Source organism: Lactuca sativa, chromosome 4 (assembly GCF_002870075.4).
Source record: "Lactuca sativa cultivar Salinas chromosome 4, Lsat_Salinas_v11, whole genome shotgun sequence".
Taxonomy (NCBI): Eukaryota; Viridiplantae; Streptophyta; class Magnoliopsida; order Asterales; family Asteraceae; genus Lactuca; species Lactuca sativa.
In genome coordinates this window covers 99526814-99598902 of record NC_056626.2, presented here as the reverse complement: position 1 = coordinate 99598902, position 72089 = coordinate 99526814, and the positions used below count along the sequence as shown (strand labels likewise).

General features: G+C 37.7%; 5 protein-coding genes across 10 annotated transcripts in view; 4 read left to right on the top strand and 1 right to left on the bottom strand.

The window, feature by feature from the left end:
- The window catches only part of LOC111907863 (aspartic proteinase), a 20037-nt gene extending 17346 nt beyond the window's left edge, over nt 1-2691 (top strand). Inside the window, exons 6-14 of the mRNA XM_023903672.3 lie at nt 542-710; nt 809-848; nt 998-1062; nt 1574-1687; nt 1770-1834; nt 1925-2081; nt 2165-2284; nt 2404-2492; nt 2607-2691. Of these exons, the coding sequence (XP_023759440.2) occupies nt 542-710; nt 809-848; nt 998-1062; nt 1574-1687; nt 1770-1834; nt 1925-2081; nt 2165-2284; nt 2404-2492; nt 2607-2691 (904 nt within the window). The remainder of the gene's footprint in view (nt 1-541; nt 711-808; nt 849-997; nt 1063-1573; nt 1688-1769; nt 1835-1924; nt 2082-2164; nt 2285-2403; nt 2493-2606) is intronic.
- A 26577-nt stretch (nt 2692-29268) lies between these two features.
- Nucleotides 29269-30330, bottom strand: LOC111907843 (uncharacterized). Its single transcript, XM_023903647.1, has 2 exons — nt 29799-30330; nt 29269-29726 (listed from the first exon to the last, which is right to left on the bottom strand). The coding sequence occupies exons 1-2, from the start codon at nt 30328-30330 to the stop codon at nt 29269-29271; spliced, it is 990 nt and encodes a 329-aa protein (XP_023759415.1).
- Nucleotides 30331-35200: 4870 nt separating this feature from the next.
- LOC111907862 (dihydrolipoyllysine-residue succinyltransferase component of 2-oxoglutarate dehydrogenase complex 1, mitochondrial) lies at nt 35201-39858 on the top strand. 2 transcript variants are annotated; one of them, XM_023903668.3, is made up of 15 exons: nt 35201-35326; nt 35711-35792; nt 36102-36188; nt 36577-36625; nt 36727-36754; nt 36953-37023; nt 37296-37370; nt 37462-37517; nt 37638-37682; nt 37771-38037; nt 38118-38212; nt 38289-38379; nt 38460-38570; nt 38655-38849; nt 39387-39858. In XM_023903668.3, the coding sequence occupies exons 2-15, from the start codon at nt 35733-35735 to the stop codon at nt 39576-39578; spliced, it is 1422 nt and encodes a 473-aa protein (XP_023759436.1). In that variant the 5' UTR covers nt 35201-35326; nt 35711-35732; the 3' UTR covers nt 39579-39858. The 2 variants fall into 2 exon arrangements, with proteins under 2 accessions (XP_023759436.1, XP_023759438.1); XM_023903670.3 differs by lacking the exon at nt 35201-35326 and adding an exon at nt 35464-35511.
- Nucleotides 39859-40663: 805 nt separating this feature from the next.
- Nucleotides 40664-44037, top strand: LOC111907860 (uncharacterized). Of its 5 annotated transcripts, none has more exons than XM_052770386.1 (8): nt 40664-40787; nt 41111-41133; nt 41750-42005; nt 42729-42851; nt 42951-43109; nt 43191-43363; nt 43469-43574; nt 43726-44037. In XM_052770386.1, exons 3-8 carry the CDS (start codon nt 41775-41777, stop codon nt 43753-43755), a joined length of 822 nt encoding a protein of 273 aa, XP_052626346.1. In that variant the 5' UTR covers nt 40664-40787; nt 41111-41133; nt 41750-41774; the 3' UTR covers nt 43756-44037. The 5 variants fall into 5 exon arrangements, with proteins under 5 accessions (XP_052626346.1, XP_052626348.1, XP_023759435.1 ...); XM_052770388.1 differs by having other exon boundaries at nt 40768-40900; nt 41750-41867; XM_023903667.3 differs by having other exon boundaries at nt 40768-40900.
- A 137-nt stretch (nt 44038-44174) lies between these two features.
- On the top strand, nt 44175-45966 carry LOC111907859 (uncharacterized). Its single transcript, XM_023903663.3, has 3 exons — nt 44175-45443; nt 45524-45562; nt 45703-45966. The coding sequence occupies exons 1-3, from the start codon at nt 44648-44650 to the stop codon at nt 45828-45830; spliced, it is 963 nt and encodes a 320-aa protein (XP_023759431.1). The 5' UTR covers nt 44175-44647; the 3' UTR covers nt 45831-45966.
- The last annotated feature ends 26123 nt before the right edge of the window (nt 45967-72089 follow it).

Here is a 72089-nt window from a genome sequence, read left to right as displayed (position 1 = left end):
GGAGGCATTGATCTAACCTAAACCCTAAGGACATTGGGCCTACACCCTAGATGCTAACATACTAACAATATCTAGTATTTGTCTTTTTATCGATCAAGAATTGCTCTAGGATTGGTAGCTTGATTTGATTGGAAAAATATGTATTGTAGCCTATAAGATGGAAAATTTTGTGGCATGCCCATCTTTTGATGATCGATCCCATGTAATCATGCAGTTTCTCGCTAGCTTTTGTTCCTCAATACAATTTATTGTATTTCAAAAAAAAAATTAAGTCATTTTAATATCAAAACAGTTTGGACAAGATTAAGTGGATATCTCAAATGCCAACCCATATAAGAAATGAACGGAACCTATATTTTGACCTTTTGTGGTAAACATCTAAGAGAATCCGCCTCATTACAAAGATTGTACCAGTTATACAAATATTGGTATTCTTATGGCCATGCAGATTCATGTAGTTTATAAGTTGGCCTGGAGTTTCGATGGGCATAATGTTTTGTCTAATTCTAATGTATCGATGGTTCACATTTATGTTATATAGGGACAATATGGTCAATCAACATCTAGTTAAGCAACACATTTTTTCATTTTGGCTTAACCAAAGAGGTAAAGAAGGAGAAGGGGGTGAAATCATCTTTGGTGGTGTTGATCCAAATCACTACAAAGGTGTGCACACATTCGTTCCCGTCACTCAAAAGGGATATTGGCAGGTTCATTCGTCTAGTCCCTAATGTTAGGTCAAGAAATGAATGAGTATTTAAATATAAACATATAATTTAAATCCCTTTGTTGTTCTGCTTTTTGCTAGTTTGATATGGACGACGTACTTATCGGTGGGCAATCAACTGGTATGTAACAGACCAACGTTATATTTTACTACATGTTGGATATTTGAACATATATATATATATATATATATATATATATATATATATATATATATATATATATATATATATATATATATATATATATGATGTGTTGTGGTTGCTTCCAGGGTTTTGTAAAAACAAATGTGCAGCTATTGTTGATTCTGGAACTGCCTTGTTAGCTGGACCGACGGTCTGTAATTCTCATATAATCATTAACATATTATGATAGGTCAGAAAATAGTTTTTATAAACATAAATCGTTCGAGGAATAACATATATATACAAACAAAGTGTAATTTCAATAAAAATATAATTGATTTCTATAAAATTTGATTGATATGAGCTTATTAGTAAGTATTTTTGTTGTAAATTATCATTGTTTATGTAAATTTAATATTAGCAGTTGTTTTTCATAATATTTTTATAAAGCTATAATATTTAATACACGTTTCTCATGATTTACACATATAGTTTTTCAATAATACGTAGGTATGAATATCGTCCATTGTACTAAAAATCGAAGAACCTCATCTTTCCATTTGATTCTGATTGGATTGTTAATTAATTAATTTATTACATTATCCATTAACATTGTATCTAAAATTCTTAGAATTAGGATGGGTGTGATCTTATTATCATTAGTAGTATATATTACTAGTTCTTAAGTGTGCTCATCTACTTTTGTGCTCGTTAACTTTCAGAGTGTGATCACCCAGATAAATCATGCCATCGGGGCTCAAGGAATTGTAACCGAGGCGTGCAACGGTTTTGTCTCTAATTTTGGACACATAATATTTGGGCTGCTTTCGACATTTGTATACAACTTCCAATTCCCACATCAAAATTTATTAGAAGTTCCCGTTTCTTACCTCACATGTTACTTTACTTCCTGAACAGGTCAATACGAAGACGATATGCCCATTTATTGGATTCTGTTTTCTTGATGGGGATCACGAAGTTAGGTTAGCTTTCTAATGCTTTATTGCAACATAGACAAAAACCATCATCCATCTTTTTTCTTGTATGGTGATTTTATCCTTAATTTTGCACAGTATTGGCATTGAGAGTGTTGTAGATAGGAGTGATGGTGTATCGCATCCATCTGTAACCGCGCCAAATTGCCTTCTCTGTAAAGCAATAGTAGGGCTTATGCATAAAATGATCGCCAACAACAACACACAAGAAATGATTTTAAAAACATTGGGCAATGTGAGTTTTCTTGTTAGTTGTTTTTAGTATTATTTGGCACATAATTTGTTGTTTATGATAATATGATGAGTCCAAATTTGCAGCTATGTAAACTGGTGCCCGTCCCAGTAGAAGAGTCGATGGTTGACTGTGCTAGACTTTCTTCTATGCCTAGTATTTCGTTCACCATTGGTGGCAAAGAATTTGAACTTTTACCTAATGAGGTTTTATTAATTTTGTTGTATATATTTTATCTTTTATAGTTGATAGAAACAAAATTTTATGTGACCAAAAACATTAGTATAAATTAATACCATGTACTTAGTATGTGTTTGTTTCTTAGTACATACTTAAGACCGGGGAGGGTGAGGATGCACACTGCTTTAGTGGTTTCATGCCTTTGGATATTCCTCCTCCACGTGGGCCACACTGGTACGTGTGCCTTCTTGGGGTTTGACTACAGAATTTTAGCTTGCTTTTAGATGTTAAAACCTATTATCTTTAAAAGTCAACTATTACAGGATTTTTGTGTTTCATGTGATGCAGGATATTAGGTGATTTGTTTATGCGTCGCTACCACACTGTGTTTGATTATGGCAATCTAAGAGTTGGATTTGCAGAAGCTGCGTGAACAAGACCTTTTCACCTTAACCATATAGATAATTGTTCGGATTGATTTGATTTAATCAGCGGATCTATTAACATATTTTGGAAAACATATATAAGTGATTGGCCATTAGTATTTTATATCTATATGATCGAAAATTAGTTTTATTAACTTCCAAAAATGGGTTTTTTTCCGTTTTTGAATACGAATTTCGGACTCTAAATATAATCAAAACAGGCGAATAGTTATATATTCGTGTTCTCCTCCGTGATATATTCGTTTTGATATATCACACATCCAAAATGGATTAAAAATGAAGGAGAAATTTGTAGTTGGGAAAAAATAATAAATGGGTTAAGTGGCTTTTAACTCATCTCACATTGATGGAAGTATGAAAAAAGAAATTAATGAGTTTATAACTAAAAGACTTGTTAGTTTTGTAGGATTTAAAACCAAGAATTGTCTCTTTTTCAGGCCAATGTATTTTCCTCTTACTTCTAGAAGGTATTTTTCTCTTATCTTTCCAACCAAGGTATTTTTCCAGGTCAATTGAGGGTTTGGGAAAACAGAAGAATGAGCTCATTATTTATTCAAATGCATCAATCAACATAGAATAAGAAAAAGAACACTTAAATAAGATCTTGGATCCGCTAACTTATAACTATCAGCACTCTTATGATATAACTCTCAACATTTTGTCTAGATCTAAAACAAACGAGTTAATATATATGTTGGAAATCATATAAGAAATACTACAAGTTAGCAAGTTTCCTCTATACCGTATTGGTGGGGAAGAAACCTTTTGTGAGCTTATAAAACATTTCTCATGATAGGCCTTCAAAGAGTTTAATGGATCAAATGAATGGGCCAAGCTCACACACGCCTAGCCGATGCCGCAATATGCGAAATGACGCGATTTAGGTGCACGACGCATCGGTGGTTGGGAGTTAAGGAGCTTTCATTTTCGGTGAGTTCAGGTCGAACGGTTGACCAGCGTTTAAGGTTTCTAGGGGTCGGACTATGAGGGCCCTTTTACTTCCTTAGAAAGTTTCGACACCTATAAATACAACTCCCTAGGAGGGAGCCATAAGACACACACGAAAAATTCAAGGCTCTCTCTCTCTTTCTCTCTCTCTCTCTCTCTCTCTCTCTCTCTCTCTCTCTCTCTCTCTTCTCTCTCTCTTTGCGATTTCTTCCCAGTTTCTCAGTATTCACTTTGCGTTTATTGTTTTCCATTGTTGTTGGAAACCGGGTAAATCTGCATTAAATCATGAGGTTTTATTTTGTTTCTTACAACCGATAGAAGCAAAGTAAAAAACCTTTAATTAAGGACAAGAGTTTGATTTGTACAGTTCTCTAAGATCAAGATCAGCAGTTAATAAATCGGTTTTATCAATAACATGACACTCTTCTTCTACCTTTCTTATGATCATATCTAATCGAGAATGATTGATTTGGTTTCTGGAAGAAACTTGGTAATCATATTAATAATAATTGGTTTTATTATTCGCAGCTAATCGACATATAATTCGCTGTATTATTTGTTGGTTTCCTTGTGTATCTATTGGTTCTGATATACAACAATCTTAAAGGTTTTACTGTGTTTATAAATTAACAGACTAATAGACACTCAAATACGAATAGTATCCACTAGATGAACCAAGAGTTTTTCAAGCTTAACCGATTTGATGGTCAGAACTACACCCGTTGGGCCGACAAGGTCAAGTTCATGCTTCATGTGCTGAAGCTCGCCTATGTTTTGGACCCAAAACCGACCCCAATTCCCGTTGATCCAATTCCCGAGGTGGGGAAAACTGTGGATCCAATGGTCAGCTCTGATCTGGAAAAGCAAAGGGATTTGTGTTGAGAGTCTGACGAACTGCGTGTGGGTCATATTAAGAACTCGCTATCTGATCGACTCTATGATCTTTACGAATCGGTCAAAGATCTGAGAGAGTTATGGAGTGTTTGGAACTCAAGTAAAAGGCACATGAGGAAGGTACTAATAAGTACCTTGTGTCTAAGGTGCTGTTTATTTTTTCTAAAAAAACCTCTTATTGTTACGCCGCGCAGCACACGCGCAACACTTGGCCCTTCGCAGTTGTTTGTTTTTCAGAAAACTTCTGGCTTAAAACTGTTGCGTGTGTGATGCATGGCACAGCACTAAACCGGCTGCTTCAAACCTCTTCACGTCTTACTTTAACTTACTGCAGGAGTCTGCAGACGTTAAAAAACAAACAGACTTTTTTTGAAATGTTGCAGCCGTCTGTTCCACCTCTTCTGCTACAGAGGGTTGCAGAGGTGGTCCGCAAACTTCAGACATTTTTGCTTCGAAAAAACAAACATCACCTAAGTACCTAGAGTTCCAAATGACTGATGACAAACCTATCATGGAGCAAGTGCATGAACTCCAGGTTATGGTCACCAAGTTGAACACGCTCTCCATATCTATACAAGATCTCTTTCAAGTTGGTGTGATCATCGCAAAATTGTCACCCTCATAGAAATATTTCTCTAAGAGAATGATGCACAAATGTGAGGACTACTCCTTCGACGATCTGATGAAACACATTCGCATTGAGGAGAAAACTAGCATCAAGGACAAGTGTGGTAAATTTAGATCGAGTGTACACCATGTATCAGCTGGGGGTTCTAGTCATAAGACTAAGTATGGGGGACAGAACAAAAGGAACTTTGGACTCAAGAAACAAAGCTTTGAGAAACCGGGTCATCAGAATCCTAACTCAAAGCTAAAGAGGGTCAGGCCTTGCCACATCTGCGGAGAGATTGGGCACTATGTGATAGAATACAAAGATCTCAAATCAGGACTGGTAGCACATGCAGTCGAGCAGGTTACTGATATGGTGTCTACTTTGAACCTTTGAGAGATTCTCATGATCTCTTCGCTTACCCGAGCAATCTGTGCTCGAGGATGGTTTGTGGACATTGGAGCCACCATGCATGTTTGTGGGCAATGAGAGAGCTTCCTCACTTACCGTCCAATGCCACCACGAACGGTAGTTGTCTGTGCTAATGGTCGCAGAGCTAAAGTTTAAGGAAGAGGTAATGTTCGTTTGAAGTTCACACGTGGTGAATGGGTTACCTTTTGAGATTATCTTCATGTTCCTACTATCTTGAAGGGGTTGGTTTCTGCAAACAAGTTCGACAAGGGTGTGTTCAAGATGGAGCTTGAGAAAGGCAGAATTGTGATCACTAGGGGCAGAATTTATGTTGGGAGGGCGAACAATTGTTCATGGATGTATCATTTGTGCCTTAGTTATGAGGGTAGTGCGAGTGAGCCAAGTGTTGATAGAAATAGTGGTGGTATTGCGAATGTGTCTAATGTTGCTAGTAATAATCTAATTGGTGGATTAGTTTCTAATGTGAATGAAGTGAATTTTTCTAGTTATTTTGTTTGTTCAATTTCTTTATTGCATAAACATTTTAGCACACACTAATGTTAAAAACATTGAAAAAAATGGAAACTAAAGGAATGTTAAAAAAATGGCACAAAAGATTTTGAAAATGTGAAACTTGTGTGAAGTCAAAATTTACAAAAAAAACCTTTTCCATCAATTAAGAGAAATACATCATTACTTCAGTTGATTCATTCTGATATAAGTGATTGAAATGGAATACTTACTCGAGGAGGAAAGAGGTATTTCATTACATTGTGTGATGACTACAATCGATATCTACATGTTTATCTGGTAATATCAAAAGACGAAGCTTTTGATGCATTTAAACTATATAAGGCTGAAGTTGAAAATCAACTTGAAAGACACATCAAAATTCTTCACTCGGACAGAGACAGAATATTTCAACCAAGAGTTTGAGACATTCTGCAATGATAATGGAATAAAACATGAGAGAACTTCACCATATATTCCCCAACATAATGGTTTGGTTGAGAGAAAGAATAGGACCCTTTGTGAGATGGTCAACTACATATTGAACTGTCACACCCCCAAACCAGAATGGTGGAAATGTCTGGGGGTGGATGGAGTGACTTCATGTACAGTATCATAACAATTGAATAGTAATGAAACATAGCAGCACAAACATTCATATATTGAGATTTCAAGTATTACATTGTTTACAAAACTCAGTTGTTCAAAAGTTGAATACAAATAACTGAAAAGTAGGAAAACATGAGACGACGACGCCGACCCTCAAGAAGGGTTGAGTACCTGTCTACTGGTTTCCTAAGAATACAAGTGATTTTGAAAAATGTCAACAATTAAGTTGGTGGGTTCATAAGCATTTTTGCATGAAAAAGGTATGTAATAGTTTCGCGAAAGATGGTCCAGAAAATCCAATATTTCCTTTAACATGAACTGAAATTGTAAGTAATTCCTTCTTATCTTTTCCTTGTAAAGTAATAATGTGTACTTCCAAAAACACATAATATTTTCTTAAAGGTGATTTGTAGTCTTAAACCCTAAGACCAAGATGTAAGTGGATATTATACAGAAAATAATATTTAGTTTCATTTCTTTTAATAAAACTAATGAAGTATAAGCTTCTCGTAAACCAAATAGTTTTGCTAATCTCTATGTGAGTTCTTATAACCATGCTTGATATGACTGTTATCCCTAAACGACATTCTTCAGGCATCGGATTTGGTAGAATTTTGTCACCCTAGACTTGCTGGTCTAACTGTAGCGAACAGCTAAGGTGTGGGGTTGTCAATCCCGTATAGATCTATACACAATGGTCTCGCTTTCCCTCTGGGAGACTCGGGTTATAACGCAGGACTTAAGGTGTACGCTAGGTAGGTACGGTGAAGGAAAGTCTAACAAGAGCATTAACAGATTTACGTGAACTGTGACTCCCCTTTTACTTGCAACTAAGATAATTATACCTTTAAATAATTATATCTATATTTGAAAAGTGTGGTTTGCGACTTCCAAACTATACCAATTATAGTTTATTATGAATGTTTTGTTAAGTCTATTTATATAATCAAATATATAAACACATGTAAGTTATCATGTCTAGGTGTTTTAAAATATTATAACACATAAACTTAAATCTAAACACAAGTATAAAACATTTAGTATGATGAGGACAATTTCTAAATTTTTATTGACTTTTCTATCCCTGTTTTTAGAAAAATTGTAGAAAACTCATAGTAAGTCTAAATTTGGATCTGTAAACTCTGAGAGTTTAGAAAATAAGTCTAATTTGTTCATAATTTTTTTATTGTAATTTCAGTGGTCTCAAACCAGTGTGAAAATGTTCATCTTCACAGACTGGTCTGAAATCATTTTTGAAATGATAGGCAGTTTTGTAAAAATCACCATAAATTGTAGAAAAATCGTATGAATGCGTGCGAGTAATCCTTAGAAAGGTATAAATCTAAACTATTTTCATATTGAACAGTTTTGAAAAATATTAGGTTTAAAATGGTCAAAATAGTCCGTGAATAGACCATAACTTTTCTGTTGAAAGTTGATGTTTAAGTTTAGATTATGTTTTGGTGTTGTAACTTGTATTCCCCCCCCCCCCCCCCCCCCCCCGCTAAAAGTTGAAGAAAACATGAAAATGTACGGGTATGAACTCACCTTGGTATTTTCGTGAGTTGTAGGAAGGAAAGTGAAGAGATTTCAAGCCTAGTCTTGAGCTTGAAGGGATTCTCGAAAATGGGGGTGATCTAAGAAGCTACACCCGAAAATGGTGTGTAAATGTGATGATCTTAACCTTTTGGTGTACAAAATCACTTGAGTTTTACAAGAAAATTACCTAGATTTCATAGGACCACTTGAAGATGCAACTCCTCTTAAATGGTGGTTCACGGAAATTTGGGAGAGAAGAAAGGGATTCTTGAGAGTAAAGTGAGTGGAATGATTTTTGGTGTGGTGTGTGTGTGTGTGTGTTGGCCGAAAGTATAAGAGGGGGGATTGACTTTGTTGATGGTTGAGGTGATACTTTCTTGGATGCATGTTGGTCCAAAGTTTGGTTGTATGAGGGATAAACATGAGGTGGCATGGCATTTTGGTTTTTTTTTTTACTCAAGCCCTAACCGAAACCCTATAGGTTTTCGGCCTTCAAGGCTTCTTAAATGGGCTTTCGATTTTGGCTTGGCCCATTAAGGGGGTTTTGGTCCAATAAGGCCCAAAGAAAAGGGTTTTCGGCCTAGGGTGTTTGGGCCGAGAATTCTTGGGTCAAGGCCCATAATTGATTGGGCTTATCTATTGGATCAAGTTTTGGGCTTGCATGAGGTTATTACTACTTGATTCATATGTATTCATATAACATTGTTGTTGTGGACTTCAATAGTTAGTGAAATAAGGTTACATAGAGGGAATTGCTTTGTACATGAATCACAATCTCAACCCTAAATTGGCTAGTTGTGACATGAACCAATTTGGTCTGCCAAACAATCTGTGGGGGGCAGCACTCTTGACTGCTTGCTATGTCCATAATAAGATCACTCGTCGTGTGATTCCTAAAAGCCCTAATAAGTTGTGGAAAGGTAGAAAACCTAACCTAGACTGTTTGAAAGTATGGGGGTGTGTCGCATATTATCGGACGCCTGATCCTAATAGATCCAAATTGGGAACTCGAGCTATGAAGAGTGTGTTCATTGGATATGCTCAGAAAAACAAGGCTTACGGATTATTGGATGATGAATCTGGTTTTGTCATAGAACCAGAGATATGGAATTCTTTGAGGACAAGTTTTCTAGGGATGATGAAAAATCCAATTACACAACACCTACTAGTATTTCTTGAGTAATACTCCCACCCTTTCCTATTATGGAGGAACCAAAGAGAAGTTCTAGGGCTATAATAGAGAAAAGCTTTGGAGATGATTTCTATTCTTATTTGGTCGAAGGAACACAAAAGAAAGTGACAACAGAGGTCATTTTTCCATTAACTTTGTAACACCTCGAATTCAGAAGACCTAGAAAGGAAAGCAAAACCTCAAAATCATAAGGTAATTCGTCGAGTAGGTGGGGTGACTCGACAAGTAGGAGCGCGTTCCGGGTCGCGGGTTAAGTGACCTACTCGACGATTCGGAGGATCGACTTGGAGAGTTGGTCAAGTTTGGGAAACCCTAAATTCGGGACTTCGCACCCTATTTAAGGATCTTATTCTCCTCCTCTTGGTTCCATTCCCAGCCCCCATTGTCCAAAACTTAACCCACGAAACCCTAGATCATTTGGTGAGTGTGTGAGCCATTCTTGAGTGTTTTGGTGTTCTTGAAGACTAGAAGAGGAAGAAGGAGATTGAAGGTTCAAGGAGGAACTTGTAGATCTAGCAACACCATCTCATTTCCATCATTTTCTGGTAATCAAGTCTTCATCTTGACTTATAGCTTCTTAGATCTATTTATGTCTACTTATGAGAGTTTTGGTCCATGGAGCTTCATCTATGGGACAAGGATGTCCCAAGCAAAGATCCTTTAAGATATGGGGTCCCTAAGAGTGGTTAAGGCATAAAGGTGCAAGATTTATGCCATTGGAACCCTCATGCAAGCTTTAAAGGGGTTATTATGGCATTTTAAGCAAAAGGGCCATACATGGATGTAAAGGCAGAGCCTTTGCGTGTTATTTCGACCCTAGAAGGGTAGATCTGAGTCCTGGATGTTTTGTGTTCGACTGAAATCATTTGAATAGAATTGGACTTAGGAGGACTCGACGAGTTGCTCTTAGGACTCGGCGAGTCAGTCCATTTTCTGCCCAAAACCCTTCTGATAGCGGGTGTGTGTTGAGTTGGTAGAGGACTCAACCAGTTAGGTTCATTATGGACTTGAAGATCATTGTACTCAACGAGTTAAAGAAACAAACTCGGCAAGTCTAAGTAAATATCCCTAACTTATGAAGACGAACTCGGCGAGTCAGTTGAATAAGTGTCCCGACGTGTTTGAAGGTGAACTCGACGAGCTAAAGGAAGACTCGACGAGTAGGATCGAAGTCAAGAGTTTCGTATGGATAGTGGGACTCGACGAGTTGGTGGGCCAACTAGGCGACTTGAGTAAACTCAGAGCGTTGACTTTGACTAAGTTTGACCTGGTTTGACTTTTGAGGGTTTTGTGGTTTAAGTGTTATTTTGGGTATTAATAGTTCGGGGAGCCGAAGGATCAGCAGTTCAGGAGTTTCCGGTTAGCAATCGAAGGTGTTTAGCTAGTCTTTAGTAGTGCAAGGTGAGTCTCCTCACTATGTGAATGGGTCTAAGGCCACAATGTCGACCCATGTAGTTTATGAATAGGAAGACTCGGGGGTTAGCCCTAGACATTGTATGCTACTATGTGATTCCGGACCAAGGTCCGATGTCAGGCGGGTGCCCAAGGAATGTTTGTATGTTAGTTTATACTTGTTGTCTTTGTGATACTCGTATGTGCTTGGTAAGGAGGTGAGTGTGAGCGAGGTCTCGTATCTCATCACTAGCTGAGTATGGATGGGGTTCCATATCTCAATATTAGCAAAGTAGGGGCGAGGCCCATGATAGGAGAGAAGTGAGTATGGGCGGGGGCCCGTATCTCACTAACACCAGGAGTGTGGATGGTGTTCCTTAACTCATTAGTAGTAAACTAGGGGCGGGGCCCAAGATAGGCAAGGCCTTAGTATAGGAATATAGTAGAGAATGTTTTCTTTATGCGCTAGTATGTTATTTGATTGCATGTATGTGTATAGCGGGCAAGGCCAAGAGATAGGCGGGGCCTAAGAGAGACATATTTGTATACCGAGTGGGGCTCGATGTCAGGCGGGGCCTAATGTCGGGCGGGGCCCGATGCCGGGAAAGGCCCGATACAGCGGGTAGGGGCCAAGTACGTGGGTATTTGTATATGGTTATGCGTCCGGGGTATGTGGTAGGTTGGGGAACTCACTAAGCTTTGTGCTTATGATTTTTAGTTTTATTTTCATGTACTTCCGGTAGCGGAGGGAAGAGCTCGGGATGATTGCATGGCACACACCAAGAAGTTTTAGCCTGGGGTATTTTTACTCTAATAATTAAAACAAGTTTTGAAATGATACTCTAATTTGATATATCTATCTTAGTTATGGTTGAAATGATTTGATACTTATGATTTATTTAATGTTTTAAAAAGAAATTTTTGGTCATGATTTTTGGGATTTTACAAGTTGGTATCAGAGCCCTGGTTTGAGGGATTCAGACATGCTCTCGGGTGTGACTGAACTCAAACTGAGGACGCGGTAAGAAAATTTTCAAAAGAAAATCGTTTTATAAAAATAACTTTGAAAAGAGAAAGGATTTCGAAAAAGGAAAAAGGACTTTGAAAAGAGAAAAAGGGTGTGGTGCATGCAATCAGCCGAGCTCAAGTAAGTTCTCCCAAATTACCCATACAAGTTTATGTTATGATATGATTATGTGATCAGCATGCTAGTTTAGGGCTAAGAATCTAGGAAGGAAGCCTTATATGCCTGTTATATGTGTTTTTTGAGCTGCATGTTAGTACTGGTTAGACAGTGATAGGATAGCCTGACTAGGTTATGCCTGATTACATCAGCTTATATCATATGCTAGTGCAGATTCTTGATATGTGAATACGATTTCTTACTTATGTTATGGTTAGATTTTCCTTTTTGTCTGAATGTTACTTGCTTTGTGCTTTGTGGGACTCTGAGTGATGGGAGTTAGCCATTAGGTGAATACGCCAAGTCACATGTGATCGGGGTTGAATAATCTCAGAGTGTTGGATTTGGCCCTATTACACAACTCTTGTTTGAGTCCAACCGCTGTAGGGACGAGTCCTTTACTCGAAGGATTATCTAAGCCTCGTCACATGTGATAGTATTCAAGTAATGGCTAATTGGCATTATGAAGATACCTTCGGTAGCTGAGGACTGGGTTTAGGTTGGAGTTTTCCCTTGGGTAAGCCTAGGATGAGTTTAGTGCTGGGAGCAGTAGTGGTAGTGAAAGGGACCTGGTGGAGTCGAGGCAACTCTTGAGGAAAGTACGGATATATGTGGAAGGTAGTATGGGCCCGTACTACTGAAAGCAGAGGATTCGTACTCGATTCTAGAGGGGCCAAGATAAAACCAGGGAACTTGTAGTACGTGTGTGATCCCTCAGAAGGGATGTGTATTCTGATGGTTGTTGTGGCATGTTTTCAGCATGGTGACGTTGCGTGAGAGACCAGTGGACGGATCAGGCATCGAAGAGGGATCAGACTCGGTTTCAGGGGTTGGATAGCTCGAGGAGCGGATGAGGGAGTTTGTATCAGCTAAGATTACGTGCAGTATTCTAGACCAGACTCTTGTGATCCTTGGTACAGTCAAGGAGGTCATAATGCAGATTTTGGATGAGAGGTTGGGAGCCTTCCGCACTGATATGATGGCCATGATGGGAGCGCGTACATTGACATTTCAAGAGTTCAGATCTTGTGGAGCTTCAAATTATCATGGGGCTAGGGACCCAATTTCTAGTTGTAGATGGTTGTCTTATCTCTCCAATTCCTTTCGTTCTAGCCGATGTGCCGTGGGGGACAAGGTCGAACTAGCCTCCTATCTTTTGAAGGACAAAGCGCGTGATTGGTAGGAGGAGGTAGGACATGCTATGAGGGATGATGACCCGTTGGACGTAATGAAATGGAGTGACTTCTCTACCAGGTTCAAGGTCGAGTTTGCACCGGTGATCGAGGTGCAGCAGCTAGCACGAGAGTTTCAGGATTTGCGGCAGACGACTGAGACTGTGGCGGAGATCACCGCCAAGTTCAGGGAGAGAGCCATTCTGGTTCCGTAGTATGTGGCAGATGAGGAGATGAAGAAGGCTCGGTACCACGAGATGTTGAGGAGTGATATCATCCAGTTTGTGAGTCGGTCCAGCTGCAAGACGCTGGAAGATATGATTTCTCGAGCCAGGGAGAGAAAGAGATTGATCTAGAGACAGAGAAGAAGAGGAAGCTGGCATAGGTTCAAGTATCTATGGGTTCAGAAAAGAGGCCCAAGTCATCAGATTCTAGGTCGAGACGTCATCAGGACCGAGGCCGCTGTGGCAAGTGCGGTAGGACACACGAAGGTGCATGTAGGAGCGGCAGTGGTGGTGATTCAGGTTACTTCAAGTGTGTCCGAATTTGTCATTTTAGCAGAGATTGTACTGCTACCACCACCCAGGGATCAGACCTGATATGTTTCCATTGCAGTCAGAAGGGCCACAATAAGGCCCAATGTCCGAGTTTGCTTTCAGCAGGACAAGTGATGGCACCTGCCCCTGCAACCTTGAGGATCACCGACGGCCATGAGAGCAGGGCAGAGGCACCTACGGCGAGGAGCAAGACGTATCAGTTGGTTTCGGAGGAGGCGTGATGTCACACCCCAAAACCGAAATGACAGAAACGTTCTGGGGTGGAGGACGCCATGTACAGTACCACAACAAAGCATAGTAGTAAACAAGCAACAACATCATTCATTGCATTAATAATATAATTGTTATACAAGTGTGTTTTGTAAAGCTTTTAAGACACCAAAATATGAATCAAAATAAAGACGTGTCATGAACACGCTCCGTCTTCTCAAAACTTGGTCGACTGCACTTGACTATTGAAGACCTGAGAATACAAGTTATTTTGAAAGAGTTTATCAGCATAAAAGCTGGTGAGTTCATAAGTATTTTAGTGTCATTGTTTGTATGAAAATGTTTGTAAACGTTTGAAGGTATAAGTTTGTAAATGTTTGTAATACATGTTAATATAAGTTTGAAGAAAATGTTGTTAAATGGACAATGTAAATATTTGTATAAGTAATTATATCTCCTAGAAAATCATATATTTTCTACTAAAAGTAGCCTTCTACCACGGCATCAAAGTTCTATATGTTTGTTTGTTATAAAAGTGAGTATTCCTCCCAAAGATGACTATCATTTAGTAAAATATAGTTTTTACATTACTGATTATGTGAATGCTCACAAAGTAGATGTAATGAGGAAAATAATGAAGTACTGTAGTATTATGATATAGTAACTATTGTTGTACTAATTACCTTAAACCAATTGTTAATTAAGGTATAATGTGATATAATTGTAACCGTACTAATTGACTAGGAAAATCATGACGTTGTAATACATCGAACAGTAATGACATTTGTCACCCGAAGATCTGCAGATCCCACTGTAGCTAGCAGTAAGGTGTAGGATTGTCAATCCAGTATAGATCTATACACAAATTCACACTCTCCCTCCAGGAGATTCTGGATACAAATCGAGCCATGGCAGGTGATGCCATGCCCCGAAACAGTGGTTCACATTTATGTTATAGTATGTATGTATTGTATGCACTAGTGTAGTGTGTGTCCTCCCTGATTCTCATCATAGTATGTTCTTTGGTATAGTATTTAGTGTGTATGATTAGTATGTAATAATGTATGTTCTCTCTTTCTAGTGTGTAGTATGTTCTCTCTGACTCTCATTATAGTATAGTTGTATAGATTCTCATAATAGTAAGTATTGAGTCATGAATGAACTCACTCATTGTATGCTTCAGTGAACTAGAAGTAATGAATAGTATTATCCTAAACTATGCCTATTATAGTTTATTAGTAGAATTGTTTGGATGACTGAATGTATTGAACTGAAATAAAAGCTTTTTATGTCTTATACATATATACATAATATATAACTAAGGATCAAACGACACTAGGACAAACAACCGGGTACTCTAAGTCCACAACCAAACAAGGAACAGGAAATAAAGTGAGTCATCAGTCCTAAGTCCTTCAAACCTTACTTATATAACTATATATGTATTAGACATGATTTTGACAATATATATACAAGTTTAAAAAGAAATTTTTGTAAAACCTTTTAATGAGTTTAATAACAAATATTGATGACTTGATGTCACTTTAGAAAATGATTTAAAAGCAGTTTGGCATATAGAAACAAGTTTGATAAAGAGTTTAACGTGTAAAAACAAGTTTGGTAAACAGTTGAAGTAGTTTGTTTGATAAAACAGCTGAAAGTATAGTAAACCTATTTGCTTGATAGTTATTAATCACATGCGATTGATATAATAACTATAATGTTTCAACTTGTATTCCCCCCCCCCCCCCATAAAAGCATTTAAAATCATTTAAAAGTTTGATTAAGGGGTATGAACTCACCTGTAGTGAGTGGAATGTATGGAAGTGTTGGACAATGTGCTAAGTGTCAAGTGAAGACTTGAACACACACAATGATCCTATTAACATATAAAGACATATGTATGCATCTAATTAGTGATTATAACACTAATTAAGTAAGTATAAACACCCTAAAACGTGGAAAACACTTTGGTTTAAGTGTTAGAAGGCCATTGGGTTGCATCCAAGGGGTGTAAGGTCTTGCATTTGAGTTACGGCCCAAGGACCAAACCCCATGGAGTTTACGGCCTAGGGTTTACGACCCTAGTGGGTTTATGGCCGTAAACCCATGGCAAACTCCACAAACTTGTAGTTTAAGGTCCTTAGCTCAATGGTGAATGGTTCTAGTCCAAGTTCTAAGCATTAGGAAGGAGTTTAGGGCAACTTTGCACCCTTCTATAGAGTTTACGGCCTTGGGAGGTGCCCTGACCGTAAGCCCCCTTCCATTCCAGATTTCTTGATATTTCTAAGGTGTAAACAAGTTCATTCTAGTATACAACAAGCTAGGACAAGAGTACTTACAATATAGAAGCTTGTTTGGGTGTTTAAGGTCCAAGAACACTAGTGTGTGTTCTTGGTGTTTTGAATAACACTTGAAGATCTATGAAAAAGGGAAGATTTCATGGATGAAATCATGTATAACAACTAGATGAAGTGTTATAACAACCAATCAAAGGAAGAAGCACTTACGTTTTTGGAAAATTGGAAGAAAGGTGTTATGATACTTGAGAGAGAAATGTGGGTGTTCTTGAGCTTGGAAGTGAGAAGTGAGGAAATGAGGTGTAAACTCATGCCTTAAGCATGAGTTCACGGCCAAGTGGAGTTTACGGCCCCAACTCCCCAAGTTTGGCCGTAAACACCATGTTAAGGTGTTAATTGTTTTATTGTTACACCATAATCCTAGAAAATACTTCCTTTTATTTTTTCGTTTGAAGAATTAATATTAAAAACACTCAAACGGACTTTAAACCGGCTAAAAATTAGCAGAAATGTGTTTGGCTTTTAATTGAAATGCTTGACTGTAGGGTTTGTACGAATGGAAATTTCGGGTTGTCACAAGTGAGCAGCCCGATGTGTCTGGTGCGTACCTTTCATTTCTTTGTAAGCTTATGTTATGATTTTATTGTTATGGTTCTGCATCAGTATTGGTAAAGGTATTTCTGTATTTCTTGGCCTACTTGTGATAGAGCTATCTATCATCTGCATACCTTGGATTTTAGAATGATAGTTGGAGGTCATTCCCTTTTAGAGCAAGCTACTCATGATGCAGTAACTGGAGCATGCATGTGTGAGACTTGGGCGTGTCTCGCTAGTTTTCAGGGGAAGTATCGTTTGAGAATAGGTCGGTTAGATCACCAGCGGTGGTAGCGTGGATTTTAGGTGGTAACGTGGATTTTAGCAGAGTAGCCAGGGGATGATGGGAAGAATTGGTGTAAAGCCTCTCTGATCTCAGCCCTCAAATGCTCCTCGTGCTCCTCTCTGGACCTCGAATACACCAATATATCATCGATGAACACGATCACCGAACGATCCAACATCGGCCTGCACACCCTGTTCATGAGATCCATGAACGCCGCCGGTGCATTGGTGAGCCCGAAAGGCATCACCACGAACTCGTAATGCCCATAACGAGTCCTGAACGTTGTCTTCTGGATATCCTCATCACACACCATCATCTAATGATATCCAGACCTCGAATCAATCTTAGAGAACCAAGACGCTCCTTGCAACTGATCGAACAAATCGTCGATCCTTGGTAAGGGGTAACGGTTCTTGACCGTCAGCTTGTTCAACTCCCGGTAATCAATGCACATTCGGTGTGAACCATCCTTTTTCTTGACAAAAAGGATCGGTGCTCCTCACGGTGAGCTACTCGGCCGTATAAACCCCTTTCCCAGCAGCTCCTGGAGCTGCGAGGATAACTCATGCATCTCTGGAGGTGCAAGGCGATAAGGCGCCTTGCCGATAGGCGCTGCCCCCGGAACCAAATCGATACAGAATTATACTTGCCTCACGGGAGGCACACTCGGCAACCCTTCAGGGAAAACATCTGGGAACTCACGCACTATCGGGATCTCATCGACTGACCTCGGTCTCTCTGCACCTACCCTCGTATCCATCACATAAGCTACATACCCACTACAGCCCTATTGTAGACTCTGCCTCGCCCTCGCGGCTGAACAAAACGCCGACCCAGAACGGGTACCCTCTCCATAAACCGTAAGAACTCACCCTCTAGGGTCTCGTATGGTCACCAGCTGCCGCTCACAGTCGATAACCGCTCCAAATCTGCTCAACCAGTCCATGCCCTCGATGACACAGACATCTCCCATAGCAATTGGAATCAAATCAATCGGAAACCCCACGCCGAATATCTCGAGTACACATCCTCGAATCACATCAGTGGCACACACTGTTCTCTCATCAACTATGGAAACTCGCAAAGGTCGACTCAACGCCTCACGACAAATACTGATGTGCTGACTAAAGGCTAACGACACAAAAGACCGACTCGCACCCGAGTCAAATAACACCAAAGCAGGCACAGAACACACAAGAAATGTACCTACGCATATCACAATATAAGCATAACACCACAAACTCATAATAAACATAAGAAAGAACACATACCAGCCACAACATCGGGTGCGGCGTGGACCTCTTCCGATGTCAACTGGAAGGCTCTCCCGCGAGCCTTCGGCGCCTCGACCTTCACCGGCCGACTCTCTGTAGCTCGAATAGCAGTAGGGACAGACCCCTGAGAAGCTCCTTGAGTTGACCCTCTCAACTGCGGACACTCGGGCTTCTGGTGTCCGGTCTGGTTGCAGTGGAAACACACTGCAAACCCCTTGGGGCAATCCTTGACCATATGCCCCTCCTTGCCACACTTGTAGCAAGACCTGCTCTACACACCCCCTCATGACTCTTTCCGCACTTGCCACACGTACGGCCCTTCTGATTCCTAGATCTTGAATCGGCGGGCTTAGCCCGCTTGGCGGCCGGCTGGGACTACGCCGGTCGCCGATCCCTCCCTTGAGACTCTGCCTCCTCCCTGGCCTAAGTCTCTAGCTCAATCTCCCTCTTCCGGGCATTTGCCTGAAGCTTGGAAAATGTCTGGTACGTCGAGTTCGCCATGAACTCGCGGATATCTCTCCTCAAATACCGACTCATACGTGCCTGCTCAGAAGATACGTGCTCAGGGCAGAACATCGCCCTCTCATGAAACATCCTGGTGATCACCGTAACAGACTCTATACCCTACTTGAGGGTCAAGAACTCTTGGGCCAATTGCTCCCTTTCCACCGGGGGAACGTACTTATCACGAAACATGGCGTTGAACTTCTCCCAGGTCACCGCAGCAATCTCTGCAGAAGAATAGTGCGCTGTCACAAACTTCCACCAGTCCTTTACCCCCAAGCGAAGCTGGTTCAGCGCGAACCAAGCCCTCAGATGCTCCGGACATGAACATGTGTAGAAGCACCCCTCAATGTCAGAGATCCACCTCATCGCAGCTATCGGATCCTGATTCCCATCAAACTCTGGTGGCTTCGTGTTGCTGAACTCCCGGTACAGCAGCGCGTCACCCCCTGCGGCCTGGCAGCAACAACGGCCGCAGTGGCTGCAGCAACAGCATCATCAGTAAGAGCAACATAACGCTTATCAAAAGTCTCGATTAGGGTGGTCTTGATAGACCCGAACATCTCTGGAATCTCAGCGCGGATGGCAGCACCACCTCATCATGAATCATCTGGCGGAGCTCCTTATCGCTCACACCCCCTCACTAGACCTTGGTCTGTTGTGTGTCCCCACCATGATGTCTCTCTGAAATACAACATAAAATACCAGAGACTCGCTCAAGTGTACACACACTCGATATCCCAATCCAATGTGATCCCTGGTACCCTAAGGATTCTTACTTGGGTTGTGCACTGATCCGGTGCCTTCGGTAGTACGGGCCCAATACTACCGTCCACACCACATCATTGTTCACCCCAAGTCCTCCTCCTAGGATCCCAAATCCCAAGTACTCTACTCTCTCTCTCTCTCTATGCACAGTCTACTCTCAAGCAGATCTCTCATAAGCTCCTCGCTGGTATCTATTCACTCTCAAGCATCTCATAGAAGCAAAATCCCTAGGCTAAGGCATCACAAATTAGGCCACTCTAGTCCTAATAAGAATACCTAGCCTACTCTAGCATGCATATCATATCATAATTGATGTGCACAAAAGTACCCACTAATTTTAATATTTATAACCTAACAAACATAAACTAACTATGCACTTATAGGCAGTGTACTTAATCGGATTACAGTATAGCTTAGGTAAGTCGGGTGTCGATCACAGGGAACAGTGTTACTAATTAATCTACTTACTATTAAATTAACCTAATTATTAACAAGTTTAAAAGGGGTTTTATCTGATTTTACAAGATCAGACAAACTTAGCTCAAATTCAATAAGTAAAAACACACTCTTGTCTAGTTTGAATCCACTTCTTCCTTATGGCTAGCTAATGATTATGGATTATCAAGTTGGTTTTAATTGTATTAGTAATTTAGTTCTAACTTTACCAATAATTAGCTAATTCATGTCAAACCATGTATGTTCACACACAATTAAACACAGAACTAATTATGAATATAAATATGCTATGTAAGATTTGTTATATAAACGCAATTATACTCACAATACACGTTCTCTAGCACAGCTAAGCTTATTTACTCTAATTACTAACTAAGACTGATCAATCCTAGCTCTAATAATTCAATGTTCACTAAATCATTAGGTAAACAAGTTCATGCAGTTAATGGTCACTAAGCTACACATAACATGCAATCAAGCAATTAGAGAAACAAACATAAGCATGCTAGGTTATACAAATCAAACACAAGCAATTTTACCAACTAAATAAATCCATAAAAATTGAGCTATTCATAAGTTGGAAGCTTCATCTAGCTAAACAAGAGTAGCTAGATTCAGCTGCTCATCATAGCAACTAACAAACTAACACAAATTGAAGTGATATAAAACATGTTCTTAATTAACAAAAATAACCTAAATTATGGACCTTCACTCTTTTTGGTGTTGAAAGCCTCTTCCCAGAACTTTTCTCTGCTCAAAATCGTCTTCTGGAACTCCTCTCTCTAGCCAAAAGTCTCCTCTATTCGTAATGGTCAAGGATTTATATAGTTGCCGATATCCATAAATTCACGTCGTGAATAATAAGAAATTCATGTCGTGAGTTGTAGATAACCGTGCCCGTCAAGGATTCCTTCACCCTCGTGCATATCTTCTAGAACCAACTCTTCACGTCGTGAGAACGTTTTTTTCCAGATTTTCTTCTCTTTTAATCTTTTAATTCCCAAAGTTTCTTTCTTTAACGCTTTTAGTCCCTTTTCTTCAAAATGTCTTCTTTTTGGCTGCAAAAATCATTTAAGCTCGTAAGTACCATTATTCTAAACTAATTACCAACTTATTAATAAAAATGTACTTAAATATTGCCTAAAAATAGGTATAAATACAGAAATATCAATAACATATCTCATAACTCATAATGTAAGGGTATTTTGGGAAATCACCGTTCGGGCGCTGGCTGATCGTACACATTGCTCTGCTCTACTCTTTCAAAAAAAAAACTTTTTTTTACTCTTGAGAAAATTTTGTAAATTTTCATTTTGAAAATCTCCCAAATCTTCAGTTTGAGTTCAAATTCGCCCGAAGGTGTACCTGAATCCCTCAAACCAAGGCTCTGATACCAACTTGTAACACCCAAATTTCCAAAATAATTTTTCACATTTTATAAAACACATTATCATTCATGATCGTTATAAAAACACCATTGTATCACATAGTCAAAACATAACATCATATCCCAAGATCAAAATATAAAACTCCTCGTGTGTGTAACGATCAAGCTGGCGTCTTCCCGTGATCCTCACTGGTACCTAAAACACATAACATAACACTGTAGGCATAAATGCTTAGTAAGTTCCCCAAAATACCACACACAACACACATTAGCCACTTGAGGCTATAACTATGTTTGACCCTCTAGTAATGTGTCTCAGTGGGACCCTCCAGTCCCATAACTCTATGGGCCTTTGGGCCCTAACTCAGTGGACCTTCCGATCCTAACTCTGTAACATACATAGCATAAGCACATAGAAATCACATCATGCAAGAACATACAAATACTCTGTCTCATGACTCTAATTACCACTCTAGGTAAAGTATAGTGAGAAGACTCAACTCGTGTGTCTCGGTAAACCTCTGACTCGGTAAAATCTGGTCTAGCCTTCGCCTAATCACATTGTAACGCCCCGATCCTCAGTTATTAATTAATTAAGAATTTCTGGTTAAGCTCTACTCGACGTGTTGGTCGACCTACTCGTTGAGTAGCAGCGGGGTGAGAACGCGAGGTTAGTGACCTACTCGGCGAGTCCACTATTGGGACTCGGCGAGTAGGAGCTGGCAAATGAAACCCTAAATCCCGAGGTTTACACCCCTATTTAAAGGAGCCTCAGCCTCCATTGGGACTCCTTGCAGTCTTTGAGAACCCTTGGAAACCCTAATTCATGTGTGTGTGCCTTGGTGTGGGTTTGAAGCTTGGAAAAGAGGATCTTGAAGGAAGGAAGCTAAGAGTGCAAAGGAAATTGATGCAAGAAAGGAGTGGGAAGCGGGTTTTGCCTCAGCTAGTGAAGGATCCAGTAAATGGTTTGGTCTAGGCTTTCAGTATATTTGGTCTAGAATGAGTCTGTAATTGTGGTTAAGTGAGGGAGAGTTGTAACACCCCAAATTCAAAAGACCTAGAAAGGAAAGCAAAACCTCAAAATATAAGGCGACTCATCGAGTAGGTGGGGTGACTCGACGAGTAGGAGCGCGTTCTGGGTCGCGGGTTAAGTGACCTACTCGACGAGTCGAAGGAATGACTCGGCGAGTTGGTCAGGGTTTGGGAAACCCTAAATTGGGGACTTGGAACCCTATTTAAGCATCTTATTGTCCTCCTTTTGGTTCCATTCCCAGCTCCCATTGTCCAGAACATAACCCATGAAACCCTAGATCATTTGGTGAGTGTGTGAGCCATTCTTGAGTATTTTGGTATTCTTGAAAACTAGAAGAGGAAGAAGGAGATTGAAGGTTCAAGGAGGAACTTGTAGATCCAGCAACACCATCTCATTTCCATCATTTTCTGGTAATCAAGTCTTAATCTTGACTTATAGCTTCTTAGATCTATTTATGTCCACTTTATAAGAGTTTTGGTCCATGGAGCTTGATCTATGGGACAAGGATGTCCCAAGAAAAGATCCTTTCAGATCTGGGGTCCCTAAGAGTGGTTAAGGCATAAAGGTGCAAGCTTTATGCCATTGGATCCCTCATGCAAGCTTTAAAGGGGTTATTATGGCCTTTTGAGCAAAAAGGGCCATACATGGATGTAAAGGCATAGGCTTTGCGTGTTATTTCGACCCTAGAAGGGTAGATCTGGATCCTCGATGCTTTGTGTCGACTGAAATCGTCTGAATAGAATTGGACTTAGGAGGACTCGACGAGTTGCTCTTAGGACTCGGCGAGTCAGTCCGTTTTCTGCCCAAAACCCTTCTGATAGCAGGTGTGTGTTGAGTTGGTAGAGGACTCAGCCAGTTAGGTTCATTATGGACTTGAAGATCATCATACTCGATGAGTTCAAATAACAAACTCGGCGAGTCTAAGGCAATATCCTTAACTTATGAATATGGACTTGACGAGTTCAAAGGTGAACTCGGCGAGTCAGTTGAATAAGGGTCTCGACGTGTTTGAAGGTGAACTCCACGAGCTCAAGGAAGACTCTACGAGTAGGATCGAAGTCAAGAGTTACGTATGGATAGTGGGACTCGATGAGTTGGTGGGCCATCTCGGTGAGTTGAGTCAACTCGGAGTGTTGACTTTGACCAAGTTTGACATGGTTTGACTTTTGAGGGTTTTGTGGTCTAAGTGTTATTTTGGGTATTAATAGTTCGAGAAGCCGAAGGATCAGTATTTCAAGAGTTTCCGGTTAGCAGTCGGAGGTGTTCAACTAGTCTTCAGCAGTGCACAGTGAGTTTCCTCACTATGTGAATGGGTCTAAGGCCACAATGTCGACCCATGTAGTTTATGAGTAGGAAGACCCGAGGATTAACCCTAGGCACTGTATGCTAGTATGTGATTCCGGACCAAGGTCCGATGTCGGGCGGGTGCCCAAGGAATGTTTGTATGTTAGTTTATACTTGTTGTCTTTATGATACTTGTATGTGCCTGGTAGGGAGGTGAGTGTGGGCGAGGTCCCGTATCTCATCACTAGTTGAGTATTGATGGGGTTCCATATCTCAATATTAGCATAGTACGGGCGAGGCCCATGATAGGAGAGAAGTGAGTGTGGGCGGGGGCCCGTATCTCACTAACAACGGGAGTGTTGACGCGGTTCTGTAACTCATCAGTAGCAGACCACGAGCAGGGCCCAAGATAGGCGAGGCCTTAGTACATGAGTACAATAGAGAATGTTTCCTTTATGTGCTAGTATGTTATTTGATTGCATGTATGTGTAGAGAGGGCGGGGCCCAGAGATAGTCGGGGCCTAAGAGAGACATATCTGTATACCGAGCGGGGCTCGATGCCAAGCGGGGCCTAATGTCGTGCGGGGCCCGATGCCGGGCAAGGCCCAATGCAGCAGGTAGGGGCCCAGTATGTGGTTATGTGTATATGGTTATGCGTCTGTGGTATGTGGTAGGTTGGGGAACTCACTAACCTTCGTGCTTACTATGTTCAGTTTTGGTTTCAGGTACTTCCGGTAGCGGAGGGAAGAGCTCAGGATGATCGCATGGCACTCACCAAGAAGTTTTAGCCTGGGATGTTTTTACTCTAATAATTAAAACATGTTTTGAAATGATACTCTAATTTGATATATCTATCTTAGTTATGGTTGAAATGATTTGATACTTATGGTTTATTTAATGTTTTAAAAAGAAATTTTTGGTTGTTTCGTCGAACTATTGGTGGGTTGGCTTGAACAACGGTCCCACTGTAGTTCCCTCCTTCCGACTGCCCATCATTATGTTCGGGTTGTTCGATTGGTATTGTAGCTTCCTCTCGATTCTGTTGAGGCAAACATCTGGTTTCCTCCATTTGACGATCCAACATCATTTCGATCATTGCTTGTACTTCGGCCATCGTGATGGGCTCGGGAGTGGCTACCACAACAGGTATCTGCTCAATCACTAGAGGTTGATTCATGTCGTTCGCGTTCCCGACTCCACTTTAGGTTCTTGCCATTTCGATCTATACACCAATTTCAGACGTTCGGTGTGTAATGACGAGAATTAAGATAGGAAAGATTTTATTTACGATCGACGTGTAAATCTCCCTGTCACTCCAGAAAGTTGTATGTGAGTTCTAATACTGTAATTAAACGTTTAGAAACCTAAACACATAAAGTTTCCAAATCCGGTCATCAACAGACCATAGATCCGATCATATAATGTGTATCATAAATCATTTAGCACATAAAAGCATGTTAGGTATTTTCCCTATATAAGCTAGTGCTTGTATCTATTTAGGTGTACTACCTAAATTTTATTAGACACACTCTTCACAATCATTGCTTAGCATTCTAAGTTTAAGTCTAGAAAAAAAAAACCCATATTCCTAGTTCGCTTAAACTAATGCTCTGATACTAACTGTGACATGGCCAGAAAAGACTGATTTTGTTTATGCTTTATAAAAATCAGAGTACCTCTTTTAGTAAAAATGTTGCGGAATTTGTTCCCAGTAAGACATATAAATACATTATCAAAACATTTCCAAAGAAATGTATTTTTATTCATTTTAAAATATTTGGGATGTCATCCTCAATACAGAAACATAAGCATAAACATAACTTATATTCATTTACACTAGTGATCTACACCTCTTTAATCTCCCAGTGTAAGATAACTTCGTATCGACACATGTGATACAAATAAGCTTGAGTGGGTCAGGTTGGGAAACCTGGTGAGTACACAGGGATTTCAATCCCACAATGTTATATCATATATATAATTTAGAACTCACAAAATATACAATTTCACCATATATATATATATATATATATATATATATATATATATATATATATATATATATATATATATATATATATATATATATATATATATATATATATATATATATAGGCAACTCTTACCCCACCCCGTTAATCCTTACAACGAGACTATCCATACTCTCGGACCTTAAATTTTACCTGTTACTTAACCCATACTCTCGGATCTAATTCATGCTCTCGGATCAATAATTTTGCCCATTCCATACTCTCAGATTAGGGACAAGTGTCTATGTGTAAATCCATTCTCCCGGATTAACGACGAATGACTATGTCCTATCCATACTCCCGAACTGAGGACAACTGGCTATGTCTTAATCCAAACTCCCGGACTAAGGACAACTGACTATGTATTAATCCATACTCCCGGATTAATGACAGTTGACTATGTCCAATCCATACTCTCGGACAAGGGACAATGACTATGTCTAATCCATGCTCCCGGATCAATGACATATACTAAAGTTCAATTCTCTGAGTATAACTCACTTGTACTCGTAAGAAAATACTACCCAATATTCCTCATAATTAATTTAGGTTTACTCTTTATCTTGAATCATCATATATAATCAGCTATGTTCTTTAACACGTATTTCAGGCAACATCAATTAACTCACACATAAACATATAATTAATACTTCAATCAATACTTGTATTAAAATCATGTTCATGAAAGGAACTATGTACTCACCTCATAAGGTGGTGACTCGGTACTCGGATGACACTTCATTTGCTTTAAACAACTCCTTTGACAGAACCTAGTATCATTACCACTAGATTTTAGTCTAATACTCGACGAGACTAATTAATAGTCTAACTATTATTACTATTATATAAGCGTTAACACAATACTTTTCACCCACTATGTACAGACAAGGGCCAGACATGGAACACCGGAGGGCAGGATCATTTTGGCATATAGCACTTCTGAAATCCAACAACCCAAGTGGCCCTCCAAACTAGATTCCCCATACCGCGAGTGGTTAAAAAGATATTATAACGACACTTATATAACTCATAATAATAGCCCAAATATTTAAATAAAAACTATATTTAAAATAGCGTATGCGTATCTTACCTACAAGGGGGTTTGGCTAGAAGCGGGGCTCTGTAGGGGCAAAACTTCCGAGCCGAAAGCTCTGTAGGGAGTTTTTGGGAGGTTTAGAGAGAGTGTAAAAGAGAAGAAAGAATGGGAAAGGTGTGAAGAAAATGAGGGTGAGAGAGGTTCTATTTATAGGGTGAAATATGGCTAAACTTGGTGCCACATGTCACCATTTAGTGGCAAGACTTGGGGAGAAAGCAATGGCCAAGATTGTGCCACGTCACCCATTTTCGCACAGCACACTTCCGACTTCTAAAATCCGTAACTTTCGCATACGATCTCCATGTGTAGGTAAAAATAAGATCTACAACTTTCATTTTTGACTCCATCGGCTAATTCTCGACCGATCTTAAATTTAACACTAGGAGGAGATTATAGTGTTAAATGACTGCGAAAGATTCATAACTCTTTCATACGGACTCGATTTTCGTCTGTATTTTTATCGTTGACTTCCTATTAATGAGATCTTCAACTCTAATTTAGGTCACGTAGGCCAAAAACCACTCGATCTAAAATTCGAGTTTCGGGCCGCGCACTGCCATGTCAAATCTTAGAAAATTCAAAATTTCCTCATACGAAGTCAGATTTGGGCGTTCTTTTTATGCACGCTCTCGGTTTAATGTATACTACAACTTTTGTTTAGATCACTAATGCCAAAAAGTACTCTATCATAAATTCACTATTTACGTCTCCCGGTGTCGTGCCGATTTTGCCGTAAAACTTCGACGAGCCATAACTTCTTCGTTATAACTCGGATTTCGGCGTTCTCTATATGTACGGAACCCTTGTAACATATACTACCGCTTGGTTAAGATTAATCCTTCTAAAGAATATTCCATCAATAACTCATTTTTGATGCTTATTGTCTCTAAATTGACTAGCCCGAATCTACATGCGTTATAATTATGGACTTGAAGATCATCATACTCGACAAGTTCAAGGAATGAACTCGGCGAGTCTAAGGCAATATCCCTAACTTATGAAGATGGACTCGATGAGTTCAAAGGTGAACTCGGCGAGTTAGTTGAATAAGGGTCCCGACGTGTTTGAAGGTGAACTCGATGAGCTCAAGGAAGACTCGACGAGTAGGATCAAAGTCAAGAGTTATGTATAGATAGTGGGACTCGACGAGTTGGTGGGCCAACTCGGCGAGTTGAGTCAACTCGGAGCGTTGACTTTGAAAAAGTTTGACCTGGTTTGACTTTTGAGGGTTTTGTGGTCTAAGTGTTATTTTGGGTATTAATAGTTCGAGAAGCCGAAGGATCAACAGTTCAGGAGTTGTTGGTTAGCAGTCGGAGGTGTTTAGCTAGTCTTCAATAGTGCAAGGTGAGTCTCCTCACTATGTGAATGGGTTTAAGGCCACAACGCCGACCCATGTAGTTTATGAGTAGGAAGACCCAGGGGTTAGCCCTAGGCACTGTATGCTAGTATGTGATTCCGAACCAAGGTCCGATGTCGGGCGGGTGCCCAAGGAATGTTTGTATGTTAGTTTATACTTGTTGTCTTTGTGATACTTGTATGTGCCTGGTAGGGAGGTGAGTATGGGCAAGGTCCCGTATCTCATCACTAGCTGAGTATGGATGGGGTTCCATATCTCAATATTAGCAGAGTAAGGGCGAGGCCCATGATAGGAGAGAAGTGAGTGTGGACGGGGGATCGTATCTCACTAACAACAGGAGTGTGGACGGGGTTCCATAACTCATCAGTAGCTGACCAGGGGCAGGGCCCAAGATAGGCAAGGCCTTAGTACAGGAGTATAGTAGAGAATGTTTTCTTTATGCACTAGTATGTTATTTGATTGCATGTATGTGTATAGCGGGCGAGACCCAGAGATAGGCAGGGCCTAAGAGAGAAAAATATGTATACCGAGCGGGGTTCGATGCCAGGCGGGGCCTAATGTCGGGCAAGGCCCGATGCAATGAACGGGAGCCCAGTATGTGGTTATGTGTATATGGTTATGCGTTTGTGGTATGTGGTAGGTTGGGGAACTCACTAAGGTGTTGTTTGTTTTTTCGAAGTGAAACTGTCTGAGGTCTGCGGACCACCTCTGCAGTCCTCTGCAGCAAAAGAGGTGGACCAAAGTGTTGCAGACTGTAATGAGAAGCATGTTTGTTTTTTTAACGTCCGCAGGCTACTACATATATTAAAAAATTTAAAATAAAGTAATTTAATAAACCGAAAATAATTTTATAATACCAAAAATTTAATAATTGTAGTCTTAAAACATTGAAATAAAATTCAAACAACCAAATTAGTCTTAGAATAACATTTTAAAATAAAATTCATACAACCAAACTTTAATAATTCTCATTCCATATTTTGTATCAATTGTTCGGTAATTTCATCCCGGGTCATATATTCACGGTCCGCTACAGTACCATGTGTTGGAATCTCATCTTCATCATTATCAACGACTGCATTGTTATTCCGAACCGAGACATTTGGTTCATCATATCGTGCAAAAAACTCATCACGTAGTCCATCTCTTCTTATAAAAGTATGAAGCGCAAAATATGCTAGGGAAATGTTTCGTTGTGTAACCAACGAGAATGGTGCCATCCTCTTCAATATAGGGAATCGCGCTTTCAAGACACCAAAAACACGTTCAATGACATTCCGAAGTTTTGTGTGTGCATGGTTAAATTTTTCTTTATTCGTTAATGCACATCTTCGACGGAAATCTCCAAGCCAATACCTCACATTATGGTACGGTGCCACAAAACCTCGAATGTTTAAATAGACGGCATCGCAAAGATAATATTTATCTGTAAAAAAACAAAAGAAAGTCATTTATTTTTCAAGCTAAGATAAAACTATTTAAATAACCATAAATTTACCTGGTGGTGGAAACGGGAATGGTGCATGTGGATTTGCTAATGCTTCTGATAAAATTCTAGAATCGTGTGATATCCCTTCCCAACCGGCCACAACAAACGTAAACATCATGTTGAAGTCACATATTGCCAATACGTTTTGGTAATAATCGTCGTTTCCCCTACTTCTATATAAATCTCGTTTGTTTGCAGGGACAACATGTATCAAAGTGCCATCAAGTGCACCAACTGCTCCCTTGAACACCCGTCGTAGCCTCCTATTATGTCCCGAAATGTTTGGATTTAGATTAAAAGAAGTTGGCACTATAATGTCATGTGCGAAAAGCAACATTTTGTCCAACACTTCATGAAAAAACTTATGAATTGTTTGCTTTGAGTGTTGAAATCTACGCTTGATAATCACATAACGTTGGTTATGACCGATCATCATAAAAAACATAGCCATCTTCTCCTCAACCGACACATGTTTGCTATCCTTTAAAGCGTAGTTTACTCTAAAATGAGCACATAGCTGGACAAATGATTCACGGGACATGCGTAGCACTTCAAGACATTATAGAGGATTACGGTGAAGTAACTCTAACGTAAATTCATGTCCCGTCATTTCTGAATCATTGTCCCGCACTTGTTTGACACCCCTCTTCCAAAAGTAGCGAACGTACAAGTACATTAGAATTATGAGTAGTATCTTTTGTCGTGATCCATTAGGAACCTATTAATCAACACAAGTACCAAATTAAAAAACATAAAACTCAAGTACCAAATAACATAACCAAATTACCAAAATACATAACCACATAGCTCAGGTACCAAATACTGCAAATAACATTCAAGTACCAAATAACAACATACTGCAAATAACATTCAAGTACCAAATAATTAAAAAACATAACCACATAGTTCTAACACATGCAATTAAAACCTAAACAATTCAGATATGTAAACTTAACGGACAATCTTTCCATCCTTCAATACTCCTAAACTTGTAGCTGCCATCTCGATCCATCCTCTTAATATTTGTGGATCATTAGGCAAATTTACCCACATCTCTCTCATATTCATGGTCCCCTCCAAAAATATGATAAGCAACAAATCGTAGAGGGTCTACTGGGCCTAACTCGAGTAACTCTAGCTTCTATAAACATTGGGGAATTGTTGGCCCTTGAGTCAAATGTCGTAGAGCTTTCTGCATCTCCAATGCTAAATCATCAGCAGTAATAGAAGCTTTATGGGAGGCACTAGAAAGTGGCTTAGGTGAGGCACTAGCAGCTCGAGGTCTAAGAGTTAAGTGTTCAGCTTTTTTGTTGGGGTTACCAGAAGGTGAAGCAGCAGAAGGTGAAGGCTGAGTAGTATGATTGGAAAAGAAATCATCCTCATTTATGTTAACAGAAGGGGTGTCCATAAGTTGTAGTGGTGCGTCATGGAAAGAAGATGATCCATGTCTCGATGGTGTTTGGGATGTGGCATAGCTAAGATTACTAGAGGCGGCACTATTTCCATCAAAGAGTTCTGCACAAAGCTCTGGAAACAACAATGGGGCGGTTTTCAAAGAAGCGGCTTTCGGATGTCCCTAAATATGTGTGTGTGTATATATATATATATATATATATATATATATATATATATATATATATATATACACCTTTATAAAGTCCTCCCCCTCCTCATTTGTTGAGTTAAAAGTGTTTGTTTGAGGATTGTAAAGGTTGTCTGTTTTGTTTTTCAAGTATAACCATCCCATGTATTTGGCTTTAAGGTTGTCATAGGCGTTTTTCAATTGTCTTTGACTCAAATCCACACCAAACTTTTCCTTAATGGTTGTTCCTAATTTATTCCATGAATGTTTGTGCAAACTCAAGCCTTTTCTACCCACATTTTGTACTTCTTCAATGCAAGTGTTCAATAAGAATTTTGTTTGCTCATTGGTCCATGTATGTTTATCTGCCATTGCTAATAAAAAAACATATGGAATACATACTTTAGCAGACATAACCTTATACCAACAACTTTCAACATAATTACAAACTTGTATTGATGAAAATAACCAATTTCAACAAAGATTATTAATATTTCAGCAACAATTATGCCACTTCAACAACATTTTATGACATTTGAACAATATTTCATGACGTTTCAGCAACAATTTGTGACATTTTAGCAACAATTTGTGACATTTCAGCAACAATTTATGACAATTCAGCAACAATTTGTGACATTTTAGCAATAATTAGTGACAGTTCAACAATAATTCAGCAATATTTCATGACAATTAAGCAACAATATATGAAATTTTAAGCACAAATTGAAGACAATGGGGGCAAGAACAAAGATTCAACAACAACTATTTGATATAAAGCATGAACTATTTGATAAGATTGGCATCAAGATTAAGCAAAAACAAAGATTCAACAACAAAAATCAAACAATTAATATGAAGCATGAACAATGAAGTAAACCCACCAACAAAATCGAAATATTGAAAATACCCAAGCACAATCGCTGCATTCAGCAGCAAAAAACGAAAAAAAAAAAACGAACCTGGAATGACGGGTTGCTGGAAGGAGACGTCGGTGGTGGCTGGGCGGTGAGCAGTAGCTTGGTCGACAGGAGGTTGGAGACGAGACGAGAGCCTTGCGATCGATTTCCTGGAACAAATGGGAGGTCGGCCGCTTTTTTGTTTTTAGGGTTTAGGTTTGAAGAGTTTAGAAGCAATTTTCAAGTGTTGTCCCAAGCAGAGGACGGGAAGAGGTTTTTAATTTCGAAGTCTGCGAAAAAACAAACAGCCGCGGGAAAGAAAGTGTTGCACGTGTGCTGCGTCGCGCAGCACGAAGAGGTTTGAAGAGTTTTTTTAATAAAAAACAAACACCACCTAAGCTTCGTGCTTATGGTTTTTAGTTTTTGTTTCAGGTACTTCCGGTAGCGAAGGGAAGAGCTCGGGATGATCGCATGACATACACCAAGAAGTTTAGCCTGAGATGTTTTTACTCTGATAATTAAAACATGTTTTGAAATGATACTCTAATTTGATATATCTATCTTAGTTATGGTTGAAATGATTTGATACTTATGGTTTATTTATTGTTTTAAAAAGAAATTTTTGGTCATGATTTTTGGGATGTTACAAACTTGGATGATGATCCTAAGACCTTTACTAAATCCATGACGTCTAGAGATGCTCCTTTGTATAAAGAAGCCATCAATGATGAAATGGAATCAAGTATGGGTAATGGAACATGGGAGTTAACTGATCTACCCAAGGGGAGGAGACACATAGGATCCAAATGGATATTCTAGAGAAAATATCATCCACATGGATCTATATCTACCTATAAAGCAAGATTAGTTGCTAAGGGATATGGGCATCGAGAAGGGATTAATTATTTTGATACATATGCCCTAGTTTCTAGGATTAGTTCTTTTATAACTCTTATAGCAATATCAGCTTTAAAAAGATTGTACATTCATCAAATGGATGTGAAGACAACCTTTTTGAATGGTTATTTCAATGAGAAATTTTCTTAGAGCAACTTGAAGGTTTTGTGATACTTGCACAGGAAAACAAAGTTTTTAGACTTGTTAAATCCTTATATAGGCTGAAGCAATCTCCCAAATAGTGACATGAGAGATTTGACACTACTGTAATTGTTTTCGGATTTTAGCACAACAGTGTTGACATGTGTATTTGTTCCAAATACACATCTCCTTACATAGTTGTTATATGTCGTTATGTTGATGATATGTTTTGTCAAAACACATGGGCTATAGATTTGCTTATTTTCATGGCTAAAGCTCATTGAAGTTGTAGTATTATTTTAACTATGTTTTATCTAAATTCTTAGAGAACATTTATTAGTTCGCAAAAAGAAGAAAAGCAGAAGAAATGGAAAATGCTAGTCTGCATAGGGCATACCCAATATCTAGAAGCCTTTCTATTAGGGGTGAGCAAAAACCAAACCGTAACTGAAAAACCACATTAACTGAACCCATAACAAAAATCGATGGTGCGTTCTTGAATTTTGAAAAAACGTAGTCTTTTTGTGCGCTGCGGTTTTATATTGTATAACCACACCAAATAACTAAAATTGCACCGCATAATTATATATATATATATATATATATATATATATATATATATATATATAATTATATTATTTATTTAATAAAAACCTATTTTCATTGAAAAATAGTTGCAAAGACTAAGCAAGTAAAAGGGACAAACCAAAAAATTGAATTGCCATTTTACTTGATAATGTAGTTTGCTCTAAGTCCACCAACCTTTATCCGTCCAAGCCTCCTAAGCATCAATCCCATTGCCTGCTGAATATCAAACTCCGAAAAATTGACGAAATGTAAAATCGCACACTAAACTCTTGCTACTTTTGATTCCAGGTAAACGTACACAAATATCACCCATTTTCTCAAATACTGAGTTTAGCACTATATTGTCTATACTAAATAAAGTGTTTTGGCTATGTCGATCTCGACGAGTGCGTCATAGTCGACATTTATTACGTATGATAAAGTTTTTGATAAATATAGAAGTCCACTTAACTTTGACACCGTGGAAGCTTTAATTTGTGCACAAGATTTTAATTAGGTGTTCATCGGTGGATCTTAAGCTTGGTTGTACTATAAAGAGTAACACATCGATGAATTTAATAAGAAGATGACGGGCTTAAAATTTGGTAAGGTTTTTCCATATGTTTTGACTTCATATTATGATTATGATTAATAGTGGTTTATATATTAATATTTTCATTTATTTATGTAGATTCAAAACATAAAAAATCTTCCAAGGTAAAACGCACCACCATTTTTTCGCGGTTAAAATTGAAACCGCACCAAAGTAATCGAAAACCGCAAAACCAAACCGAAAAAACCCGCATCAATTGGTTTTACGGATAGGGATAATGCACTAAAAAGGTAACATATTTTAGATTGTTTATACATTTAGTCATTTATGTTTATTTTTTTTTACATATTTCATCATTTATTTAGATTTTTTACACATTTAGTCACTTATGTTTATGTTTTTTATATATATTTAATCGTTTATGTTTTTTTATATATGTTTAGTCACTTATGTTTTTGCCTTTGTACAGATTTGTACAGATATGACCATCAATGGTCATATCTATACAAAGGCAAAAACATAGGTTTCTAAACATATATAAAAAATATAAATAATCTAAGTACAAAAATAAATAAATAACTTAAATGTATAAACAATCTACACTATATTACCCTTTTAGAAATTCCCATTGTTTTGGTTATTTTTTGAAAATTCTCAAATATAAATTATATTTTTCAAAAATTGACAAAAAAAAAAAAAAAAGCATATCCATAATTTTATATTTTATATAATTCCAGTCTTTATTGACTAATAATAATAATAATAATTCTAGAAAGAAGCTCAAAAATTGGCTGCTCCCCTGCTTCTCTCCCATCATTCGAATAAATTCTTTCCCGTGTATGTAAAAGAACAGCGAACACGTTACATCTGGAGTTCTTCATCGCAAAAAAAAAACCAGGTACACACTCGATTTTGACTCGATTCCTGCAATTTTTACATCTAACCCGTGTAGTGCTTATATGCTTTTCTCGTGATGTGCGTTCTAGTTATTTAAACGATCAAATGAATCTGCAAAAATCAAATCCTTATTTCGTTTTTTCATCGTACTATCGTCTTTCGAAACCCTAACTGTCTCGCAATTTGGTATACCTGTTTTCTTTTTCTACAACATTGATTGCGAAATTTCATTTTAATTTTATTACAAATTAGGGCTGGTTTTTCCCTTGATGGTGTTTTTAAAGAGGGTTTCAGATCTTTATCCTTGAGATCGAGAACTGTCGAATCATTGCGTAGATTAGATTATATTCACTTGTATGGATATTGAATTTTTCATATTGTGTAGGAAACATTAGAGGCACGGCAAGATGTTGGGAATCCTTAGGCGGAAAGCTGCTTCTGCGAGCTCATATAATTTAGTGAATTACGTATGTATGCTTCACCATTTTCGTTTCTGATTTCTTCTTGTTATGAAAACCTGTCGCTTTATTCTTCATATGTTCTATTAGGAGATGTTACATTTCATAGTAAATCCAATCATTAAACTTTTTCTTATGGAAACTTGTCAAATGGAAGAATATTTGGGGAAGTAACAAACATTGAAGCATGATTATTTAAGGCTACTCACATATACACAATGTATATTTATATGTACACACACAGTATACATGTGTGTATATCGTATATGTGTGTATATGTACCCTTGCATATACATAACTTGTTTGAATTGTTTCCAGGGCTCTGTACAATCTATAGGGAGGGCTAGGCCTGCATTGACAGGATCCAAGTCCCATGGTTATGTTGAATCAATCTTGGTGCCTGAGGTAATGCATTCATCACTTTTTCTTTTTGCTTCTTTTGTTTGCTATTATGCTCACAAAACACGATCTATATGCTATCACATATAAACATCTGCAATGTAGTAAATCACATTGATTCACTTCTTCTGTAAAATCTTCTTTTTGTAACTCTTTATCTTTGACTATTGAGTGGTTATGAAATTCAGTAGAATTTGATAATCACAAGTTAAGTTGTTAGGAATGCTTACATTTTCAATCCTATATGTTTATAGTTTGTCAAATGCATTAATTCAGTTGAGTTTGATCTTTTGGGTAGTGTTTGGTATTCAGTAATGAAATCCAACCTAACATTTTTGTCACTATTTATCATATTAATTTATTTATTTGTTGATATCATGTGCTATTATTATAGGCACAAACTCTTGGAAGAAATCATAACCTAATACAACAAATTCATCAATGTAAGTTCTTTATTCCACAAAAAGATTTGATTTTTCACACTCAAAGCTTCTTGCATGTATTAATCTCTTACTTTCTTAATTTGTTGCTTAAACTTTTACAGGTGCTCCGGTTTGTTCAATGCCTTTAAGGTTTATATACTTTTGTACCTTCTCTCCATCTCCACACACACACACACACTCAATAGCTCTTTTTGAAGAAACTTGAGAGATCATGTTATACAAATTAAGAAAATGACATTAAACATGATTAGTTGATTTACATTGATGCTAAATAGGAATAATCTGTGTTTTAACCTTTGTTTACTTAAACATCTTTATGTTATACAGGAATGTTGTATCATCACTTAAAACAGATTTTTCAACACAATTGTGGACCCGATCTTTTTCTTCAGACAGTGGTATCTTTTTTTTCTTATGGATAAATGCAACACAATACACAATAACACACTTTCATTTATTTGTAACATCTTATTTTCATTTCTTTCTTATTAATCATTGTACTTCAAAAAATCCTTCTCTTTTTTTTTTGTCTAACATTAAAGTACGAGGTTATTATAGGAAGAAATGAAAGTAGGATGCTGTAAATATAATAAACAAATAAACAAAAGTACATTTTTCATTTCTTGTACTTTATAATGACTAAATTATATCCTTTTTTTTTGTTATGAAGGTGACTTGGTTGATGCTGTTGTCCCTTTTATGGGGGAATCCATTAGTGATGGCACTCTAGCAACCTTTCTAAAGAGTATGTTAAAAAGCCAAATTATTTCTCTCTTTCATTTGTATAATTACTTTTTTTGTTTTTTTTTTAAAAACTTTGCTTTTGTTGTTCATAGAACCTGGAGATCGTGTGGAAGTTGATGAGCCAATTGCCCAAATTGAAACCGATAAGGTACTAATGTTTTGTTTTGTTTTTTTTAATGATGAGGGCATTTTCGTCTTTTGCACATACAAGAGCTTGAGAACAAATCTGTGTCTGTAATTATGAGTTCTAAATTTGTTAATCATGCAGGTGACAATTGATGTTGCTAGTCCTGAAGCTGGAGTTATCAAAGAGGTAAATTGTAATTTTAGTATGAATTCAAAAAGTACAGAATTATCCTTCTTGTTAAAATTACTCACATACCCTTTTAACCTTAACTCAGTTTGTTGCAAAAGAGGGAGACACAGTGGAACCAGGTACAAAGGTTGCAATAATATCAAAATCCGGTGAAGGTGCAACCACCCATGTGGAGCCATCTGATTCCGACCCTCAGCCACCTACCAAGGCGGCACCTGAGCCCGCTCCGGCCAAAGTTGAGAAACCACCACCCACCCCACCGCCAAAAGAGGCACCAAAAGTATCCTCTCCACCACCTCCAAAACCTTCAGCATCTGAACCTCAACTTCCTCCAAAAGATAGAGAAAGAAGAGTAAGTATAGTCAAAGTCAAAGTCAAAGTCAAAGTCAAAGTCAAGATTTTTTTGATTTTATATTATAAAATTTACTGTAGGTCCCGATGACAAGGCTGAGGAAGCGTGTGGCTACACGTTTGAAAGATTCTCAAAATACTTTTGCTTTGTTGACTACCTTCAATGAAGTCGATATGTAAGTCATGATATTTTATATTTAAATAATTCACATCACATTTTCAATGAGTTAAAATTTATATTATTTAATTTAGGACGAATTTAATGAAACTTCGATCTGAATATAAAGAAGCTTTCCTTGAGAAGCATGGAGTGAAATTGGGACTCATGTCTGGATTTGTGAAAGTAAGTTACAAATCCATTGTTTCTCGCATTTTACTTTTTTATTTATTTTTATTTAGTTATGGTTGATGTATGTTTTTTAGGCTGCTGTTAGTGGGCTCCAAAATCAACCAATCATTAATGCTGTTATTGATGGAGATGACATCATATATAGAGATTATATTGATATCAGTATTGCAGTTGGTACTCCAAAGGTATATTTCCACTTTTACCCTTTTATCTAGAAATAGTAATATTGATTTAAATTAAAAAAAAAATAATATGTTTTTGAATTGAAGGGTCTTGTGGTTCCTGTGATCCGTGATGCTGAGAAAATGAACTTTGCTGAAATAGAAAAGACAATCAATGGTCTAGCTAAAAAGGCCAACAGTGGGTCCCTCTCAATTGATGAAATGGCTGGAGGCTCTTTCACTATCTCTAATGGTGGTGTCTATGGAAGCCTTTTAAGTACTCCCATCATAAACCCTCCTCAGGTATCATCATCATCATCATCATCTTTAGCAGTTGTTTGATAATTGCTGATCGAGTCAGATCTGATCAAGTCTAAGGGCCCGTTTGATAGTTGTTGTCTGGGAAAGTTTACTGACTGGGAAAAAAACCATGTTGTTTGATTATCCATCTGACTGACTGTGCTGAATGATGAAAAATGACCATTCGGCCAGAAAGATATAGTTTTGGAGCTTTCTGGGAAAGACATATCTTATCGGGAAAAACCTTTTTTTTTTATTAAATCAAACAGTCTTTCCAGCCCATTCATCCAGAAAGATCTTTTCAGATCTCGAAAAGTGTCTATCAAACGGGGCCTAACTCAAAGTTTGATTGAGTCAGTCAGACACATCCTCTTACGGAACAGTTTGAATCTGAATCTGACCGAGCATTTTTACATTTTTACCAGACTCAGTAAGAGGCATATCGCGAACAGTCCCTTAGTGTTGTACATGTCAATAATGGTGTATAAGAAAAACTAATTTATATTTTATTTTATTATTAATATTTTTTTTTGTGTGAAGTCGGCTATATTGGGAATGCATTCGATAGTTAACAAGCCGATGGTTGTTGGGGGTGAAATAAAGGCGAGGCCAATGATGTACATCGCGTTGACTTATGACCACCGTTTGATTGATGGTAGAGAGGCTGTGTTCTTCTTGAGGCGTATCAAGGATGTTGTTGAAGACCCGAGAAGACTGCTTCTTGATATATAAAGAAAGAAAGAAACGCAAGGAAGGAGATTGTGTTTTTTTGTTTTTGTTTTGGTAAAAGCGGAATAAAAAACGTGTCCTTGAGATTGTATAACGAAAGAGCCTCGGTAGTACTTTAGAGGCTACAATGATTCATTTTGGGATAATGTGCATTTGAAGGTTTATGTTGGTTTTTTTAGGGCAAATGATATATATGCTCTCTTGTTGAAAAGGTAAACAATTCTACTTTGAGTTTGTTACATTTTGATTTTGAAGGTAAGACATTTTTCTGTTTCTTTTTTCATTATGTGTTGTGTGGGTAAATGATTTTTAAAAGATATTTGAGAAAATGACTGACATACTTAGGAAAATGGGAGGGAAAAACAAATGTGAGCAAGTGTTTATTGATTTCATGGTATTTGGATTATCACGTTCTTCACAATCATCTATTTTTTATTTCACAATCATCTATTTTTTATGATATATTTGTTGAGAAATCAAAGAAATGATTCGATTGTATCCCAAACTGGTTCCATGATTAACATTATTAGTCTAAAGTTAACCTAGATTGTGAATTCGCGAATACACCTGGAGACAATCTCTTATGCTTCTTCTCTTTCCTTTTCTTCCCTCCTAAATACAATTTCCACACATTTACTTCTCTTTCTTTCTTTAAAAAACACGAGACCATAGTGTTATGGATTAGACATAATTGGGTTACAAATTAATCGAATATATTGTGAAGGCGAGTCAAAAAAATGATCATTGTTTGTTCACGAGGTATGTTATATGTATGGTTATTTTTTTGTTGAAAAGAAAATGGTTTTATAATTAAACTAAACATAATAGTCTTATATTTTCGCAGCTAATCCATATATAACTTTTTTTAGAAATTACATAATATACAAATTATATAATCTTTTAATACATAAGTTATTATATATAACAGTTTATTTTATTTTATATTTTATTTGTGAATGAATCACTTTCTATATTTGTTGAGAAATTAAAACTTGCAAGTTGCAACTGGATTGAGATGCAACTGCCACGTACTACTAGGCGACCACAAATCCAAAACACGAGAGGATCATATCGATTTGACGATTTGTATTTGTTGAAATGGTATTAAACATTTTTGGAGCAAAGATTCATAGCCATTCGTACAAGTTTGTGGCCCCATCGTGGATTCATTTTCATTCTATATGCTTAATATCCATTTACATGTGGCTTTATGTATGTACACACCTCTTTTCATCTTCTCAACGCATATGTATTTCATTAAATTCCTCTAATAAACCTTGATTCGATTCTTAATCTGGTTATAAATTTCCATATATACTGATCTGGTGAGTAGCTAACCCTAGAACTTTTGATCTTTTGTTTCTATCGATTTTTTCAAATAACACATTTGCGATCGAATATTCGTCGACGTTTCGTTGACCAATTGTGTTTCCGATCGTCCACATGCTACACCACGTTAATTTGATTCATTCGTCTTTATTGTAGAAAAAGTTTGATTTTATTCTTAATTCAGCTACCTTTTGTTGTTGTTGCAGACGATTTCATCTTCACTTATTAGGTACGCAATTCTTTTTTTTTTTCTTTTTATATTCGTAAAGCATTGTTGCAGTTGAATCGTTACTAAGAGGTTTTTTTTTGAGAATTAAATTGATTGTTTGATCCAATTTGGTGTTAGTTTATTATTTCATCAGTTTCCTCCTTAACCTTACTTTAGTGATAAAGAATCTGATAGCAAAAAACAGATTAATGTTTACTTTAGCAATCATTTCATATTTGCATCATCCATGTCGTTGATTAGCTTAAGTAATAGGAGAATTTTCACAAGATAAAAATATTCTTTTTATCAACAGTTAAATGCAAGAAATAAAAAGGTACTTTCATTGATTTTGTTTACTATATCATCCACTTTCATTTCATCCTCATCTAAATACAAATCAATTTTCATTGTTACAATTAAGTAAGTTTTTCTAAGTATAATGTTCAACAAGAAATAAAAATTAAAAAGTACATTGCTTTAATTTTGGTAATTTTTTTTTCATAGTACAATGCCTTAATAAGCAAACTTTATGAGTATAATGCTATAATATAATATCCCAACTAAATGAAAGCATATTCCTATAAAGGTTATCATATGCATTTTACTTTAACATGTATCAAAACTTGTATTTTTGAAGGTGGTTACCATATCATGGTTAAACCATGGTGATGATGACTCAAAGTCCAGGAGCTATCAACAACTTTTGCTTATTTACGGATATTGCCACTAGGCTCGATCCAATCACTCCTTGCAAAGTTAGTGTAAATTCTTGTGTGGTTGCAAAGGGATGTTGTAGTAATGGATTTCAAAGTTCACATTTTTCCTCAAAAAGCTGCTTTAATCGTGACAAAATTCACCGATCTTCACATCAAACAACATCCAAGAGATTACTAGTAAAAAGCAACATCCTCTTCTCTTCTGTTATTTTTTTTCTTCATTAAGTGTTGTCCATAAATGATGTTTAATAAAAATTTGAGAAAATATAAACATTTCTGCCAAACTTAAGGGCTTTAATGAACCAGAACTCAAAAGGGTAAAATTGAAATAGAATAGTTGCAAACTTCCAACTTTAATGAACTAGGAATTCGCAAAAGGGTAAAACCGAAGATTTCTACCAAATTTAAGGGCTTTTACTGGGTTAAGAGCCTTTTTCTATTAAACTATATATGTACTCTAATAATGTCCCAATATTTTGGGTTAGTGTACGGTTTAATCTCAACTTTTATTTTTTCAACAGAACAGGCCCGATTATTTTATATTTTGCCCAAATTAACGAAACAGTCTTTATTATTTTTTTTCAACAGAAAATGACAGATTATCATATAAAATTAGATAATTGAGACTTTTCTGTTCGAAAAATGAATGTTAGGATTAAACCATAAACCAACCCAGAATAGTCGGAGTTTATCGTAAATTTCCCTTGTTTATATTAAAAAGTTCTAATTTAAGTTTCTTAAATGTCAAAATTTGTCATTATAACATGTCACATATAAATAGTCATTTTTATTCCACATCATTTGTAGACATAAAGGTAAAGTGATCATTTACACTGATTCATTTTGTTCAAAAAAAGAAATAGTCATAGCAATTAAGTCTGTTTTCTTGAATTGTTTTAGTGTCAACAACAAGATGCGATTTCATCAGATGATGAAGAGTATCGATCATCACGCAACATAGCAATAAGCTTGTTTAAAAGATACCGCAACTTCATAGACAGAGGAGGAGCCGACAATCTAAAAGTAAACTTTGTTAATTAATCTTTTTTTTTTTTTTTTTTTTTTTTTTTAAGTGTGAAGAAAACAATTTTATTATTAAATTTTTTGAAATCATCCAATCAGGAATTCATTAGTGCTGGGGTAAACGCATATGCTTTGGGGTGCACTGATGAAGGGTTACGAAAAGAACTTACAAATATCAAAGAATCCGGAATTGAGATCCAAGAAATGCAAACTTATGGTGGGGCCACCGGTCTTAAATCTAAGATTTGTTACCAAGAGGTAATTTAAAAAAAAAAAAAACGGAATTTCCAAATATACCCTTTTCATTTATATTAGAAAATCCCATATTTCATGATACAGGTGAACGAGTGTATATTATGGTTGAGTATTATCTTCATAACCATATTGTGTACACCACAACCCACCATAGTTCGGTGGTCTCCAACGCCACCTGTCTCAGATGAAATCAAGCTTCAATGGAAAGGATTTTGTGCCATAATAGCCAACGCTTACTATTTAAGAGGAATGGCATGGTAAAAATAAAAAATTAAAAACATTCTTTTGTATCAAAAATTTATTTTCAAATCAATATTTTCTTTATGTTGTAAAATTAAAATATATCTTTTTTTTTGGGTAAGGCTTCCGGTGAAAACACTTCAACTAGAGCAAATGGCGGTGGTGGGGTGTGCGGAAGAGCCATCGGTTGTTGCTAGCCGAATGAGACTAATTTTTAGCACACTCGAGGTCAGTGTCACAGTGTTTGTGTAACAGGTTGTACTGTGTTTGGCTTGCATTGGAGACTGATATTAATTAATGAGACAAAATTGCAATTTTTAGTTGGACAAAAATTGATTTTTTTTTGAGAAAAGCTTACACGTGTGTTGGTTCTGTGTAGGTTGTTAGTCCACAGTGGCCACGGGTATAGCATGGCGATTAAGGTTAAGACTTAAAAATATTTGTTCAAAGTAAACCATGTGTAAAAACGTAGCACTTAATTTATACTTGATTTAAAGAAAGGGTGATATATTTTGTGAACAATATATTGCATAGCGCTTTTGTCTTTTTTTTCAATGAAATACATAATAAATAGTATTGTATCTTATAATAATCGTTAACTTTAGACAAGTTGTGAAAACAAAAAAATATTCATTTTACAGAATGTTATTTTATTTATTTATTTATTTTCAATATTAGTCATTTTCCAGAATGTTATGTTTGTTTTGCATTTTGTTCAGAATGTTGTTACATTATTTGCAAAAACCATTTACAATGACTACAACTTCTTATATGGCCTCGATAATATAAGCATGTAAATAAGTTTGTTTAGATTAGTCTATAAATTATATATAACCAATTATATGACCTCAAAATTTTGATCATATACTGAGGTGGATTTAATTCAATAAATTGTAAAGTTTGACATTCAAAAACCAAATTCCAAGAATGGAAAAAGTGAAAAAATGTTGTAACGCGTATTGATATCGTCATATACACATCTGCTGAAAAACAAAATCAACTTTTGGAAAAAAAAAAAAAAAAGGAAATACTGAAATGCATATACTCTATGATTTTCCATACAAACAAATCCCTTCTTAACTTAAAAATCAGTATAATCTTACTCTAAAAAGAAAAACAAAGAAGAGGAAAAGCACTAAATGAAGTACCGAAAAAGGAAAAGACAAAAGAAAAAGTTGATTAAAATCACAAAAATACCCTTCAACTTGATTGTCTCTTCCTAAATCCTCACCAACGCACTCTTATTTTTGCCTGTCATATTTCTTCCTTCTTCTTCTTCGCCTTCCTTAAAACTCTCTCCAATGGCCACTTTTCTCATTACCCTACATTTTCTAATCTTTACACTTTGCACCCTTGTAAAATCCCAATCAAATCTCTGCAGGACCTCCTGTGGCGACACACAAATCAACTACCCTTTCGGCATAGATGACGGCTGTGGCAGCCCCTACTACAGAAACATCCTCGTATGCTCCGAATCCAACCACCTCGAACTCAGAACCCCATCAGGAAAATACCCAGTTCGTAGAATCGACTATTCAGATCCTCACATCCTCGTAACAGATCCTTCCATGTGGAACTGCCAAGACGCTACCCACTTCAGACCCCCTCGACCCTTTAGCCTCGACACAAGCATCCACTTCTCACTTTCCCCACAAAACGACTATCTTTTCTTCAACTGTAGCGAAAAAGACGTGATCGTGGAGCCTAAACCGGTTGTTTGTGAAAGGTTCCCTGATAGATGCGACTCGACGTGTGATAGTGCTAGCTATTTGTGTAGACACTTACCTGAGTGCACACATGCAGTAGGTGCTAGCACTTCGTGTTGTTCGTATTATCCAAAAGCTACTGAGTCGTTAAGATTGATGTTGAAGTATTGCGAGACTTATACTAGTGTGTATTGGAGGAATTTAGGAGAATCACAAACGTATAACATACCCCCGGAGTATGGGATTAGGATCGACTTTGATATTCCTGTTACTACTCGGTGTTTGCAATGTCAGGATGGAAGTAAAGGAGGTGGTACGTGTGGGTTTGATGTTGGAACACATGATTTTTCGTGCTTATGTGATCATGGAAATGTCACTACTTATTGCAAAGGTACGTTTAAAAATGGTTATTTATTGTGACAACTTTACTATATTGTTGAAGTACTCAACTTACGGGTTTATGTTTTGTAGATCATTCTCAACATGGGAAGAGTAATCGAGTAGTTGCTGGTGAGAAATTTGTGTATTCTACTTTGTTTTGTGTGTTATTGAGTTGAACACTTGAACTTAATACCTTATTCATTGATTATCGTGTCATTAGTATACAAAGATGACGGTGGTTGTTGTTAAATAAGTTTTTGATTTTGTAGGGACTGCGACGGCAGTTTCGGTGGCCGGAGCAATTGGAATAGGGGCAGGGGTGTGGTACTTTAGAAAAGTGAAAGCTCAAGCACCAGTCACACATGGAGTTCAAAGCAATGAGAATAGGCTTTTTTGATTCTTCAATACATTTATTACTTTATATTATTCCTATACAATATATTTTATATGGTTCTTTTTTCTTTTTCTTTTTGATCTAAATCGTTGTGTCATATTGGTGATATTATATAAAATTTTATTAGTAGTTGTTTAAAGTTTGTGATTTTTAACAAGAGTAAAGATTGGTATGTATCTAGTATTTGGGTGTTACACAACTGGAAAACAATTTATGACGGGATATTTGGGTAAATGTTGATTATTATAATTACTTAGTTAACCATAGGATATTTGGGTAAATGTTGATCATTATAATTACTTAGTTAACCATAGGATATGCGAAGTCAAAAAATCAGTAAGTAGAAAAGGTTGACCTATATTGAGGAAAAAGAGTGTTAGGGAAACCAAACTATTAACTCACAACTACTACAAGGTAAGGGTAAAACACAGAGCATTTATACGATTCATTGGATCGGGATAATTGTGTTACGTCTACAGTCGAGTTAGAGATAGTTTTTTGAAGCAGTAGATCAACACAAGGTTGAAACATATTAGATTTGAAGTATAATATTGTTAGAGCATCTATAATAGAGAGTTTAATGGAAGAGTTCAATAAGGTGTCATGCCTACTTGTCATTTAGTTGATACAACTCTACTTGTGAAATGCCACTTTGACATTCAATGAATTTGGAGTTCAATAACCATTGAACTCTTCAATGGAAAAAAAGGAAATATTTAAATCTTTAAATAAATATTTTGTTAATATGTTCTATTGAACTTGTAGAGTTTAATGCATTGTGAGATTAAAATGAATAGAATTGTATGAAATAGTGAATGATGATATGACACTCCGTTAAACTCTATAGAGTTCAATTCATTGTGGATGCCCTTATGCCCAATCAAAGCGTTCCTCCATTGTACTCGTTCGGGAGATCCTATGGAGAATCCAAACTACCTAAGGCGATCCATATATATATATATATATATATATATATATATATATATATATATATATATATATATATATATATATATATATATATATATATATATCACTATAAGAAAGAGAAAATAACACCAAAGTTATTAAGTTTATATCAAAATTCTAATTTGGTATTATGTTTTTTTTTTCTCAAATTTGACACTGTTTTTCAATTTGTTACAATTTTAACAATTTGAATTGTATGAAATAGTGAATGATGATATGACACTCCGTTAAACTCTATAGAGTTCAATTCATTGTGGATGCCCTTATGCCCAATCAAAGCGTTCCTCCATCGTACTCGTTCGGGAGATCCTATGGAGAATCCAAACTACCTAAGGCGATCCATATATATATATATATATATATATATATATATATATATATATATATATATATATATATATATATATCAATATAAGAAAGAGAAAATAACACCAAAGTTATTAAGTTTATATCAAAATTCTAATTTGGTATTATGTTTTTTTTTTCTCAAATTTGACACTGTTTTTCAATTTGTTACAATTTTAACAATTTGACCAGTCAACCTGGTTGTTTGTTGACGTGACATGATGATGTGTCGGTTTTGATGATATGACATGCTGACATGTTAAAATTGATTTTTTCCTACAAAAGATACTAAGTTTTCACTTTCTTCAATTTTAACATTAAGTTTTTATTTTTTTTTTTCAATTTTTCAATTTTATTTTTTTTCAATTTTGTTCAGTGTTGACCATTTTCCATTTAAAACCGTATAAATATTGTATTAGATTTGAACCGTGTAAATACATTTTTTTTTTTCATTTAAAAACCATATTTTGTATGAATACAATGTTTTTTTAACAAATATGTATCAGTTAAATAAAAACCGTGAAGGTTCAAAGACATGTATTCGTTCAAGGCCTAGAGGCCAGGTTTGCAACCCGTAAAATTTTTAGATCTCATATCAAATTCATAATATTATTAGGAACATCTTGAATCTCATATTGTAACTCCCGAATGGTATCATGACTTAATCTTGAATGGTCATTTAATTATTGAATGACAATTTAATTATTTTGGAGGTATGTAATCACTATCCATTAACAATACTGGAAACCATATTTTTCAGCTTAATTTTTTTCAAAAATATTTATGAAGGATAAATATCACCATTATTACATCTATTTAAGTATTTTCATTGAATTTTGATATATTTTTTTTTATATATTTCCCGCCTCTTTTTCAATCCTTCAAGCGAACATTATATGCAACATCACTATATACCTAATATAATTATTTATTTGTAAATAAAAATATGTGTAATTTCTACATTATGGTTTGAATTTAAAAGAGCTTTATATTTATACAAAGTATGGTATTTAAATGAAAAAAATTGTATTTATAGTTATACGATTTAAAATGTAATATAAAATATTTATACGGTTTCAAATGGGCAATAATCAATATTGAACAAAATTGGAAAAAAATGATAATCAATTTGAACAAAAGAATATAGTGTCAAAAATGAAAAAAAAATTAAAACTTAGTGTTAAAATTGAAAAAAGTGAAAACTTAATATCTTTTGTGAAAAAAAAACAATTTTGACATGTCAGCATGTCATGTCATTATGCCACGTCATCAAAAACTGACATATCATCATGTCACGTCCGCAAGCAACCGGGTTGACCGGTCAAATGGTTAGAATTGTAATAAACTGGAAAACATAGTGTCAAATTTGAGTTAAAAAAACACAGCATGTAACACCCGTTTCCTCAGGTAATTTTCTTATATTGCTATTAAAGCCTTAATTATATTTTGGGAAAATTGGTCCTACGTGGGGCGTAGGTATTCCTACGTATGGCGTAGGTTAACAAGTCCTTGCGAGGGTTTAATGCCTTACGCAAGGCGTAGACATGTTTACGCATGGCGTAAGTGCACATGGTTCAAACTCTAATTGTAGGGTTGTGACCCATATTTAACGACCTTAACTCTTTAAGACCCTCTCCATACTCAGCCTCCATCATTTCTTTCATTAATCTCGAAAGCCTAGCCCTTTGGTGTGATATTTGAAGCATTGAGTGACCCTTTTTGTGTTTTTGGTGAAGAAGGAGGCCTTGAGGGTATGATTGGGAGTCCATAGCTTGTGGATCCAGATTCTACTCTTCTTCAACTGTAACATCCCAAAAATATTGACATAAAATTTCATTTTAATTATAGAATAAGTATCATTAATTGCTTGTTTCAAAATTGATACATTACAATCAAAGTATAAATCCCAAAACAAAGTCAAATGTAGAACATAAAATATGTGTGCCATGTAGTCAACCCGAGCCATTCCTTTTCGAAAATCGAAGTACCTGAGACATAAACTAAAAATCGTAAGCACAAAGCTTAGTGAGTTCCCTAAGATACCACATACCACACATACATAAATCACATATTGGGTCCCCCCTCAAACGGGCCTCGCTCGGTCTCGAGTCCCAGTCGGCCTCGAGCCTCGCCCGACATTAAGTCCCGCTCAGATTACAGATCTGTCATTCTCCAAGCCCCGCCTAACATTGGGCCTCACCCGATACTCACATAATCATATAACCATATAATCATATAATCATACAACCTACTAACACATGCAATAATCACAAAGACTATAACATTCCATACAGTCATCGAGCCTCGCCCGACATCGATCCTCGCCCGATAATCATGACACATACTGATAATTAACATACGATAACCTCCTTAGGCCTTGCCCGATAAACATATCATCATATAACACATTCAAGAGTCGAACAAACATCTAGCTTCCTACCATAAAACCATGGGCCGATATTGGGGCCTTCGACCCATTAAACCCACTGAGGAGACTCACCTCGATCCATTGTTGATCAGATAACACTCGGCTGCCGAACAGGAAATTCTACACTAAACACCAATAAATCCTAATTAATAATTATGCCATAATCCATTAACAGTGGTCTCAACTCATAAGTCCCGACTCCTAGGGTAAAAGACCATTTTACCCATTCTTTAATGGGCCCAACCCAAACTTGGCCTAAGGCCCACTAATGGCCCAACAACACAACTCGAGGCCCAAACCAAACCTAAGGCCCACTCAAGGTCCTGAGGCCCAACCAGAGCCCAAACCGATAATTCATAGCCCAAGGAAACAAGCCTAAACCCTAAAATAAGTCCATGACCAAAAGCCCACTGATGAACCGAATGCGTTGCGTTCCTGAGATAAATGCATGGCGTTCCCGGTCATTGACCAAAAATCACACCAAACGTCTTAATACCTTAGTTCCAGCGTCCAAATCCTCTAAATAGCTTTCATATCAGTGACTTAATCCATAAAGGAGAAGGCTTTAAGCCTTTGCATGGTTCAAAAAGGTCCAATCATGATTTCAATCACTCAAACTTCACCAAGAGACCAATAACTAAAGCATGGGAGAACTTAATGCATCAAGACTCCAACTTTATGTCAAATCCAACTTAGAAAAGGCAAGATATACAATCCTAGGCACTTGGAGTGACTCAAAATCACAAAGAGCCTTAAAAGACCATTACATGCATACTTCAAGCCCTAACTTAGATCTTATGATGTAGAAGTATCAAGATGAGAACTTTACACCTTTCATAGTTTGCAATTGTGATGAAGAATCTGGATCTAAAAGTTCAACTCCAACCAAGGCTTGATTACCAAGTTTCTTCTTCTTCAAGGTACAAAACATAACAACTCAAGACCCAAGTAGATCCATATGAGAAAACCATCAAGGTTGAGACTTTACACCTCCAGAGGCTAGATCTATCTAAATAAATCTTAGATCCAAAAGCTCCAAGCTAATCAATGATTCTTCATGAAGCTCCTTCTTCCTCCTCAAGTACCAAAAACACACTTAAAACACTATGAAGCTCAAGAATCACTCAAATGGAGGCTAGAGTTTTGTTTTTAGGGTTAGAGAAGATGGAGGCTGAAGAATGGTAGAGGTTTTGGTCCATAATGATGCTTATAAAGGTGCTAAACCCTAAAAACAAACTTTTGGAATAGCCCAACATTCCCTTAGGAACACCCAACATTCCCAAGTTGGCCCGCGTCCAATTTCCTTTTTGAACGCCATGTGTTCCTACCTGGTATGCCATGCGTACCCGTTTTGGCCCAAAACCCCTCTAACTTCAAATGATCATAACTTTCGCATCCCTTATCCGTTTTCGACGTTCTTTACATCCACGAAAAGGTAACGAGAATCCCTACACTTCTATGAACTTTATTTATCTTGAAAAACAACTAAACTAAAATCCAAAATTCATAAAAGGCCCAAACCAACGCCTTCACCAATACCCTTGGTCTCTAAAGTACAAACCGAACCCTTTCATCACATAACCAACATCACCCACATCCAAATGCGTCTAAAAATTTCTTATCTAAGGCCCTAAGACTTATGATAACTGATGATCGGGCTACAATCTCAAATAATGAATCGATTTGAAACCGAGCATTGCATCAACATTCTCCAGGAGATATAAAGTTTGAACCTTGATGATTTATTTGTTAGATCTCTCTATTTGTGGGTTTTATGAGCTTTTTGTCCCTTGACCTTGGTAGAAGTGAGTATGAGCTACTCCAGACCTCATGGGTAACATTTTCCATCATTTCAAAGCTTGTAGAGTGATAAAAATGGGATCTTGGTTACTCCCATCCTTTCATGCTTGTGTCTTTGGGAATTGAAGTGTGTTTTGGACTTAAGGTTTTGGTATTATGCACCATTAAGCAATGAAAGGCATAAAGTTGATGGATTTATCACTTAGGATGTTATTTGAGACTAGATTTGAGAGTTGGACGTTTGGTCCTTATGGATTAAGGATTAATAAGAAGTTAGCAAAATAAAGCATTAAGAGGGGCTTAATCTTGGCTACGTTGGGCGTAGCCTGATTCTGTCCTGATTCCATCCAAAGTCTCTATGTTGGGCGCAGAGCATGGTATGTATGGCGTAGCCCAGAAGTAGATTTCTGGTCAAAACGGGTTGTAGGTTAAGTTGAGTGTATTATGGCCATGGAAGGGTAAAATGATATTTTACCTAGAAAGAGGGAATGATTATGGTCTAAGACCCTTAAGTGTGAATTATTATGTTAATTTTCTAATTTGGGTTTTATGATGCATTTTTTAGTATGGGGAGTTCTAGTTTAAGCAACTCGAGTGTGAGATTCGTTTGTCTACCGTGAGGCGAGTCTTCTCAGTATACTCGTGGGTCGAAGGCACAAATATCGTTCCATTGGATTATGCTAGTTGTCTTTGACTCTTGCATGTTATGTTGGGCTGGGCCTATTTATATGTTTGGATGGGCCCATTTGTATGCTAGCATGGGCTCATTTATTTATGTTGGGTTGGTCCCATTTTTATGTTGGGTTGGGCCTATTATTATTTATGTTGGGCTAGACCCATTTATATGTTGGATGGGGCCATTTATATGGTATATCGTATTTTGGGGGAACTCACTAAACTTTGTGCTTACGATTTTGTGGTTTAACACTTTCAGGTACTTCCCGTTTCAAAGGAAGGGCCCGACGTAATCACACAACATCCTCTTGATTTTATTCCGCACTAACATTTGCTTTTACTCTAATGTTGAAAATATGTTATAATATGGTTGGTTTGAGACAAATTGGTTGTATTTATGGGTGCTTGAAAAATGAAAGTTTTACCACAGTTTTTGGGATGTTACACAGTGTCAAATTATGATTTTGGTGTAAACTTAATGACTTTTTTTTGTTATTTTCCCTATAAGAAAACTAAATGGAAAAGAAATCACCACACAAGACATGGGCATTTACTGTGGATCAACCATTGGGGAGATGGTGTATTTAGATTTTAGACAAATGGCTTGTATTGTTGATCTAAAGTTAGATTTTTATGCACATATGGGGGCCAAGCCTGTATAGAACTTTGATGGCAACCTTTTCAAAGGTTTAAATGCTTTATTTTTGTGGTGAGAATTTAAGAGCTTCAAGATTTTTTTTCTTAAAGGTTTGTGAGTTGCTTTCATTCATATTGTAAGGTTGATTGATTGAGCTAACCCTCAATTGTTATAATTGATCTTCCTAGCATGAATGGTATCACTGGAAGAAGCGACTTTGGTTTACACACTCATGAACACATACATACTGTAACAATTGGTAAACTAGGTCAACAATTGACCGTCAATCACTGTGAACGTTACTATAATTAGACCTATTGTATGATACATCAATATTTGCTAAGCAAGATTAGGTGGTATTATACTTAATTGCTTAAAAATTAACCTACTTTGAACTCAAAGACTTATGATTTTCATCCAAGTTTATTTTAGATGCTATTCTATTCCAATGAGGAACCGGTTTCGAGAAAACCATAAAATTACACCAAATTGAACTTGAAACCTTAAATTATTGATTTCGACATGGTTTTCATTATTGGTAATTTATTCCGGGAATAATATAAAAATCCTATTCGGTTCATATGGATTTTAACGACGGAAATGACACGATAATTCTAAAAACAATGTGTGTGTGTGTGTATATGTGTATATATATATATATATATATATATATATATATATATATATATATATATTGAAGAGTTAAGAAACTCTTTGATCGTTTAGATCTTTAAACAGGTTAATCACAGAAACGTTAAACAGTAATATCAAGCACAAGAATGAATCAAAATATGTCGAATGATTCAATAGATTCAAGCCTCAGCAAAGCTCGATTAAGAACTTCTGCTGTAGAGGCTATTAGGGTTACAAATGATAAAGATAATATCTTTCAAATAATCGACTTCAAAATCTACGTACTTAGATGCATGCAAGCATCTATAAATACTAAACCCTAGAAATAACTCACGGTTGGACAGGCCCAATCCGGAGACAAAAATGGACTAAAGAACGAGCCCAAGACGCAACACCTTTTAGACCCAACAATCTACCTGAGCGACGAAACTCCTTGTAAGTTCTGATGATGCGACTGTCCTTTGGAACACATGCATACATTGAGTCAGGGATTGAGCCAACGAACTGAAATTTAGAGGAATCAGACACTATGATCTTCGTAGTGTGGAAAGTTCCTATCGAGATGAGTGGAGAATTAGCAACAACAGGGACATGATACTTGTCCATCGCCCATTTTGTGACCAGCGTCCAGAATCTGGCATAAGAGATTTCAGAATGGCGAGAAGTGGACGCAAGGCTCTGAATCAGCTGCTGCCATAAAACCTATCCATAATCGAGATTGATGCCGTGGTATAGCCCATAGAGAATTGTCATAAACAATCGACTCGCCCCATCTGAACCTGCACTTCGCTCCAATAGCCCTTTGAACAACATAGTGAAGAAGCCATTCCACTGAGGAGGTAAGCATGATTTCTTGAACTTTGTAACGGTTGTCAGAATCTCGGTGTAACCCATGTTGTAAAACATGGAGAACAACTGACCCACGGGAATAGATTCAGGGTTAACCTTAGACTCATCAGGTTCAAACCCTAAAAGCGAACAGAATCGCTGTTTGGAGATGGAGGACATGGTTTCAAGAATGTCGAAGAAGATTCGATCGACAGACTTGTCATAGTGGGCCGTTGAGAATATCTGTGACAAACACTCCATTGGAACGATTTCGACCTTGGTTAGTGCTGAAACCAGTGGAGAGTGCTTGAGACACTCCATGATTGGGAACATGAAAGCATCGTAGACTTGAGGAGTGAGATCAATGATTAGGTTTTGTTGAGGATGGATGGGCAGAATGTGGGAGGTAGCATGTACTAAAGAGGAGTCCGCCATTGAAGAGAGGTTTTTGGGGAAGATGATGAACAGTGGGAGAAAGTGATCGTTTCTTGCTCTCTGAATATTTGGTGCAGTAAAGAGGTAAAAGACTATAGGATTTACCCTTTATACCGTGGGTAGAAGAGATAGAAGAATCTATTCCCAAATATTCTTAAAGAAAAACGAAGCGTTTCCTTAGGTGATTGACGTGTGACAGTTTAGAACCCCGATGATTACGCAGGAGAGATAAAAACTTTTCCGTTGCACACGCCTTCCATCAAGCGCCGTTTGAAATACCAAAAACGCTTCCGCTTCACACGCCTTCCCATCAAGCGCCGTTTGAAATATTAAAACGATTAGACTTTCGGCTGAGTCAGCATCTTATCCTTTTAGTATGAGCTATCTTCATAGATAAAGATAAGCACGTGTAACATTAATAACCACATCTCGTTCATAACATTAAATCCCATAGCTAAAAAATAGCTTATAATTAACGAAACCAGATTTATGGAAAATCAAAAAGATTTTCGTGCAAAGAGTGTCAAAGATAAGAAATAAAGCAACACATATGAGGGAAATTGTGATGTCAATAAAGACACGAAACAGTGGATCCCGGGCACGAATCTCTTCCTTCAAAGTCAAGAGAGACCTTAAAGTGTTTGTGTGGTTTCCCGTTGAATTACGATCAAGCACTAATTAAGAAGTGTTGAAAGACATCTTTTAATAAGGCTAATTTGGGAGGCTTGCGCTTTAGTTCAGAATTCCTGATCTTGACATAAGACAGAAATCGACTGAAGTACTTGTGAGACCAATGAGGTCTGTTTAACAAGTAGGTGTGGAGAATATTTAAGTAACATTTTGAAAATATATTTGGGTGAAATCTCAAAAAAAATAAAATAAAAATGGATTCTAAGGGAAGAAATGTTATGGTATTTAACAATTTCATAAGAATCACACAAAAGGAAAATTAGAGATTTCTTGGTACAACCGCTTGGGTGAATTCGTTAAATCATGAGTGAAAACTAGAGCAAATTTAATTCTTCACCGTTAATGCATAGTAGGTATTGAATTGTGGGTTTCACTGAGCACGTAGTGGCACGAAGCTAAGATCATAAACACAAAAATTGTGTAACCATAAACCTCAGTGGTAATTTCTGAGAGTCTCAAGGGTTACTTGTATGAAGCGAATATGATGGAGAAAAATATTTGAGATGGTGTAAAGAAACCAAAGTACCTCTGCTATAAAATTAACGACTAAGCAAAAAACTCTTATCTCATATGAGAAAAGAGTAAGGTAGCTTATGATTAGAATAAATGATATAGCCTAATTGGGAAGACAAGGTTTGTATATACCAGGTCAGTAAGGCTTTATTCAGAATCAGTTGAGGCTTTGGACAACATGCAACAGCATGCTTCTAGGGACACTTAACTATTAAAAAGTGTGAGAACAATACCTGCCCCATCGATCATCCACTAACGGTAAAGACAAACAGAAGTAAAGATTAAAAAAATATTTTTGGAGTTTATGAAATTTTGATTAAAAAAAATTAATAAAACAAAAAAAACAAAAAAAATTTGGAAATGTTGAATTTTTTTTTGGGAAATAAGTGTACAAAAAGTTTACAACCAAAGAAACTACCTTTTAGAGATAAGTGAAGACAAGTACAATAGGACCGAACCCGAGCGCTCAGTTCATTTCGGTACCCATGCGAACCGAACCCGAAATAGACCGAACGTTCGGTTCATTTCGCTTCCAACTTTTAGTTTTGAGAAGGAGTTTTTGGTACTGACTCTAATTCCATCATACCTAGTCCTTGTAGAATTTTATTAAAACTCGCTTCAGAAAGGGCTTTGGTGAAGATGTCAGCCAGTTGATCAGTAGTTCGAACAAAGTGAATCTCTACATTTCCGTCTTCCACATGATCTTTAATGAAGTGATACCTCAGTGCAATGTGTTTGGTTTTGGAATGTTGCACGGGGTTATGACAGATCCTAATTGCACTTTCTGAGTCACAATATAGTGGGATCTTTTTCATATTGAGTCCATAATCCCGGAGTTGGCTTTGGATCCAAATCACTTGAGATGTGCAAGAAGCGGCTGCAATATACTCTGCTTCAGCTGTCGATAGAGAAACACATGTTTGTTTCTTAGATTGCTAGCTCACAAGCTTCCCGTCGAGGAGTTGACAGCCTCCTGTAGTGCTTTTCCTGTCTAAACCACATCCTCCAAGGTCTGCATCTGAGTAGGCTTGAACAAAGAAACCTGAGTTTGAGGGATACCAGATACCGAGAGAGGTGGTTCGCTTCAAATACCGGAGTATGTTTTTCACTATGAGCATGTGTGGTTCACGAGGATTTGCTTGAAACCTAGCATAATAGCACACTGTGAGGTACATCAGGGAACCAATCATTTGGCGGTATAGTGTTATTTCAACTGCCGGTTTTTCCAAGGATGGAGTGAGCTTGGTACCGAACGCCATAGGGACTTTGACCTTTGATTCTCCAATCATGCCGAATTTAGCAAGAAGAGTCTTGGTATATGCTTCCTGGTTAATAAAGATGCCTTCGGGTCCCTGTCTAATATTTAAACCAAGGAAAAAGTTAATCGGACCCATTGAGCTCATTTCAAATTTTGTCTCCATCAACTTTCTGAATTCAGCTGTTAAGCTAGGGTTCGTTGAGCCAAAGATGATATCATCGACATAGATCTGAACAATCATAAGGTGGTTACCTTCCTTTTTACGAAAGAAGGTTGGGTCAACCGAACCTTGTTTGAATTTCGACATCTTTAAAAACTTAGTTAGTGTTTCATACCATGCCCTAGGTGCTTGTTTCAGACCATAAACCGCCTTGTCCAGGATGTAACATTGATTTGGATGCTTTTCATTCACGAAACCAGGAGGTTGCTCCACGTAAACCGTTTCTTCAAGTTCCCCATTTAGAAAAGCGCACTTCACATCCATTTGGTAGACCTCGAAGTTCTTGTGTGCAACATAGGCAAGAAATATTCGAACAGATTCCAGCCTAGCTACCGGAGAAAATGTTTCTTCGTAATCAATTCCTTCTTCCTGGCAGTATCCTTTTACCACAAGACGAGCTTTATTTCGAATCACGTTACCCTTCTTATCCATTTTGTTTCTGAATACCCATTTGAGACCAACGACTGAGGCATCTTTCGGTGTTGGGATGAGACGCCAGAACTTATTTCTTTCGAACTTATTGAGTTCATCCTTCATTTCTTGAACCCAATCAGAATGATCAAGAGCAATATTGACGGTCTTCGGCTCAATTTTGGACACGAAAGAATTAAACATGCAGAACTCTACTTTGGAGAATAGGGAAGTTTGCTTTGCCTTCACTTGAGATCGAGTTAGGACCTTTTCAGATATATTACCCACTATATGAGATACAGGATGATCTCTGGTCCATTTGGTGAGTGGAGGATAGTTTGGATCATATGATGGATCTAATTCAGCATTGACCATTTCTTGCAACTCTGATTGAATATCATCATCATAGAACATATCGGAATTCTCTCCCTCGACAGATGATGAATCATTTGGACCTTCAGGTTGATTTGGGCTTTCGGGTGCTACTGAACATTCGGGTGTAGACGGGCTTTCGAGTGCTACAGGACTTTCGGGTGTAGCCGGGTTTCGGGTGCTACAGGGATTGGATTCTCCCCCTGAATTTGTGAGTCTTGTTGTTTTGAAGAGAATTTATTCTCCCCCTCAACCGAAGTGTCGAGCTGAGGTTCTTCTTCTCCCATTTGTTTGGCTGCATCTTCAACAATCTGCTTCAAATGATCAATTTTGTTGTCTGCTTCCTTGGCTTCCGAGAGAGTGGCTTTCTCAGGTTCATCAAATAAGTCTACGAACCCGTCAAATAAATTAGCAATAGAGGCTATGACTTGACCTATTTGAGAGAAAATTTCTGCAATTGCTTCTACGGAAGTCTTTAGTTTCTTGACATAATTTTCATCGAACGTCACATAATAGGTTTCTTCAATTCTTCTAGAACGTTATTTAAAACCATGAATGCCTTTGAAGTAAGAGAATATCCCAGAAAGATTCCTTCATCAGCTTTAACATCAAACTTGTTTCGATGTTCTTTGGAGTTGTAAATGAAGCACCTGGAACCGAACATATGGAAGAATTTGACATTCGGCTTCCTGTTATTGATGATCTCATAAGGAGTGAGAGAGAAACGCTTGTTGAGATTAGACCTATTCTGCGTAAAACATGCTGCAGCAATAGCAACAGCCCAGAAATATAAGGGAAGAGAAGCAAAACTTAGCATGGTTCGGGCCGCCTCACACAGGGATCGGTTTCGCCTTTCGACGATTCCATTTTGTTGTGGTGTATAAGGGGCTGAGAAGTTGTGACTGGTCCCTTTTTCTGCCAAGAAGTCTTCGAATTCTTTGTTCTTGAATTCTAGTCCATTGTCGCTCCTAATGTTTCGAACGACTTTCCTCAGTTGCACTTCAACCTGCTTGATAAAGATTTTTAGTTTGGGAGTCGCTTCAGATTTGTGCTTTAAAAAGAATACCTAAGTAAAACATGAGAAGTCATCAACAACAACAAGAATATACTTGTTACCGCCAATGCTCTCGATTGATGATGGACCACATAAGTCAATGTGAAGCAACTCAAGTAGTTCAACAAATTTTGTGTTTATAATCGATGGGTGACTTTGACGACTCTGTTTCCCCATTTCGCATGCAACGCACAAGTGTTCACGATCAAACTTAAGCAATGGAAGACCCCGAACATGACCGCCGGTGACAAGCTTGTTGATGTCTTTGAAGTTGAGATGTGAAAGCCTTCGGTGCCACAACCAACTTTCGTCTGAATGAGCTTTGGACAAAAGACATATGGCTGGATTCCCTTTGATTGGTCTGAGATTCAGAGGAAACATTTCGCCTTTTCAATCTGATTTGAGAATGACCATGTTGGATTTCTTCTCTATAATTTCTGAACCTTCGTCGTCGAATGAAACTTTGAGACCGGTACCTCCCACCAGCTGAGATACACTTATGAGATTATGTGGCAACCCTTCTACATACGCCACCTTCCTTATTGTGAAGTCTCCATTGGTTATCATCCCATAACCCTTTATTGTTCCATAGGAGTTGTTACCGAACTTGACATTTCCACCATTTTTAAGTGATCGAAACTCCCTTAGCTCTTCCTTCCTTCCTGTCATGTGACGCGAGCATCCGCTGTCTATGTACCATTCTTCATCAAACTGCTCGTCACTGATAACCTGCAAAAATCAAACAGATTTAGGAACCCAAAGTTTCTTGGGTCCACGTGAGCCTTTCACAGAAATAGGAATAGTAAGAGAAACATCAACGAGATATGTTCGTTTTATTAAGGTTGTTTCATATTTTCTTTTAATAGTAAACACTTTGATTTTATTAGAATTGGTTGCAGGTGTTTTGGATTCAGATTCTGGTGTTTGGACTTTAGCCTGCTTTCGGTCTTCCTCAGCTGAGGAAATCTCCCTTTTTCCTTTCAAATCCTTTGACGATCTTGAATTTTGTGTAGGAACAGAATTGGGCTTAGAAGGAGATTGAGAACGAGAAGAATCAGAGGAAAAGAAATTAGAATGAGAATTTTTCCTGACTTGAGGTTTGGAATGACCCTTTCGGTTGTGATCATTTGAGGAATCAGACCTGGACCTTCGGTAGCCGTTTAATGATGAACCGAAGCTGGATTTTTGGGTATTGTTGGTTGGTGGTCTGAAAATGTGTCTTTTATTGTAAAAGCTTGATGGACTTAAGTTAGGTCTTTGCCTGTTGTTATTTGGCGGACCGAAACTAGCTTTTCGGTTGCTGTTGCTTTCGCGACCGAACCTATCCTTTCGGTTCTGTTCTTTGCGTGGACCGATAGTCTTTCTCTGGTTCTTCTGATTTCTGTTTTCTTCTCCTTTTGACTTAGAATCTTTGTCATGGTAAGTGCAGTGAGGATTTTGGGAGCGCCAAAACTGCTTTCGCTCTGAGAGATTTTTCTTGTATCTCAAGTTTCTCTGCTGCTTTTGATTTTTCACATGTTTCGGTTGTCTATGAATATTTGCCTTTTGTTTCAGCTCCTTAGCAACCGGTTCGCTCTTCATGGATGAGGTTTCGCTTGTGGAGGTGACTTCTTCCACTAGAATCTCTTTTGTGCCATTGGTACTTGGTACATCAAAGTTAGTAGGCTTATTCAGAGGTTCGGGCACATATCTACCTTTGGCCTTCCAGGATGTTTGCTCTGACAGACCAACTGTTTCTTCTGCGTTGTCTATCGGTGCTGACCAGAAAAACTCATCACAGCCATCTGCATTATCTTTGTTCACTATGGCAGTGGGTTCGGCTGTCTGATGTTCGGTTACTCCTGTGACCTTATACACCTGATTGGGAGTTGTTCTTACCTTCTTAAATACGACGGCCTTTTCTTTAAGGACTGGGGACTTAGTTTTGGACAAACGAGCGAATTCCACAGAATTTTCAGAAATCAGGTTTTTGTGGTTTTCGGGTTCGCTTCTGACAAACTCGGAACAGTCAACTTCGTCCTCTACAGAAATTTCACTCATATCATCGTCCTCATTAAGTTCAGATGCATTTTCAACATCAATTTTGTTTTCTGAACTCAAATTGGTACTCAATGAGTCGAATTTTTGTATGGTTTCGGTCCGGAGTTTCAACTTATCATTTTCATCCAATAGGTTTTTAAGCATGTCCTTATGGTCTTTGGACTTTATAAAAGATTCTATTTTGTCCAGACCATACATGTAAGTGGGATTAACATCATTGGAAGATACAACACTTTCACAGGTGTATGCTTCGGCATCAATTTCATCCTCCTTAAACTCAAGGAAGGGTAGAATCATGCGATGTATCTTCTGCCCTATTTCACAATTTAGATGAAGTTGAGTAATGTTAGCATAAAGCCTTTTGGCAATCAAACAAAAAATATTCCTTTGTTTTAACAATTTAAGATTGTCTCTTTGTAAATAAATGTTTTCATCCCCAGACTTAATCAGCTCCAACTCTTTCTGCTCTATCCACATCCTTCGCTCCTCACTCTTGGATGACACCCTGCTTATTTGGTCAGTTAGATTAGAATTCGTGACCCGTGTTTGCGTTAAACAACTATCTAGATTTGAAATTCTTGAATTCAAGTTATTTAATTCCTTTTCATATGATTTTTGTGGAATTTTAAACGAAACAAAAACAGATTGTACCTTCTTGATCAGTTCATCAAGTTCACTGATCTGCACACTGAGAGGTTTTGCTGTAAAGCATAAGTCCTCTCGCTCCTTGGCCTCTTCATTTCCACCATCAGTGTTGTATCCCCTCATCTGAGATACGTCAGTCACCATAAGACATCTTCCATCAGTCTCACCACTTTTTGCAACATAAGCCTTTCCATGAGAAGGCTTTCTTACTTCATCGTCTTCTGAGTCAGTCGACCACACCTGCACACCACCGAACTCATCATCATCTACCGAACCCTGCACAATAAGAGCATTCAAGGAGGGATTAGTAGCAGCTTTCTTCCTTTTTATCTCTTCCAGTCTTTTCATAAGACTTGCTTCTTCATCTTTCTCTTCACCTTTCTCTGCCATCTTCTTCAGCATGCAATCTTTTGCGTAGTGATTCTTCCCACCACAGTAGAAGCAACTGACACCAGAGTCAGCTTCACCCTTCGCTTCCTGTTTCGATTCCAAAACTTTCGGTTCATCTTTCACCTTTTCAGAACTGTAGCTTCCCTGCTAGTTACAATTTTTGTTGGAAGGGAACTTTTTCTTGATGAACCTTCTGGGATTTGACACCATCATAGCATAGTCTTCGGCTGTCAGATCGTGATCTCCCAGATTTAGATCCTCTTCATCTTCTTCTACACTCTTACCCTTGGATAGAAGCGCCAGAGACCCCAGATTTGAAACCACGCTTTTCTCTTGCAGTACTGTCGTTTCCTGGGATTTCAGAATCCCCACCAATTTCGCCAGTGAGTAGGATTTGAACTGCTCGTGTGCTTTAACCGTAGACACAACAGCTCTCCATTCAGATCTTAGACCATTCAAAAAAGTGACCTTTTGTTCGACGAGCTTCCTTTCAATATCATGTTTGATCATGTTGCTGAGAAGATGATTGAAGCGATCAAATGTCTGCGTAACAGACTCATCAGGATTCTGTTTGAACTCTCCAAATTCAGATAGAAGTAAAGTCTGAATTGAGTGCTCCAGATCTTCATCTGTGGAATACAGCTCACGCAGCCGATCCCAGATTTCCTTTGCTGTACTGCAAGAACTCACCAATCTAAATGTGTCAGATTGAAGAGCGAATCGAATTAGTCTCAATGCCTTAATGTTGCATTGAAACTTCTCCTTTTCGTCCTGAGTAACATCTTTCACATCTTTCAACAAATCATTGTACTCCTTTTGATTTTTAATGATTCTGGATGTTCCTGAATGAGCAAATGGGCAAGATATAATAGCTTCCCATATCAGATAGCCATTATCTTCAGATCCAATGACGTAGTCTTCAAAGTGGTGCGTCCATACCTCGTAATCTTGAGTGTAGAGAATTGGAATCTTGGTTGTAGATCCTATACCGTTTGAGATGTTAATGGGATTAGATTGAGAATCATCCATGCTTGATCGTATAACCTTTTATAAGATCAGACTTTGTAATACGTAATATTAGGGCAAGATGAATAAATAATGAGATACGTCAATTATTGAGTGACGGCTCAATAAATATCAATGAATGCGGAATAAACCCTAATCACTTCTTTCACAGAAGAGATGTGTATGAATTACACAGTCTCCTGCTCTAATACCAATTGAAGAGTTAAGAAACTCTTTGATCGTTTAAATCTTTAAACAGGTTAATCACAGAAACGTTAAATAGTAATATCAAGCACAAGAATGAATCAAAATATGTCGAATGATTCAATAGATTCAAGCCTCAGCAGAGCTCGATTAAGAACTTCCGCTGTAGAGGCTATTAGGGTTACAAATGATAAAGATAATATCTTTCAAATAATTGACTTCAAAATCTACGTACTAAGATGCATGCAAGCATCTATAAATACTAAACCCTAGAAATAACTCACGGATGGACAGGCCCAATCCGGAGACAAAAATGGACTAAAGAACGAGCCCAAGACGCAACACCTTTCAGACCCAACATATATATATATATATATATATATATATATATATATATATATATATATATATAGGAGGGACATATTTTATGATCAATTAATGTAACACCATGTTTCGAATCATTTCCTAATGCGGGTTCGTGACCCAAAGACTTGTTATCATAAGGCTTAGGGCCTTTGAGAAAGGGGGATTTAGAACCATTTGGGTGTGGATAAGGTAGGATAGATGATCTGGAATTTCAGTTTGTTATTTGGAGCCCAAGGGTATAACCGTAAAGTGGCAGTCAGGCCTATTATGAATTTTGGATTTTTGTTTGGAAAGTTTTAAGGCAATAATGAGTTGATAGAAGTATAGAGCTTCTCGTTACCTTTTCGTGGAGATAATTATCGTAGGAAATAGACTTATAATGAAGAAGTTATGGGCTTCAGAAGTTTGAGGAATTTAGGGTTAACCGAGTATGCGGGGCGTACACAAGTGTACGCATGGCGTACTAGTGTAAAGCTAGTACGCGGGGAGTACATTGGTGTATGCTGGGCGTACTAAGGGAAATGACCAATGAGCCTTAAGGGAGTATGTTGGGTGTACCAGAAGTATGCTAGACGTACTCCAGTCAGAGCTAAACCCTAATTTAGGGTATTGGAACCTATTTAAGCACCTTAACTCACCAGCAAACCCTATTATCTTCAGCCTCCATCCCCTGAAACCCTAGAAATGAAACCCTAGCCTCCATTGGTGTGGTTCTTGATTTCTTAGTGGTATTTCATGAATTTTGGTGCTCATGGAAGAAGAAGGAGCTTCTTGGATAAGTGTGGGATTTCTTGGAGCTTATGGATCTAGGCTTAGTGCAACATGATCTATCTTCTCAAGGTATAAAGCTTAAAACTTGATGAATCTATTCATAAATTTTTTTATGGCATAATTTCATGAGCTTTTGTCCTAAAGTTTGGATCATTGTGAGTATGTAGTACTCCAAACCATATTAACTATCCTTTTTGAGGTCTTGAAGTGTATTGAGCAGTAAAAATGCTTGCTTGATCGTTTCCTTAGCACCATGCAAGAGTTAAGTGCTTTTAAGTGTTCTGAAAGGAAGGATTTTGGAGATTTTATTACACTTTAGCCATGTAAAGGCTTAAAGGTTTCAACTTTATGGTTTAAGACATCATTTAGGGTTAAGAGAAGTGGTTGGATGCCTTTGACTTAACCCAATAAGATCTTAATGTGAATTTTTGGCCCCTGATGAGTACGCTGGGCATACTCAAAAGTATGTTCAACGTATATGCAGTTTCATGCTTTAAGGACTTGTACTTTGCTCTTAGAGGGTGAGTACACAGGGCATACACTTCTGGTACGCTTGGCGTACTCCCCAGGATGTGAAATTTTTGGTTTTGGTTTGGGCCTTATTGGGCCATTGGACTTCTGACCTTGAGCCATGGATTGATTATGGGATTTCTTGGAATTTGATTCAGAATGGTTTTTGGGCCCAATTAGGAAGTTGGGCCATATTCGGCCTTGGTTTTGGGCCAAGTAAGAAAAAGGGGTAAAAAGGTCTCTTACCCTAGTCATTAGGCAAGTAATTTAGATTCTTGATTATGGGTCGAGATTCAATTATTAATTGGATGATAATTGATGGTTCTAGTGTGCGAGGATTTCCAAATCAGTGGTCCGAGAACTTGTATGAGATATTCAACAGCTTCAGGTGAGTTTTCCTCACTATTCTTGTGGTTCGAGCACCAAGGTCAGGCCCTTTGGATTTGATATCCTGTTATGTGATAGTATGTTATCGTACTATAATGATTTGTTAGATCGGTATCCTGGTATATAGGATGATGCTATGCTTATTGATCTGTGGATCTGTCTGACTGTCTGTAGGCTGTTTATATGTTTATCTGTTATATGGGAGCATATTTGTTGGTGGTTGAGGCTTTTCTGCTATGTGCATGAGCCAACAGACCGGGGGCATTCCAATTCAATGGCTGATTGGGCCTAGGATATTCCAACCCGATGGTTGACGGGACCAATAGTATATAGGGTATTCCAACCCGATGGTTAACTAGATCCATAGTATATTGGTATTCCAACCCGATGGTTGATTGGACCAGACAGGCTATTATTTGTATATGTTATCTGTTTGTGTGTTGGTACTTTGGGGGAACTCACTAAGCTTCATGCTTACAATTTTAGTTTATGGTTTCAGGTTCTTCAAAGGACCGTGACACAAGGCGTAGGCGTGACCGTACACATCCTTGGTTTTACTATGGATTTGATCTTAGGAGGCATTATTATTTTTAAAATATCACCACATGCTTAAAATCTAATAGAAATTTACTAAGTACATGAATATGACCAACTTTCTAATCGTTCCTATGCCATACTCGCTCATCTCCTCACACACACAATCAATCAAATGCACACACGGAACAATAATGTAATGTATTCTCCAAAATCCTTCCTAGATCACCAAGTACACAATCAAACCACAAAAATCTTCCAAAAATTTAGCTTATAAGATTATGGAAGTTGCCAAAATCCTTTTGACCTTCCTTTCCACTCCACTCCTCTACTTTCTCTCTTTCTCTCTCTCTCTCTCTCTCTCTCTATATATATATATATATATATATATATATATTTCTGATGGGTTTTAGCCATCAGAACTTTCCTATGTGCGCATGCAAAACCCTAATGCTTGGATCTAGGCTTTTTAATTAAACATGATTTGAATCCAAGACTTCTAATGACTATTTAGGTGTAATAACCATATTGAAACAGATCTAGAATCATACCTTTGAATTCCTTGTTGATCTTGTTGATCTTGATCTTGTTTTCGCATTATCAATGTACAATCAATTAACAAATAACAAACCATATATCTAGGTTTTAAGACTATATGATATTATCATCTTGTGATCACCCTTTTATATCATATTCCATAAGGTGATTCCAGCAAGCGCGGGTTTGTTCCAATGCTCAAAACTAGTTCATAAGCACTCATGAACGTTGCAGCAACCCTTTGCTATGTCTAACACCATTTAGAAAATCTACACACCAATTCATGACAATCTTTATTCATATCTACTTCCAACATATGAACGATTGTGGACAATTTGAACAATTCGATTATTCCTAATAAACTCAATTATTTTGGAAGTCAAAACATGCAAAGTGAAACAATAGTTAAACAATTAACATAAGATAGTAACATTACTCATAAATAAAACTCCTTTATTTAATCATCAAATGTTAATTACATTTATCTATTACACGTTTCTAATACTATCTAATCTATGCTAATATCATCCTCCAGCCCAATACTCCTAGCATGCTGCAAGTGCTTAACCCTACTCAGTCCCTTCGTAAGCGGATCTGTCGGGTTATCTTCTGATGATATCCTCTTCACTACGAGTTGTCCTTCTTCTACACGATGTCTGATGAAGTGATATTTTCTGTCGATATGTCGTGATCTACCATGATCCCTCGGTTCCTTGGTCAAGGAAACCGCTCCTTCGTTATCATAGAAAATCTCCATGGGCTCCTTTATGGCAGGTACAACTCCAAGATCACCGATGAAGTTCTTTAGCCATATTGCCTCCTTCGACGCTTCGCTCGCTGCAATGTACTCTGATTCGCACGTTGAATCAGCTACGGTTTCCTGCTTGGAACTCTTCCATGTCACTGCTCCTCCATTCAGGGTAAAGACCCAACCCGACTGCGAACGGTTGTTGTCCCTGTCGGTCTGAAAACTGGCGTCACTATACCCTCGCACCTTCAAGTCATCACTCCCTCCGAGGACTAAGAACCATTCCTTCGTCCTCCGAAGGTACTTAAGGATATTCTTCACTGCAATCCAATTTGCTCTGCCAGGATTCACTTGATATCTGCTAACCATGCTCAAAGCGAAGGCTACATCAGGGCGAGTACAAGTCATAGCGTACATGATTGAGCCAACTGCGGAAGCGTATGGTACTCGGCTCATTTCTGCTATCTCAGCTTCGGTACTCGGACTTTGAGTCTTACTCAACTTGGCATTACTTTGTATCGGTAATTCTCCCTTCTTCGAGTTTTCCATACTAAAACGTTTTAGTACCTTCTCTAAGTAAGTGTTCTGACTAAGTCCAATTAGTCTCTTACTTCTTTCTCTTACTATCCTTATTCCCAAAATGTAAGAAGCCTCTCTGAGGTCCTTCATAGCGAATCACTTCCCGAGCCAGGACTTAACCTCCTGCAGAGTCGGGATGTCATTTCCTATGAGTAATATGTCATCGACATATAGAACGAGGAAGCTTACTATACTCCCACTGGCTTTAACATATACACATGATTCGTCTTCGCTTCGTACAAATCCAAACTCTTTGACTTTCTCATCGAAGCAAAGATTCCATCTGCGAGACGCTTGCTTAAGTCCATAAATGGACTTCTCAAGCTTACACACTCTATTCGGATGCTTCGGATCCACAAACCCCTCTGGCTGAGCCATGTAAACATCCTCAACCAACTTCCCATTAAGGAAAGCGGTCTTGACATCCATTTTCCATATCTCATAATCATGAAATGCAGCAATGGCTAGCATCACCCTAATAGATTTTATCTTTGCAACTGGTGAGAAGGTCTCATCATAGTCAACTCTGGGAATTTGAGTAAATCCCTTCGCCACCAGTCGTGCCTTATACGTGTGCACATTCCCATCCACGTCGGTCTTCTTCTTGAAGATCCATTTGCACCCAACCTTCTTACGTCCAGGCACATTGTCAACCAAATTCCAAACTTGGTTGTCATACATGGACTGAATCTTGTTGTCCATCACCTCTTTCCATTTTACAGACTCTGGGCCTGCCATGGCTTCCTTATAGCTATTAGGTTCATCTAGATTTATTAGTGTACCATCACTAATATACGTGTCCCCTTCGGTAGTAATATGAAAACCATAAAACTGGGGTTGAACTCTAACTCTATCGGAACGTCTAAGAGGTAAGGACTCGTCAATCGGTTCAACCGGAGTTTCCTCCTCGGGTTGAGTGCCAGCGGTAGAAGTTCCTTCATCTATCGACTCTTGAATCTCTTCAAGATCGATTTGCCTCCCACTGTCTCCTTGGCCTATGAGTTCTCGCTCTCGGAAAACTCCTCTCCTCGCAACAAAGACAACATTGTCCTTTGGTCTATAGAAGAGATATCCAAAGGATGTCTGCGGGTAGCCGATGAAAATACATCGCTCACTTCGAGGTTCGAGCTTGTCGTGAGTATCTCGTCTTACGAAAGCCTCGCAACCCCAAACCTTGATATGTGCTAACGAGGGAGCTTTCCCTGTCCACATCTCATGAGGTCTTTTGGCAACCTTCTTAGTAGGGACTCGGTTAAGGATATGGGCGACAGTCTCTATGGCATACCCCTAAAAAGAGATAGGTAGTGAAGAACAACTCATCATAGAGCGAACCATATCCAATAAGGTTCGATTACGCCTTTCTGCCACACCATTCAACTACGGTGTCTTAGGAGGCGTCAATTGCGAAACTATTCCACACTCCTTGAGATAATCGTGGAATTCAAGACTTAGGTACTCTCCTCCTCGATCGGATCGAAGCATCTTGATTTTCCTGCCCAATTGATTCTCCACTTCATTCTTGAACTCTTTGAACTTTTCAAAGGTTTCTGACTTTTGTTTGATTAAATAGATATACCCATATCTACTATAATCATCGGTAAAAGTCACGTAGAAGTGGTTCCCTTCCTTCATGGTTGATCTAAACGGTCCACATACATCGGTATGTATTAGGTCCAATAGACCCTCACCCCTTTCACACGTACTCGTGAATGGTGACTTAGTCATCTTTCCAAGTAAACAAGACTCGCATGTATCATCTTCCCTAAGGTCGAATGACTCCAACACTCCATCCTTTTGGAGTTGGGCTATGCGTTTCTTGTTGACATGTCCAAGACGACAATGCCACAAGGATGCTTTATCCATACTAGTGGAAGAATCTATATTCAAAACATCATTTCCTAAGTTATCAACAATCATAACAGTTTCATAAATTCCATTACATGGTATAGCTTCAAAGTAAAAGGCACCATTTAGATTAGCCAAAATAGAACCATTCTCATTATTAAAAGAAAATCTAAAACCTTGTCTATATAAACCATGAAATGAAATGATGTTTCTAGGCATTTCTGGCGAATAGCAACAATTGTTCAAATCTAAACATAAATTATTCCTAAGCACTAAAGAATACACTCCAATCTTGGTCACAGGCGACGATCTTCTGTTCCCCATGATTAGATTGATCCTTCCTTGCTCCACATCCCTACTTCTTCTTAGTCCCTGCACATTAGAACAAATGTGGTAACCACAACCGGTATCAAGAACCCAAGAAATAGCATGATTAGAATCGTTAGATTTAATTGTGTATATACCTGCGAAAGATGGCTTGATCTTTCCTTCCTTGATGGCTTGCAGGTACTCTGGGCAGCTTCTCTTCCAATGTCCTATCTTGTGGCAGTGGTGGCACTCTGCCTCCTTAGGGTTAGGAGAGGTTTAGCGGGATCAACCTTGGTCCCGCTAGAAGAGGCACCATCTCGGGCTTTAACCTTGCGATAGTTCTTAGACGAAGCCTTCCTCTTCTTTCCCTTTCCTTGACCAATAGCCAAGACAGGAGCAGCAGGTGGATTGGGAGTTGGTGCAACAGACTTGTCTTTGAAGTTGCACTCAGCGACCCTCAAGAGACCTTGGAGTTTGCTTAGGGTGACCTCCTCTTTGTTCATGTGGTAGGTCATCCTAAATTGATTCTACATCGGAGGCAAAGAGTGAAGCAACATGTCGATCGCCAAGTCTTCCCCAAAGTCAACATTTAACTTGCGAAGGCGGTCGACATACGTTTGCATCTTTTGAAGGTGCACGGTAAGAGATTCTTCATGACCCATCTTAGCGGAAATCATGTTAGTGAAAATCTCATAATGCTCTTGTCTCGCGTTCTGGTGGTATCTCTCCAATAAGTCTTGATGCATCTCGTACGGGTACATGTCCTCATAGGACTTTTGGAATTCGGAGTTCATGGTGGCTATCATGATGCAATGTACCTTCGTTGCATCTCGCTCATGAGTTTCAAAAGCGGTAATTTCAGCCGGAGTAGCGATTTCAGGGTTGATCTTCTTGAGCTTCTCATCGAGGACATACTCCTTATCCTCATTGCGAGCAATGGTGCGAATGTATCTTATCCATTCGCTAAAGTTCGTTCCATCGAAGGTGACCTTTTGGCAAAGGCTCATCAACATGAAAGAACTAGCAGCAGCGTTGTTTGCGTTTGACATCTACAAAAGAAAAAGGACAAAGATAGATTAGAATAAGAATCCCTAATTATCACCCAATAAGAAAAATTAGGGCTAGGATCCAACAACAACATTTATATATTAGAAGAGGGATGCCGTAATCTAACATGCAAATAAATAGAAGGTAAGTGAATGACGATTCACTAATTCTCCACCATAAAAACAAACTATAAGTCCTAAATGTATTGAGAATTCCTAGGTTCGGATGAGATTCATTGAAACTATTCAATGGCATGTTTAAATCTCGATATGCCCCTCTTGTTTGTGACTGGGATACCGAGGATCACAAGCGGGTGTGAATTACCATGCAAATTCACATGGTGCCTTCATTGTAACGATCACCTATTCGATGTGCCGGTAAACCACACACGCTCCATCGAACTATGATAAACAATGAATCACCCTTTGCCACCTTTGCTTAGAACCAATTAGTGTGTCGGTAAACCACACACACTCCACTAACTTCTTAGCAAGGGTGCAAAGTGTAATTTCATGGGATTGCATCAATTCACTTTTCCTAAAGTAACTAAGATTGGGAAATTTTTAAAAATGTGTAGTTACTTTGTATTACTTATTATACTTTTAATGAGAGGATGAGGTTGCCCTATCCTACCCGTTCGGCTAACAACCCTCCACCGATCAAGCAAGCGGTGGGTGTGAGTGTACACCCATTAAGCGCCATTTTATAGACCGCAACCTTATACCCACCTTATAGATCGGCTTCGTGAATGAGGTCTACTAACGGTAAGACTAGCATTTTAGTTATACGTACATACACACATATATATATATATATATATATATATATATATATATATATATATATATATATTATTCTTGTAATATTATATTAGTATAGGGTTGTATTTTAAACCTTTTAAAATCTAGGGTTTGAAATTTAAGTTGTCTAAATTAAAACTTTTAATCACAAAATATAAATTTCAAAACTTGAGGACAAGTTTTAAACATTTAAAACATGGATGATCAAATAACAAATAATTTCAATTAACAATTAATTTCCTAATTATCTATATTTGATTTATTCAAGATTTCTTTC

Bases quoted from the DNA above. Each gene is read 5' to 3' on its own strand.
- LOC111907843 (XM_023903647.1), bottom strand. From the start codon at position 30,330: ATGTCCCGTGAATCATTTGTCCAGCTATGTGCTCATTTTAGAGTAAAC. The intron at 29,727-29,798 runs GTAAATTTATGG...GTTTTTTTACAG, and splicing joins ATTCCCGTTTCCACCACCAG to ATAAATATTATCTTTGCGAT.
- LOC111907860 (XM_052770386.1), top strand. From the start codon at position 41,775: ATGGTGATGATGACTCAAAGTCCAGGAGCTATCAACAACTTTTGCTTA. The intron at 43,364-43,468 runs GTAAAAATAAAA...TTTTTGGGTAAG, and splicing joins TATTTAAGAGGAATGGCATG to GCTTCCGGTGAAAACACTTC. The intron at 43,575-43,725 runs GTCAGTGTCACA...GGTTCTGTGTAG, and splicing joins TAATTTTTAGCACACTCGAG to GTTGTTAGTCCACAGTGGCC.
- LOC111907859 (XM_023903663.3), top strand. From the start codon at position 44,648: ATGGCCACTTTTCTCATTACCCTACATTTTCTAATCTTTACACTTTGC. The intron at 45,444-45,523 runs GTACGTTTAAAA...TATGTTTTGTAG, and splicing joins TGTCACTACTTATTGCAAAG to ATCATTCTCAACATGGGAAG. The intron at 45,563-45,702 runs GTGAGAAATTTG...TTGATTTTGTAG, and splicing joins GAGTAATCGAGTAGTTGCTG to GGACTGCGACGGCAGTTTCG.
- LOC111907862 (XM_023903668.3), top strand. From the start codon at position 35,733: ATGTTGGGAATCCTTAGGCGGAAAGCTGCTTCTGCGAGCTCATATAAT. The intron at 36,626-36,726 runs GTAAGTTCTTTA...AAACTTTTACAG, and splicing joins AATACAACAAATTCATCAAT to GTGCTCCGGTTTGTTCAATG. The intron at 38,850-39,386 runs GTATCATCATCA...TTTTGTGTGAAG, and splicing joins CCATCATAAACCCTCCTCAG to TCGGCTATATTGGGAATGCA.